Here is a 72089-nt window from a genome sequence, read left to right on the forward strand (position 1 = left end):
GGAAGATGTCTTACATTAAGAACTGGCACTGGATGCACCAAAGTTATGGAGAGGCCGGAGCCTCCTCATAATTTCAGCGTAACCACCGCCAGCTATGGGGCTTTATTAAGACCGGCATCTAAAACTTTCATTTTTTTAAGTATTCTGATTTAATTCCATTCTAGTAAAATACATTAGCTTTTTACAAGTATCAAACAGGCAAATTGAATTTAATTGATATAGTTGTGGACTGAGCTGTACTCAGTTGTGTTTCTGAAAGTCTTCTTGCAAGGCCCCTTTGCAGCCTGCCCAACCAAAAGTAGCCAAGGAAGTTTACAATTTAATTCAACCATTGCTCAAATAAGGTGTTATTTAAATTCCATATATTTTCTAGTTTTATATACTGCTTACTCTGCTTTGACTTGCACTGAAACCGTAATATTAATGTAATTTAGCTTTAATCTATTTATATGTAGCAGAAGCAGAGAAACATTAATGTTGTACAATCATTCACGGTTAGAAGTTTATAACCATATTTTAATAATGTATTTTTCTTCAGCTTTACTGACAAGTGTTGTTATTTTAGAAGCAAAAGAAATTATATTTTATAAAGGTTTGTTGTTTTAAGCTACTTTGTCTGTTTCTGCCAATGAATCATAGAAATATTTTATTGTATCACCTGGAAACAACTTCAATTTAGTATAGTTTTGTTGCTCCATGTTTTATGTGAAAATAATCATGCATCTGAAGAATTTTTGATGTTTTTGTAGGAATGGCTAATATAGTGTCAAGGAAAATAACCAGATTTAGAGGGTATGCATCTAGTCTAGAGGTGAGAAAATTTATTTATTATAATTAAAATTCAACCCAATCTTTTTTAAAAATTCAGACTAACCAGAATCAGTATATCTCCAGAAAAAATTTGGTTGACTTTTCATTCCCAGTACAGACTGTAACAGATGTGTGATTTTACCAGCATCCAGAAAAAACAAGTTGTCATAAGTTTAACTGACGTCCTTGGCATCCCCAAAACAATCTGGTTAGGATGGGATATCCACATCTGTTTAATGAAGTAAAGGGCTGAGTGCTCAGTGCAGTCCTGCTATGAGAGTGGAGTTTGTGTTGATTTCCTGGAATTACTATATTGACTATTCTTATAGAGTGTACATTAGAGATTAATGAACCAGTCGAGATTTGTTTCCGGTCTGGTTCGCCACATTTTTAAAAACTTCAGTTTAGACCCGAATCAATTCAAGCCAAAACGAAGTTTCTCCAATTGCCCAGCAAGTTGATATAGGGGAACAGGATGATTGGCAACTGCCATTAGTGGCATGATGCAGGGTGCAGCATGCAACAGCCAAACACAACGTGATGGTAGGTAGGCAGACAGACAGACCGCAAGAGTGGCAAGTTGGGGCATCAGCAGATAAGAGAGGTCTATTGATCACATTCAACCTGCCTGGACTGTGAGAAGATTTCTGTATTAATACAATAATCACGTACATGAAATTTACCCCCCCAAACACACAAAAAATAATTTACATTTCAACCATGCTAACCACCTCCAGCCCAAAAAAATTACTTGTAACTGTTAACCCCCCCACCTGCAAAAAAAAAATAAAAAATTAAACTTCAACATTGTGGAAAGTGAGTACACGGAAACTGACCCTCAGGCATTGGTGGCAGTGGCATGATGCAGGCGCCAGTGTTGCCTTGACTGTAATAAAATGTTAATATTGATGCAGTAATCACATACATTTATTCTGCGCCTTAAAGAAATTTAACGCCCCCCCAAAAAAATTAAAAATTATATATTTATACAGTATATTTATATATATATATATATATATATATATATATATATATTGAAGAAAATCCAGTGGGAGCACCACCAGGAGCCAGGTGCAAAATCCACAAGGGCAGCGGCAATGCCCCAACAATACAGCTTGAGAGAAACAGGACTGCACTCCAGATAAAAGTGAAAAATAAGTGGAACTTTATTCACCCATTATGGGTGAATAAAGTTCCACTTATTTTTCACTTTTATCTGGAGTGCAGTCCTGTTTCTCTCAAGCTATATATATATATATATATATATATATATATATATACATATACAGTCGTGGCCAAAAGTTTTGAGAATGACACAAATATTAGTTTTCACAAAGTTTGTTGCTAAACTGCTTTTAGATCTTTGTTTCAGTTGTTTCTGTGATGTAGTGAAATATAATTACATGCACTTCATACGTTTCAAAGGCTTTTATCGACAATTACATGACATTTATGCAAAGAGTCAGTATTTGCAGTGTTGGCCCTTCTTTTTCAGGACCTCTGCAATTCGACTGGGCATGCTCTCAATCAACTTCTGGGCCAATTCCTGACTGATAGTAACCCATTCTTTCATAATCACTTCTTGGAGTTTGTCAGAATTAGTGTGTTTTTGTTTGTCCACCCGCCTCTTGAGGATTGACCACAAGTTCTCAATGGGATTAAGATCTGGGGAGTTTCCAGGCCATGGACCCAAAATGTCAACGTTTTGGTCCCCGAGCCACTTAGTTATCACTTTTGCCTTATGGCACGGTGCTCCATCGTGCTGGAAAATGCATTGTTCTTCACCAAACTGTTGTTGGATTGTTGGAAGAAGTTGCTGTTGGAGGGTGTTTTGGTACCATTCTTTATTCATGGCTGTGTTTTTGGCCAAAATTGTGAGTGAGCCCACTCCCTTGGATGAGAAGCAACCCCACGCATGAATGGTCTCAGGATGCTTTACTGTTGGCATGACACAGGACTGATGGTAGCGCTCACCTTTTCTTCTCCGGACAAGCCTTTTTCCAGATGCCCCAAACAATTGGAAAGAGGCTTCATCGGAGAATATGACTTTGCCCCAGTCCTCAGCAGTCCATTCACCATACTTTCTGCAGAAGATCAATCTGTCCCTGATGTTTTTTTTTTGAGAGAAGTGGCTTCTTTGCTGCCCTTCTTGACACCAGGCCATCTTCCAAAAGTCTTCGCCTCACTGTGCGTGCAGATGCGCTCACACCTGCCTGCTGCCATTCCTGAGCAAGCTCTGCACTGGTGGCACTCCGATCCCGCAGCTGAATCCTCTTTAGGAGACGATCCTGGCGCTTGCTGGACTTTCTTGGACGCCCTGAAGCCTTCTTAACAAGAATTGAACCTCTTTCCTTGAAGTTTTTGATAATCCTATAAATTGTTCATTGAGGTGCAATCTTAGTAGCCACAATATCCTTGCCTGTGAAGCCATTTTTATGCAATGCAATGATGGCTGCACGCGTTTCTTTGCAGGTCACCATGGTTAACAATGGAAGAACAATGATTTCAAGCATCACCCTCCTTTTAACATGTCAAGTCTGCCATTTTAACCCAATCAGCCTGACATAATGATCTCCAGCCTTGTGCTCGTCAATATTCTCACCTGAGTTAACAAGACGATTACTGAAATGATCTCAGCAGGTCCTTTAATGGCAGCAATGAAATGCAGTGGAAAGTTTTTTTTGGGATTAAGTTAATTTTCATGGCAAAGAAGGACTATGCAATTCATCTAATCACTCTTCATAACATTCTGGAGTATATGCAAATTGCTATTATAAAAACTTAAGCAGCAATTTTCCAATTTCCAATATTTATGTAATTCTCAAAACTTTTGGCCATGACTGTATATATATATATATATATATATATATATATATATTTTAACCCTGTGTAAAGTGAGCACATGGAGACTTACCCTCAGCCATTAGTGGCAGTGGCTTGATGCAAGCCTCAGCATTGCCTTTAAATTTTGGTATTGACACTGTAATAAAGTACATTTAGTGTATGCTGGAGTCTAAAAATCCTCCTGAATCTAGGCTTGGTTCATTTTTACAAACGTGATGTTTTGGACACTGAGAAAGGACAACTTGGTCAGTTTGGGTGTCACTACACCAATACCCCCGCCACACTGAAAACCCTCTCTGAGATGACACTGAAGGTAGGGCAAGAAAGAAAATAGAGAGTGTGCTGTGCCAGTTTAAGCCACCATTCCAATCTGCCTGCTCCGTCTGCCTGTAGGGGAACTGGGTATGCTACAGAGACTGGCAATTGTTTAGGTAGGCCTGAACCTGGGCAAGGAGACGGGAGCTGTCTGCTTTCTGGCTGGCCTCAGCCAGGCAGTGTATATGAAAAAACTGCTCCATTATATTGAGGAGACTGAAATTGCTGATGCCACTGATACTTCTCCTGTGACTTCTGCTGCTGGTGGCGGAGTGACTCTGCTGGGGGTGGAGAGGGACCTCCCTTTCAGACAGGCTGGCAGCAGGCGTCTGCTCGCCGTAAGTTGTGGCAATCTGCGTACCCAGTGTTAACTTGAAGTAATGTAATTTTCTCTCCCCTTCTGCCAAAGGAAACATTCCCCCATTTTGCCTTGGTAGTGTGGGTCTAAAAGCTTGGCTATCCATTAATCATCAGACTGCTTGTTGTCAACAATACACCTTTCAGTACATAAGCAAGTGAGCATAAAGATAGCCATTCTGACCAGTGTGCCCAAGGAGCCAGTTCTTTCCAATGCCAACCCCCACTAAAACGATTGGTTGTCTTGGCTGGTGGCATCCTCATCATTGTACTCTTGCTCCTCCACCTCCTCCTCCTCTTGCAGTGGCAGCTCCTCATCCTCATCTTCTTCATCCGCCTCGTTCATGGCAGATTCCCTTTGTGTGTACTTAACAGCTATAGGGCAGACAGCAATATGTGTCAGCTGCTCTTCTTTCACTGTCGTCCCCTGATAAATGGGCTTCGTCGTCAGTTCTAAGATAAATATGAGAGGGATGACTTTTGTACATGCCGCAGTTGTCCCTGCTGACACACACTGTGGCCTCTTCGAAGGGCTTCATTACTGGAAAGGTTTTTAGAATGAGCTGCCATTGCACCACTAAGAGGATGTGCACCATGCTGGGAGTATATGTTATTTCACCCAGGTTCAGGGTGGCCACGATGTTGCGCCCATTGTTACTGATCACCTTGTCCAGTTGGAGTCAGAGGGGTGACAGTCAATGGGATGTTTGCTGCTTGATGTAGCATTGGGCTGTGAAAGACATGTACCACCCCTTCCTGTAAGAGCTGCTCCAGGTGTCCACTGTGGGGTGAACCGTGCCACACAGTGAGAATTGCAGGGAGCAACCCACGTTGTCCTTCCTGTGAGAGTACATGAAGGGATGACTTTTTGGGAGAAATAATGCTGGCTAGGAATCTTCCAGCAAGACAGCAGATTTGACTATATGGTACTGCAGCAACTGCATTGCCAGCAGCTGGCCATGTTGGAATTAAGCTTGTGCACCTTTGGATTGCTGGGCATGTACAGTTGTTTTGTGGCCACACATTCCATTATTGATGGCTGAAAGTGAGCTATGGAGAAGGAGTCTGAGTGGAAGACACTGTATTGTGCGTAGATGCGGCCTGTCTGCTGTAAGCTGGACCGGGGAAAGAAGGAAACTCCTGCCTCGGTGGCTGGCTGCCACCTGTTTGCCCATTGGATGCAATGATGCTGCTTAATATAGTTTGAGCTGAGATGTCTACATATGTGTTTGCCCGCCCATGTTTTAATTTGTGCTTGCACAGCTTGCCCAAGGCAATGCTTTTGTCCTCCTGCTGTGTGCTGAAAAACTGCCAGACGGGAGATACTCATGCAGGGGTAGAAGCAACCAAGCTGAACTTAGCTCAGGCGCGTTTTGTGCCTAACCCAACCACAGCTTCAGCAACATCACCAGATCCCGAACCAGACATGTCCCTGACTGTTCTTTTGGAGGTACTTGGCCTCTGCACTAGAGATGGCCTTACGGTTCGCCCGGCAATGTTCGTTGGCGCCATATTATTTTACATTGTGAAGAACTTTGACCCATGACACATCCATCAGGTGGTACAGGACAGCCAATTGAGACATTTCAGCACATGGACATACCCCCTACCTTATAAATAAACCTGATCTGGCTGCCATTTTACATTCAGTCTTTTGCCAGTGTAGGGAGAGGTTACTGTTTGGAGCAGGGACAGACTGTTAGGGACACCTAACACTAGCTATTAGGGCCACAAAAGTCCTTTTAAGGACTGGTATAGGTGTGCTATCGATAGGCGTGACTTACTGAGGGGTGTAATATACTTATAATATACTTTCCAACATAGAAAGTATATTATAGTGCATTTGTATTGTGCAGCAGTTGTGTGCGGTTCTGCTGCAATACAGCAGCTACACAGAGTGCCAAATGCTATTGGAATAAATAATTTATACTGGTGTGATATACCAGTTGACCCCCAAAAAACTGATTGAAGCAGGGGTGTTATATATCAATAATATACTTTCTATACAGTTCATTTGGGTAGTGCAGCATTTGTTTGCGGTTTTGCTGCATTACCTCAGTTACAGATAGGGACAAACGACATTGGAACAAATAATTTCTACTGGTGTGATTTACCAGTTGCCCCCCCAAAAACGGATTGAAACAGGGGTGTTATATACCAACAATATACTTTCTATATAGTTCATTTGGGTAGTGCAGCATTTGTTTGCGGTTTTTCTGCTGTAAAATTGATATCCAATGACCATGTAATCTACCTCCAGCTACATACTTACTTGTTCTTTTCTGTACGGTGAATGAATAATTGTTGGGCCTCGGAGGAATTCAACACCAGTGACGACCACGTGTTATCGAATTTCAATTATCATTAGTTTTTTTTTCAAGAGGGGGGATTTCGTTAGCCATGTTTTTAATCAAATTTTATATTTTTTGTTATTTTAAATATATGTATTTGACCTGTATTTGTACTGGCCTGAAGTAAAATTGATATCCATTGACCGTGTAATGTACCTCTAGCCACATAATCACTTGATCTTTTCTGTCTGGTGAATGCCTAATGTTTGGGGCCTGTAATCCAGTGGCCTACAGTAAAATTGTTATCCATTGACCGCATAATGTACCTCGAGCCACATAATCTGAATTTCTTTTATGTCACGTGAATGCCTAATTTTTAAGGCCCGTACTCCTGTGGTCTAAAATAAAAAATTTCTAGGCTCCAACACGGCACATTTCAGAGAATTTCCCTTTAAACGCATAAAAGTGTCCCCTGATTAAGATACATATTTTTTGTTGGTATTTTTGTCATTGATCTCCCTCTAGTATGTCACTGTCCATGTTGTGGGACTATTTGTACACTTCTACTAAGTATTTGGCGGCTGCAAACATGAGCTGAAGGTTTTTCAGGTTCGTCTGCCATCAAAGTGAATGGGCCCCGCCGCAAACTTGCAGTTCGCGAACATTTGATCGTGTTCTCGCGATCGTCAACCGTCCCGGCCGATGTTTGTCCATCACTACTCTGCACTCTGTTGCTGCTGCTCAGCATCCTGATCCAGCTCCCAGGTCCTGTCCAGCACACAATCATCATCGCAGTCCTCACCATCCCTTTCGCTTCAAACTGTGGGATATCATGGTGGGTTCTTTGGCCCCCCTCCCTGCTCTTCCTCAACTGCCAGTGTTGCTGCCCGCAATGCCAATAGCGTGGCTACGGAGGCCACTACTACTACCACCACCAACATGGCTATGACTGGGAGTCTGCAGCTTCCTCCTCCATCTCCTCATCAGGGCAGTACAAACACTTCTCTCACAGAAATCATCAACGGGGAGACTCTCTTGATTATCTGCTAAAGCGATGGTGGGGTTTTCTCACCACTACTTAGGGAAAAGGAAGACGCCCCTCAAGGAAGGGGCATTGAAGACTGGGAAGACTCCACTAAAATCCTTCTTTGGGGCTGCAAGGAGGAGGAGCAGAAGGGATGGAAATTTTCCGGCCTCTCAGATAATGTTGTGCTCTACCCTGTGTCTTGCTATAGTAATTATATATATATATATATATATATATATATATATACTGCTAGATTGAATATAATCAACAACCCCCCTCCCAAAAAAGAAATAAAAAATTGATTAAAAATGTGTGAGATAGGGAAACAAATTTGGGCCTAAATTCGTTATCACTCCCAGATATATTTCTGTGCTACCCTGTCTATTGGTGTAGTAATTATGTATATATGCTGCTAGTTTGAATATAATCAACAACCCCCGGAAAAAAATGATTAAAAACATTTGAAATAGGGAAACAGATTTGAGACTAAATTCGTTATCACTCCCAGATATTTTGAGTGCTACCCTGTCTACTTATGTAGCAATCACATATATGGTTTATGCTGGTCTAATGACATTAAGCAATCCCCCCCCAAAAAAAAATATTTAACTTCCAATCATGTGGAAACTGAAAATACATAAACGGGTGACCGAGGACATTCAATTTCAAATTACACATAGGTAGTGCTTAATTAAATATATGGTGCTTAATTAAATTGAAAGACTCTCCAAAAAAAAATTGAAATTGTGACCGTATGGTAACTGAAAATACATAAACGGAAAGCTGGCTTGACTCTCAATTTCAACTTAATACATACAGGTAGATTGCTACCACATCGTGGGTATTGCTGCAGTGTGTATGTATATATATATATATATATATATATATATATATATATATATAGCTTATTTATATTGAAATCCACAAAAAATTATATCTGAAAATGGGGAAACAAAATGAAAGTATTTGCTGGTAGCTAGCTGCTTTTGAGGTGCACCTGCACTTCTGATAGCAGGCAAAGCCACAGGTCCTGTCTCATTTCCTGTCTGTCAGCTGCACTGCTTCTCTCTATGGTACACAATTCTTTGGATTCCTAGTCTTACCCTTCACTGCCCCTTGATTTGTGAGTGTGCCTGATTGATTTTTCACTCTCCCTGACTCCCTAAGATCGTTTTCCTGGAAGACACTATAACACCCAACCACCCTCTTTCACAGCACAACACAGAATGGCGTTCTGCTTATGCTGCTAGGGCACCTCCCTGTCTGCTAGGCTGTCTTTCAGCCTGGGAACCAATCAGGGCAAGCCTTCCCCCCACTTCCTGTCAGGGTCATGTGAGTGCGTTTTCCCTCCTACATTTGCACTATATGCCTTTTTAGTGGATTCATTTGAAACAAATCTGGAAAGATTCAGGTTTGGCAGTATTACGGTAAATTCTTGTTCATCTTTGTTGACATCTACTATCCAGGGGCAGTTTGAACACATACACTGTAAGATGAGAAGTTATTGCTCATATAATGTGTATGGGCACCTTCTTGTAAGATTCCATGCCAGTCCTCTTAGGGTATGACCACACAGTCAGTTTTCCTGATGCAGTTTTGGAAGCTAAAACCAGGAGTCAATTATTTCCGTCCATAATCCACTCCTGATTTTGGCTTCCAAAACTGCATGCAGAAACTTGACCATGTGGCCATTCCTTTATACCCTTGTAAAGAGTAAGCAATGTGTAAGTAAATGCTTTTATACCTCTTTCTTACTCATAACTCTTTATGAATGAATCTGTCATACTGATGGCACCATAGGGACAGAGGATACTGTTTCAAAAGACCATGTTCTAGATACACAATTCACATTATCATAAAGAGTATTTTTTTCCCTGCATTCTTGTGCATGTAAATCCTTTGCCTCTTAGGACACAGTTGAATATGTTCCAGGCATGCATTATGCAGATGGAGAATGTTACAATAGCTTGTAAAACTAAGAGGAACATTATCATTTGCAATATTTATTATATTTTGCTATAATAATTGTCATCATGCAATTGAAAGCTTGAGATATAAGCTGGCAAGGTCAACTGTAATTGATACAGAAGATGGCATTCTTGATAACAATTTCTGAGCCCGAATTGGCCATATATAGACCCCTCCACTAGATTTACGGCACACCAGCTGCCACTGGCTGTGTATTTTAAGATACATGGAAATATATACACATCAGTGTTCATGTATAAATATATTCATGAATCACTTTATGTATGTATGTTATCAGTGCAATAAAATGCCTCATGTGAAACTGTTTCCAACTCTCCTGAAATGTACTCTGTAGAAAGACAGAATAATGAATTCCTGTAAAAACGAAAATGTTGAGTGCCTCTTGCATATTTACTTTACTTCACATTGCCTCTCTCAAAGACATTATAGTGGTTTAATAATTTACTACTTTTAGCATATAATGATCCTATTATTAACAATACAATCTGGATCTTTGGCTAGACTCACTATGCTGGCCACTTTCATTACTCAACCCATGTGTTCCATTTGTGAACTGATCCACACTGTGATTAATTATGGCCACAGCTGAAAAGTATTTTATACAAAAGTAGAAATGCCTATTTCATGGTACAGAAATATCTTTTAAAGTAAACATTTTCTTATATCTGTGTATGCAGCGAGTCCAGGAGGGGAGAGCAAGATGGCAGTGGCAATGATGGAGGTGATAGCTCTCATGGTGGATGTCCTCATCCTCGTGTTTCCTGGGCCATACAGTGATGAGGGGGGTACACCCTCAGTTCCTTTGTGCACACTCTGGACTTCTTTGGGCTCCTGTCTGGTGGTGGTTGCTTTCTTGATGTTAGAGAGATGGGTAGCGGTCTGTATGTGAGGAGAGCTGATGCAGATGGAGGCTAGTGGATTTGGTTACAATAAATAAAGTCTCTTTTTATTAAGCAGATGATAAGGGTTGCAGTACAAACACATAGGTTGTATATAGGAGGGAACAATGATGCTAGTAGTCCTCCCTGAGTCTTTCTCTAGGTACACTTTGTAATCTTCCCAAGTTAACCATGGGCTTGCAAGTAATTTCTCATTAACTCTTTCTTCAATGCCCAATCTGCAAGGTGCAGAACTTGGATTCAAATGTCCAGTCCATTTCAGAAGTGTGACAGGCACCGGAGGCAATTAACCATTTCCACAAGCAGAAAAGTTTATTGCCATAAACAACCATTTACCTTAGTGTCTAAGACCAAGCACGGCTTAAGTGGTTCTCAACATCTGCCTCAACAATCTGCATATGTCTGGTTTCTTTCAGGGGTAGCCTCTCAGTTCAGTTGCCTACTGGTAGCTTTTAGTCTTAGGGATAAATATTGCCTGGACTAGGCCTAATTATAAGCAGCTCACACGTATACATCCTGTTTATAGGTCTGCTAACAAGTGGGTGGGAGCAGCCCATCTCCTAGCAATCTAACCAAGTGCCAGTATTAACTCCTTTGTATTTATGACCTTTTGGGATTCACATTGTATGTATATTATCTCAGTAAACATTTTAAAGTGATGAACCCTGTATTAACCCATTAACAGTAAATAACAATCTTAGCCCTTTAGAATTGATCTACTGGGTTGCTGCATGGTAAAGTAGTGGAGGAAAAGATCTGTTTGCAACAGCTATATATCTAAAAAAAAAAAAATTCCTATCTTCAACCAGTGTTCCTGTGGAATAAAAAAATTCCCCTTCTTTCCATAAACACGTGGCATGAGTAAGAGATAGTAAAATATAATATAGAACATGGGTTTATCTGTAGGTGGTGCAGAAAAGATTATCTCCTGGCTCTGTGCCTGAGGAGAACCCTGGTGCCTGAGGTGACCACAAAGGATCTGCCACATAAGTGGACACCAGTATTATAAATGGCACATGGCAGCTGAGAGACCCTGGTATAGCTTTAAAGACCAAGAAGCTTCAAGTTACAATTCTGAGCTAGATGTAATTAGTAAAAGTATCTGTAAATATCAGAGCAAAAGGAGCAATTGTTTTCCTACAGTCAATGTGAAGATCATAGTTTAAGGGGTTTGCCAATACGTTCCTAAAGACTGAAGTGCTTTAAAGCAATAAAAACACATACTTTCCTGACCTCAGCCCAGAGTTAAATGGAGATGGGCAGGGACCAAAACAACAGTGGCTTTAGTAGGTAGATTTATGATATTTATTATTTACAAGCACTCCGATCCTTTGGCGAACATGTTTATGCACTTAACACCCCCTTTAAGCAGTTTATAGAAAGAGAAGTACTAAGTGGCATAGGAAACAAATTAGTACTAATTTAAGATATGACCATTGCTAGGGCCAGATTAAAGGTAGGTCGCCCATGGCTTGAGTCCCTGGACCTTCAGCCTTAAACAAGAAGTAGGGGCCTCCACCATTTCTCAAAATTTGGACTGATGAGACTGCCAAACCTGCAGATGTTAGTCCCTTGACATAGCAGTAAGGCACTACAGGCCAAACTAGGCCCTAAATAGAAGTGAGCAGCTGCTTTACTTGCAGTCTGCCACTCCTAGCACTGTATGGAGGCCCTGATAAATGAGATGATGCAGAAAGAACAATATCTTCTCTGTTTTAGAGAAGAGATTATTTTTTGGGACCAGTAGGTGCCAGCATTATAAAATCAAGCTGCTTCATAGTGGTACTAAAATAACATAGAAGATGATCCTGACATATGGCAGGTCCTAGCATAGTGAAGGAAGGGTATAGAGCAGAAGATCTCTTTAACAGAAGTGGCTGAATGAGGGATTCCTATGTTTGCTGAGTGATTGTGGGGGGATTGTACAGTACAGTTTTCCTGAAGCTGCTGCCTCTGTTTTTAGCAGATTCAGAGAAATTATTTTATATGTGTTCCCCAACATATTGGACTGCTCCTGTTGCCGTTGCCTCTTTCTGTTCCTCTGTTCCTACTTCCCCACAGAGAATCCTGCTAAGTAGTGTTTCCCCCTTGCCCTTGTCTTCTCACAGAGCTCTTCTTTATAGTGTTACCCCCACTGAAAGATGCTCTTTCCTGTCTCCAGTCTAAAAGTGTTTGGCTCCAAAATAAAATATATTAAAGATAACAATTACTGTACTTTAATTTAATAATCATAATTATAAGTGAACTACAGAAAACATTTACACAAGATTATGGACTGACTGTTAATTTTGGTTGATATTGTTCATTTTGATCAACTTTAAACTAATATACATGAATATCTTTGGCACATAAGTTTCCAATCTCTCTTAGCTCAATAGCCACAACTAAATATAATGGGGGATGCTCAAGCATATTATGTAAAAAATATTATGTGTCAGTTATATTGTTGAAATGACCTAAATGATCAAAATCATATGAATTGTATACTTAAATTCCATTTTTAGAAAAAATTAATAAACAGTGAACCAACCAGACAGAAAAAATCAGGATGGAAATTCCAAGTGACATTAATATATGTCTGGTTTGAAGGCCAGTTTTACAGTACTGAATGTAGACTCAAATGTAGAATCAAATATCTGTTACAGTATATGATCCCAATCTATGAGCAAAGTTGTAGTAATATTGTTCACTGCCAACTGCTACTGAGATGGTTATGAGTCTGGTGCCAATTAAGTGAAAAGTGCCAGTGATGATGTCTAGTGCTAGGTTACTGGCATACTGTGTTGATCCTAGCACAAAATTCCAGTGCCAGTGAGAATACGTCTTTTGGGAATCTATTATTATCAGTGCTTAGTTTAAGCAATATTGTTAATAAATTAGAAACATACTGCACTGTATTATGGTCAGTGAAATTCCAACTTTAGTTCTGAACCTTGTCTTCTCATTTTACACCTTAATCATAAACTTAGCATACATCATAAATACAGTTATAGCAACTTTCAGCTATAGTATGCTTACAAATGAAGTATAATTATTGACACAAAATATAGAACTCCATAGAACTAATGTAGAACTAATCTTCCTCCTTGAAAAAAGAAAACAACAACTATAGATAAACTAAAAACATATTTTCTCTAGGAGCTTGGGAGTTCTACTGATGCCATTTGTTTTTACCCAGTAGGCACCAATAATGAGCTTTTGGTATGAATTTGGTATGAATTTATAATTTGTTGAAAAAAAAAATATATCTATCTATCTAGTTAAAAAATAAGCAGCACCCTCCAAAATAGTAAAAAAAAAAAGTAAAGTTATTTTATTCATTAAAAATGGCATTAACATTAGAGTAACCATTTTAAGCTAATAAGCAGTTAAGTAAGTTGAAGATTAAAAGATTTCTAAAAGGCATGAAGGTAAAGATAAAGCACACTTTTCAAAAATTTACACAATATCAGTGTATTATTTTGGTTTTGTACAATATTACAGTAAAAAAAAACTGTACTTTGCAAAAGTATGGGAACCCAGGGAGATTTGAGCACTCAAATAACTTAGGTATCAGACCTAAAATAGCCTTTTACGGTAAAGGCTTGTTTGCAATCATCATTAGGAAAGGCCAGGTGATTAAAATTTCTAAACTTTATAAATACCCAGACCCCTCTAACCTTGTCACAAAAAACAGCAGCCATGATTTCTTGTAAACAGCTGTCTAACACTCTAAAAATGAAAATGGTTGAGGTCTATAAAGCAGAAGAAGGCTATAAGAAGATATAAAAGTATTTTCAGGTTGCCATTTTCTCAGTTCCAAATGCAATTAAGAAATGGAAGTTAACAGGAACAGTGGAGGTCAAGAAAAGGTCTGGAAGACTAAGGAAAGTTTCACAGACAGCTATTCGTAGGATTGCTAGAAAGACAAATCAAAACTCCCACTTAAGTACAAAAGATCTTCAAGAGGATTTAGCAGACTCTGAAGTTGTGGTACACTGTTCTACTGTTCAGCAACACCAACACAAATATGGCCTTCATGGAGGAGTCATCAAGAAAACCTCTCCTGCTTCCTCACCACAAAATTCAACATCAGAAGTTTGCAAAATAACATCTAAACAAGCCTGATGCAATTTGGAAACAAGCCCTATGGACCAATGAGGTTAAAATAAAACTCTTCGACCACAATGCGCATGGTATGTTTGGAGAAAAAAGGTCACTGAATTTCATAAAATCATTAAGAATGAGGGTGGATCAATCATGCTTTGGGATTGTGTTGCAGCCAATGGCATGGGAAAAATTTCAAGGGTGGAGGGAAGAATGGATTCATTTAATTTCCAGCAAATTCTGGAAGCAAATAAAACATGAATGGCTGCAAAAAGCAATTACAAGCTATGATACTTGCCAAAGGGAGTGCTACTAAGTACTAACCAGGCAGAGTACCCAAAGTTTTGCTTTGGGCCCTTTTCCTTTTTTGTTATTTAAAAAATCTAAAAGATGGAAATAAGGAAGTCTCATCAAATCCAAAATGTCAGGCAAAGGGGCAAAGTCAGAAACATGCCTGAGTCTCATGATTCATATGATGTCATGACGCTGGATGTCCTAATGTCACTCCTGATTGGCATATGGTTTGTTGCCCACCGACTTAGGTAAGAATGTGACAGAAAGGTATGATATTACTCAGTATGATCAACTCTACCAGGCAATATTTAATAATGTTGATTATGCTGAGAGATGCCCTATGATGCTTATTTTTAATGTTTTGTTTTATATACATAAATTTGTCTTCAGTTTCTTAAGCAAATTATCCCAAATGACCAGACGCTATAAAAATAGATTGCAGTAATAAGTGAAATGATTTTTAGTGATACATCCTTATTAATTCAGGCTAGGTGAACTCCATTAGTCCTGACAAGCACAAACAAGTCGTAAAAAGCTAGAAATAGTTGTTTTCAGCTGGAAGGATATTTTAAAAGCTGAGCTGAAATGTCAACATTTTGTTCCCGTAAGTAGAAAAAAATGCTTTCTAATAGTTACAATGCACTTAAAGATATCCTAATAACAAGCCAAGCATCAAAATGTTAGAAAGAATCAATCAGTTTTGCTTCTTATCTCCTGAAGGGGCTAAGAAAAAGCTATTGGCATGGCCAATATATATGAGATAACGCTACAATTTGATAAGATTTTTGTAAATAGATGATCGCAGAGATTGGACTTTAATTGATTTATGTCCTAAGAAAAGAAGAAAAGCTTGTCTACGGCTAGAGATGATGACAAAACATAGTCACTGAGCTTGCCGCACTGCATAATGTCAGGAAGAGATGTTGTACATAAAGATGAGATACAGCTGGTATGATTTTAACAGTCATTTTTAGATAGTGCAGACCTTAATCCATTAAGATTTATTAAACCTACAGTGAAGAATACAAGTCAGTGGTGTTCCTTATCCTTACAAACAGATGGAAGATTGAATGACACCTATAAATGTTCATGTTGTGTAGCTTTTACCAGGATGATGTTAAGCCTTTCATATGGAGAAGATGAAAAAAAAATATGTGCAGTGCATTTGAGATCAGGGTTGCTTGCATTACTAAAGGGAAATAAGATAAATAATTATACATAACACAACTTTCATGCAGAATCATAAACTCCTATCAAACAACATTATCAAAGTGATAGGCATGATTCCATCACCACACAGTAAAGGATTAAAAAAAAAATGTAACTTAAGAAAGTAGGTTTGGGTGAAAGCATAGGTCATCCAATATATCTTGTAACACCTGAAAAAAATATTGAAGGATGCAGGTCCGCATGTAACTCTGCAATAATGTTCCTGAATGCCCTTGGCGAACCTACAGCTGCACACAGATCATGCAGCTGCTGAAGTGGGGAGCCATTTGTTAAGAACAGACAAAATAGAGGAGGCAGAGATGGTTTATTACCATCCCTACTGCCCAATATGGTGCATTCACATTGGGGTCTGAGCTGAGGTCTAATTAAAAATATTTTTTTCTTATTGTCCTCCTCTAAACCTAGGTGCTTCTTATGGGCCGATGCGTCTTATAGGGCAAAAAATACAGTAATTAAAACATTTTTATGTTAAAATGCCCCAAAAAGTCTTGTATGGCCTTATGGGGCTCACAATGTTGAAATAAAAATGCAAATAAATAAAGACAAAGCAAAACAAAAAATGTCATCACTAACCATGCCTCTATTGAATGTGAGCAATATATTCCTTATATAAAAATGATCTCAACAAAAAAATTATATTTAAGTTTTGCAACTAAATTTGCAAGTAGTTTCCTTCTATTTGTTTATATTTTCCAGGTACAAAACAACAAAATAAATACATAATACTAACATAAAATTTTAAATAAAGCATGTATCACTGAAAAAAGACAAAATTATAAAAAAAAGCAAATTAAATAAAAGTTATGACTTTCAAGCTCGCATGTACTAAGCAATATATTATTGTCTGGTCGTGAATGGGGGGAAATGGGTGGTACTGGTTATTTTTTTTATTTTTATTGTTTTATATGGTGCTCCCATAAAGGTCATCAAATCTCTTTGGGAATATTTTCCTTATGTTTCATTTTAGAATTTTCTTCTGTAAACTGGGAAGTCCAAGTATCTCTGAGAGCTAGTCAACTATCCTGCTTCTGATCAATTGAGGAAACACAGTGGGAGATTTACCAAACTGGTGTAAAGTAGAACTGATTTAGTTGCCCATAGCAAGCAATCAGAATCTACCTTTAATTTTTCTAAAGGAGCTGTGAAAAATGAAATGTGGAATCTTCAGTTTGATAAACCTTCCCCAGTGGATTTAGACTAGACTGAGCATTTAAAATAACACATATCTAATGTTTAAAGGGATATTCATATCTTACAAAGTGATGATGTATAATGGGATATGTCATCATTTGAAAATCAATGAGGGTTTGACCATTATAAAAAAGTGAAAAATTGTGTTTTTACCAGCACTTACGGCAAATGCACTTGGTTTGGTGGTGGTGTTCGCAGTGTTGGGTATCGGCCTGCAGTACCCCCAGTCATCGGAAAAAAAAGAAAAACAGGGACAGCACTCTGTAATCTTCAATTCATAAACTTGATTTATTACCAAACTGTCATGCAATGTTTCGACCGTGTTGGTCTTTATCAAGCATGATAAAGAGCAACACTGTTAAAACGTTGCATGTCAGTTTGGTGAATAAATCACGTTTATGAATTGAAGATTATGGAGTGCTGCAGTCCCTGCTTTTCTTTTGGTTTGAATATAATTTTCCTTTTAATTTAGGCTGATTCAGCGTTGGAGCCCATGACAGTCTTTCAATGCAGAGTGGTAGCTTGGCCACTTTTCTCACATTGTCAATGAACGTGTATAGCCTCTCTCTTAGAAAAGACTGTGTTTATTGCAGCGTATTGTGTCCTCTCTGTCAGAAAGGTCTGTCTTGTAGTGGATTGTGTTTACCATGTGGTGGGACATGTCTGAAGACGAGCACTCACACAAACTATTGGTTGGGTACATTTTGGAAATTTCCAAAAGTTTGTACATTCTGGCACTAAGTTCTGTCTTGCATTGAGAGTACATTAAATATAAATCTGCATGGTGGCCTTTCTATTTGAACAATTATGGTTTTATAAAAGGTCAATCATTTACAAAAAATTCTAGCAAGTAATTTACTATTCTTTGCTAGACAGGCAAAAGCTAAAAATTGGATAAAAAAGTCAATCCCTTCTCAGGTTGAATAGCAGAGGCTTGTACTTAAGAATATTGACTTTGAATATTCTTTGCTGTATTTTTGGAAGATTTGGAACCCCTGGATATAGTTATTATCAATTGATGGCAGACAATTTTTGAATTTTGTATTTGAAGTGAGAAGTGAGATAGACAGAGGCTTGGAGCTTTTTTTATTTTATATGTCCTTTGGGCGGAACTGGGAAGGAGTCAGAGGGGGTTACGTTTTTTTTTATTATTTTGAAATAATTGAATATCACATGTAATGAACTGAAGAGTTTATTAAAACATAGTCATGTGTTGTTGTCCCCTGAAGTATACAGTCAATTCATATGACATAATAAACGCTTCCTATATTTTCTGATGTATTCACTCCATTACGGGGCCCAATAAGTGAACACCCCCATATGCTCATTTAAATGGCTCACTTCTCTAGCTGCACATTCTCCTTGTGATTATCACTACTACTTTTAATAATAATTTCCTATGAAGATGGAGGGTGTTAAGCTTGGGCAAGGATAGTAACAAAAAGCTAGCTTTGCAGTATTATTATTATTATTATTATTATTATTATTATTATTATATATTAAAGCGCCATTTATTCCATAGCGCTGTACATATGATAAGGGGTATACATACATAATACAGACAACTGCACTAAGCATGAACAAGACGAATTACAAACTAGTACAGGAGAGAGGGCCCTACCCTTGAGAGCTTACAATCTACTAGGTATGGGAGAAGGACACAATAGGAGAGGCTGAAGATGGTCATGGCGGTATAGAGGCAGCAGGGTTACTGGTTGTAGGCTTATCTGAAGAGGTGGGTTTTCAGGTTTCTTTTGAAGGATTCCACTGTAGGTGATAGTCTGATATGTTCGGGTAGTGAGTTCCAGAGTGTGGTGGATGCATGGGAGAAATCTTGGAGGCGATTGTGGGAAGAGATGATAAGAGGAGAGGAGAGAAGGAGGTCTTGTGAGGATCGGAGATTACGTGTGGGGATGTATTGGGAAAGTAGCTCAGAGATGTAGGGAGGGGACAGGTTGTGGACAGCCCTGTATGTATTTGTCAGTATTTTGAACTGAATTTGCTGGGCAATGGGGAGCCAGTGAAGGGATTGACAGAGGGGAGAGGCATAGGAATAACATGGTGAGAGGTGGATTAGTCTGGCAGCAGAGTTGAGGATAGATTGGAGGGGTACGAGAGTGCTAGATGGAAGGCCACAGAGGAGGATGTTGCAGTAGTCTAGGGAGATGATGAAGGCATGTACAAGCATTTTCGCAGACTCAAAGTTGAAGAAACTGCGGATGCGGGAGATGTTTTTGAGATGGAGGTCGCAGGTGGTGGAAAGGGCTTGGATGTTCGGTCGGAAGGAGAGGGAAGAATCCAAGATCGCTCCAAGACAGCGGACTTGAGAGACCGGAGAGAGTATGCAGCCATTGATCATGATAGATAGGTCTGTTGGGGAAGTAGAGCAAGATGGGGTAAAGATGATGAATTCTGTTTTAACCATGTTAAGTTTTAGAAAGTGATAGGAGAAGAAGGAGGATATGGAAGATAGGCATTGTGGGATTCTGGATATTAAGGTGGTGATGTCTGGACCAGAGAGTTAGATTTGTGTGCCGTCAGCAGAAAAGTGATACTGAAAGCCATGGGACTCTATGAGCTGTCCCAGGCCAAAAGTGTAGATAGATAAAAGTAGGGGTCCTAGGACAGAGCCTTGCGGGACACCAACAGAGAGGGAATGAGACGAGGAGGTGGTGTGAGAGTGGGAGACGCTAAATGTCCGCTCCAGGAGGTATGATGTGATCCAGGAGAGGGCCAGGTCAGTGATGCCAAGAGATGAGAGAGTTTGTAACAGAAGAGAGTGATCGACAGTGTCAAAGGCAAAGGACAGGTCAAGGAGGGAGAGGAGGACAGAGTAATGTTTTTTGTTTTTGGATGTTAGTAGGTCTTTGGTGAGGACAGTCTTAGTTGAGTGATGGGGTCGGAAGCCAGATTGTAGCCAGTCAAAGAGGGAGGAGAGGTGAGAAGACAGTTCAGAATGGACATGTTGCTCAAGTAGCTTTGAGGCATATGGAAGAAGTGATATGGGGTGATAACTGGACAAAGAAGATGGCTCAAGTAAATGCTTTTGAGGATGGGTGTAATGGTAGCATGTTTAAAACCAGAGGGGAAAACTCCAGAGGTTAGTGATAGGTTGAAGAGATGAGTTAGGACTTGGATAAACACTGTGGTGAGGTTAGAGATGAGGTGGGATGGGATTGGGTCAAGTACACAGGGTCAAGTGGTGAGATGTGATCTTGAGAGTAGAGTGGAGAGTTTTTTCTTCTGTAATGGTGTAGAGGGTCTGTCGGACTGTGCACTGAAGCTTTCTCTGATGTTGACTATATACTGTTTGAAGTATGTGGCAAAGTTCTCACCTGAGATGAGATGAGAGGAGAGGGTAGGGGTGCTGGGGGACGGAGAAGGGAATTAAAAGTGTTAAAAAGTTGTTTAGGGCTGTGGGACAGGAAAGATATGAGAGATGAGAAGTAGGCCTGTTTTGCATCAGCGAGTGAGGATTTGAAAATGATGAGGGATTGCTTGTATGAGGTGAAGTGATCCTTAAAGTGGGATTTCTTCCATCGCCACTCAGCAGCCCTGGAAGCTTGTCTGAGTTTTTTGGTCAGGTTGGTGTGTTGATTTTTGGGTTTTGTTGTGTGTGAGGGCGGAAACAATGTCCAGAGCTGTACTTATTGTGGTGTTATATATGGTGGTGGCAGTATCTAGGTCTTGGAGGGAACAAATGGTAGAGAGAGGCAGAAGAGAATCAGAAAGCAAGCGAAATTCAAGATGTTTAAGGTTCCTGTGGGGGGGGGGGGGTAATGTGCAGACCAGGGGAGCAGCAGAAGAAATCAGTAAAGAGAAGGTGAGTAGGTTGTGGTCTAGTAGGGGGAGAGGCAAATTAGAAAATTTAGATATGGAGCAGAGGCGGGTAAAGATAATATCCAGAGTCTGACAATCTCTGTGGGTGGGAGTGGAAGACCACTTTGAGAGGCCGAAGGAGGAAGAAAGTGATAGAAGTTTAGAGGCGGCTGAGTGGCAGGTGTCAATAGGGATGTTGAAGTCACCCATGATGATAGTGGGGATGTCGGCAAAAAGAAAGTGTAGGAGCCAGGTGTTAAAGTGGTCAAGAAAGATGTTGGCTGTGCCTGGGTGGTGGTAAATGATAGCTACTTTGAGGTTGGAGGGAGAGTAGATGCAAACAGAGTGTAATTTAAATGAAGTGAGTGTAATGGAGGGTGGCAGTGGAGTTGGGCTGTAGTAGCAGATGTCTGATAGGAGAAGACCAACTCCTCCACCATGTTTGCTACCGGGGCAAGGGGTGTGAGTGAAATGAAATCCACTATAAGTGAGTACAGCAGGGGAGGAGGTGTCTGAGGGTGTCAGCCATGTTTCTGTGAGACCAAGAAAGGAAAGTTTGAGAGATGAAGAGGTCATGAATGTAGGACAATTTGTTACAGACAGAGCATGCGTTCCATAATGCTCCTGCAAGAGGAACCAAAGGAGCAGGGGTCAGAGGAATGGTTATTAGGTTCAAAGGGTTGCAGAAATTTGTAGAAGGAGATTTGTAGTAGGAGGTAGAGGTGATAGTGGGGATCTGCTGAGGGGGGCCTGGATTTGGAGAGATATCACCAGCAATAAGGAAAAGCAGAGAGAGTGTTAGTAGGTGAGAATAAGAGAGGGCATGAGGTATCTGTGTGTGTTTGGGAAGGAAGTGTTTTACGTTGCCAAACAGGTTTGTGCAAGTGGTCAGATGAGAAGGTAAGATGGAGGGAGAGATGAATAGTTCCTTGCTGGGTGAATGGGTTTGGGGGTATTTCAGGAGGTTGTGGAAAAGTGGGTAGAGTAAGATGAAAGATTGAAACATTGTTTGCATTTACAATTTCTGTAATTACCTTTGGTCCCCTTCTGGTGCCATTCGGTATGTGCTCTTGCACTTAAAAGATGTTGCATTGAAAAGACCAAGGTCTGAAGACCTAAGGACTTAAATGTATACCACTCAGTGTTCAATCAAGTTTGAACAAGAAGCAAGAGGGCTATATTTGGCCTAATCAAGGGAGGAACTGATACAGGGGTGAAATAGTCAATGTAAACAAATACTCAATAAATCCAGAAGGTAAAGAGACATTAATAGTTCAATGCAGACATACTAGGGATGAGAAAGAAAGATGAGGGATGTGGACAATATAAGACTCTGGAAAGGTTGGGTGCAGCAGTTAGGTTCAATGCAGACATACTAGGGGATGAGAAGGAAAGATGAGGGGTGTGGATAATATCAGACTCTGGAAAAGTTGGATGCAGCAGTTAGGTTAAATGCAGACATACCTGGAGAGAAGAGAATTGGGTGATGATCAGTAGACAGTGATGACAAAGTGGATTCCATATCCATAATATTACATTCTAGTATAATTTGGTATGTGCACTTAAAAAGTTGCACTTAAAAGATGTTACAATATAAAGACCATGAGGAAGATAAGTAAAAGAAGCAAGTAATAAAAATGGTAAAAGCATTGCAGAAAAAAATTTAAGACATATGAAGAAATGTCATCTATCTATACCAGCTCAGCAAAAAGCTAATTATGAAAATAATACAACATCTTAGGAAGATGTACAATTATTTTGTTCTCCCATTATTATCAAACTATTCTACTTGAATTGCATATATAGATTTGCTCTTTTTTATGCAGCACTGACATTCCTTCAACATCTCACACATAATACAGAGGGCACAATAACTCTACATTGTACAACCTTACAATTTAATTCTGCTGCCTTGGGCATGAGCAGATAAAGTAAGTCGCCTAAGGTCCCATGGAGGGCTGACACTAGAATTTGAACATGGTTCACCTCATCTACTTCAAAAGCAGTGACATTATCACGAAGATACCGGTACTCCTATGGCCTAGTCCTGAAGCTACAGTTTCTTTAATTTCTTTAGCACATGCTATTTGCCAATTCATATATATGCTTATAAAAGATGATCTATCTATCTGTCTATCTAACTATCTATATATATATATATTTTTTTTTAAAATATATATATATATATATATATATACTGTATATATCAGATTTTCTATAATACCACATCTATTGCTTTTAGATTGGGGTAGGAGGGTTACCAAACCTAGAAAGAGTCATTTGCTTAAAATGAACACTGTAGGACCTTTTTTCTATTATTAAATGGGCTGTGCAGTGCTAGTATATGGATGACCTCTTCCCAGGTTGTTCTCTTCAAACAGCTGGTTGACTGAGATTATTTCGGTGTCTGCACAAACTATGCTATTATCCGACAAACCATTCATTCATCGCTCATTCATTGGGTAATTGGCGACACTTTTACACGGGCATGGTCTTCCGAAACATCAGGCAGTCTAAAAAGGTCCTTTACTCACATTTTATTTGACCCACCATCCGCCCCAGTTAGATATTGATCATATAATCCAATTTCCTCTCTTCCATTTACTCACAAGATCATGTGGTATACAGTCAGCATGGGACCTTGGCTGCCTGGTTTCCTCGATCAATTTATGTGTTGTCAGCATTTCTATATTCCTCCACTGTATATTTTTAGAGCATGCTAAAAAAAAAGAGCATCATGACCTATGTTCTTGCAGAATCAGCTCTACAAATCCTATTTAGTTAATGGGAACTAGAAAAACAATCAGCTAAAAAAAAAAGAAAACACCTCAAATATTCTTCCCATTGATCTTAATGGGAATCAGGGCTGTTTTTCAAAATGGCCTAGATTTTTTGTGCAAGCTGAAAAAAAAGCATCGTGCCCTATCTTCAAGCACAAACAGCAGCAAAAATCCTACTCAATCAATGGGAACCAGAAAAAAAAATCATTCAGCATCAAAATCAACTCTAAAGACAGCTTATTAAACCAAAAACTGCCAAAATCTAATTGTAAACAAGCTGATTTTAAGGCAGATTCAGCTCCTGCCTCAAATTTAGTCACAAACATACTCTTTAGAACCCAAAGGACCCTTTACACTGCACGATGTTCGGACACCTCATCGATAACTAATGATAACTTCCTCTATAAAGTTGCCACTGATTATTTGGTGATTGAACAGAACGCTCGTTCATCCGGTAATAGGATCATTGGTGCATCACCTAAATCATTGTTTGTTGGCAGCAGATATGAGATGTGTAAGCAGCCTCTGCTGCCGGCAAACAATGATTCTGTATGGGGACAATCCATCTATCTATCACTGGATGTCCTTAGGGTACAGCCACAAGGTCAGTTCTTCAATGTAGTTTTGTAAGCTAAAATCAGGAGTGGATCATAAAAGAAGAGAAAATATACAGGACACATACAACTTTTCTTCTTTTTAGAATTCACATCTGGTTTTGGCTTCCATAACTGCATGCAGAAACCTGATTGTGTGGTCATACCCTTAGTGTGGTGAGACTCTACCCCCTCTGTCTTTAAAAAGTCAGAGGAATTATACAGATTTTAGGTTGCATTAAGAGAACCACATCCAAGAATAATGAAGCAATATGGAAGGCAACTCAAGATTGACAGCTAAAACAGGTATGCAATATTCCATGTCAGTTAATTTGTAATAGGGAAATTTGTGAAGTACATGCCCTATATAGTAAATGATAAATTCACAACACTCTCATAGAAGTTGAAGTCTAAGTTGTCCCCAAGATTGATTTTGAATAGGACAAATATGCCTGTACAGTAGGCCTGAAAAGAAACTGGTTGTTTTGGGTATATAGACCTTCTTTAGAGGTATGTTCTGTGGCCCATGGAGCAATCTCTAGTTTGGACGCTTGGTGTAATAGAGATGGCTCCACGGGCCATGGAATGTGCCACAAAAGAAGATCTATATTGATGGGTGTTAATGGATATCCATTGTAGACAGGGGCCAATGTGTTCGACAAGCAAATATGCTATGAATAACTAATACCAGTAATCAAAGGATTATAGCTTCTAGTCCCCCAGTTCAAAAAAGCATAATAAAATAAAATCCGCCCCCCCCAAAAAAAAAATTTAAAATAATAATAGTGGCATTGTTGGAGTAGTAACAATAAACAGTAAAAGAATCACATAATTTATCCCGTAGAGGACCCTCGCTGTACATGTACTGTGCAGGTGGACGTGACTTAAGGACCAGAGCCATACATGTATGGCGGGCTGATCGGGCAGGTGCAGGAGCTGCGACCGCACGAACAGCTACACAGACCTGGCAGTCACTGACAGCCTGGCTCCTGCTACATACGCCGGCATCAATGAAAACACTGATTCCGGCATATTAACCTCTAGTATGCTGCGGTCAAACCTGAACGCATCATGCAGAGGGTTCTCGGAGGGTATGGGTGCCCTTCACTTCCCCATCGGGACTCTGCGCTGCAGTGGTGGGGACCCGATGGCAGAGAAGGCAGACCGGTGCCTTCCATAAAAGATGACAGCCAATGCATTACAATACAGGTTATATTGCTATACATTGCAGGGGGGAACAGGCACTAGAATTTGAAGTCCCAGAGTGGGACAAAAATAAAAAGTAAAAAAAAATTAAAAAGTTTCAAGTAAAAAAATAATAATTACATTTCCCAAATAAAACATAAAATTGTAAAAAAATAAAAAGAAAGAGAAAACCAGACATATTGGGTGTTTCCACGTCCGTAACCACCGACTCTATAAAAATATCACATGATCCACCTCCTCACCTGAACGCCGTAGAAAAAAATAAAATAAAAACTGTGCTAAAACAATAATTTTTTGTCACCTTACACCATACAATCAAAAAGTTGTATGCCCCCCAAGTTAGTACCAATCAAACTGTCATCTCATCCCGCAAAAAAATGAGCAGCTACATAAAACAATCGGGCAAAAAAAAAAAAATATGGAGACACTACAACATGATTTTTTTTGTTTCAAAAGAGCTTTTATTGTGTTAAAAGTGAAAAAAATAAAAAAGTAGACATATGAGGTATTGCCGTGTCTGAAACAACCAGGTCTATTAAAATATCACATGACCTAACCCCTCAGATGAACACCGTAAAAAAATAAAAAATAAAAAGAGTGTCAAAAAAGCTATTTTTTGTCACCTCACATCACAAAAATTGTAATACCAAGCGATCAAAAAGTCATACCCACCCTAAAATAATACCCATTAATCCTACATCTCATCCCGCAAAAATTTTGACCCTATATAAGACAGTCGCCCAAAAAATTAAAAAAAGCTATGGCTCTCAGAATATGGAGACACTAAAACATGATATTTTTTTCCCAAAAACATTTATTGTGTAAAACTTACATAAATAAAAACAAGTAGACATATTATGTATTACCACTTCCGTAATGACCTGCTGTATAAAAATATCACATGAGCTAACCCCTCAGGTGAACACCGTAAAAAAATAAAAAAATAAAAACGGTGTTAAAAAGATTCACCTTACATCACAAAAAGTGTAATACCAAGCAATCAAAATGTCATATGCACCCTAAAATAGTAACAATCAAACCGTCATCTCATCCCACAAAAAATGAGATCCTACATAAGACAGTTGCCCCAAAAAAAATGGCTAAACTATGGCTTTCAGAATATGGAGACAATAAAAAATTATCTTTAAAAAAATGCTTTATTATGTAAAACTGAAACAAATAACCAAAAAAATTTGGTATTGCCACGATCGTAACAAACTGCTATATAAAAATACCACATGATCTAATCTGTCAGATAAACGTAAATTAAAAAAATAAAAACGGTGACAAAACCACTATTTTTTGTTACCTTGCCTCACAAAAAGTGTAATATAGAGTAACCAAAAATCCTTTGTACCCTAAAATAATACCAACAAAACTGCGACCTTATCCTGTAGTTTCCAAAATGGGGTCACTTTTTTGGAGTTTCTACTCTAGGAGTGCATCAGGGGGTCTTCAAATGTGACATGGCAACTTAAAATTGTTCCAGTGAAAACTGCCCTCCAAAAACACATGGTGCTCCTTTCCTTCTGCCTTCTGCCGTGTTCCCGTACAGCAGTTTACGATCACAAATGTTTTTTTTCTGTAATCAGGGTAAGGCCTATTGCACACGACCGTATGGCTTTTTCAGTGTTTTGCGATCCGTTTTTCACGGATCCGTTGTTCCGTTTTTTGTTTCCGTTGTGTTTCCGTTTCTGTTCCGTTTTTCCGTTCCGTTTTTCCGTATGGCATATACAGTATACAGTAATTACATAGATAAAATTGGGCTGGGCATAACATTTTCAATAGATGGTTCAGCAAAAAACGGAACGGAAACGGAAGACATACGGATGCATTTCCGTATGTGTTCCGTTTCCGTTCCGTTTTTTGCTGAACCATCTATTGAAAATGTTATGCCCAGCCCAATTTTATCTATGTAATTACTGTATACTGTATATGCCATACGGAAAAACGGAACGGAAAAACGGAACAGAAACGGAAACACAACGGAAACAAAAAATGGAACAACGGATCCGTGAAAAACGGATCGCAAAACACTGAAAAAGCCATACGGTCGTGTGCAATAGGCCTAATAAATATTGAGTTTTGTTTGGCTGTTTACTAGTGATGATTGAGCATGTTCGGCTCGAGAATCTCGATGCTCGGCACATGGCGGTACTCGGCCGAGTATCGCATGTGCTCAAGTGCAATGCTCGAGTCTCCTCCTTGCACATTTCTTGGCTGCTATAAAGCACCCGATGACACGTGTTCAACTCAGTCTTAGGCCTCATGAACATGACAGTGTTTTTCACTATCAGTGATTTGGCTTCAGTGGTCCGTGTCCGATTTTGCTTCAGTTGTGTTTCCTTGTGTCTTCCTTTTTTTTTTGTCTGACAGGGGGAAAAAAATGGAAGGTTAATGAAAAGTGTAATTTTATTGCACCAAGGTCTTGTAGAAAAAAACAGACACGGACGCGGACACGGATGACATACCAGTTGTGCATCCGTTTTTTTTTGACGGACCCATTGACTTGAATGGGTCCGTCCTCTGTTTTCCACTGACAAGAATAGGACAGGTTATATTTTTTTTGACGGACTGGAATCACGGACCACGGACGCGGAGACTATCATTTTTTTTTCACAGCTCCATAGAATTTAATGAGGCCTTAGTCAGAGAGAGCTGAGCATAGGAAGGGAAAGACATTGTAGGGAGTGTTATTGGAAGATTTTTATTACAAAAACTTTTCAAAGACCCAAAAGTCCTTCTAAGGACTATTGTGTGTGACAGCAGCAATATATGTTTGTAGCGCAAACTGCGCCAAATTGCTCAGTCTTAGGTAGAGCTGTGCATAGGAAATGACAGAGTGTAGGGAGTATTATTGGATGATTTTTATTAGAGACCCAGAAGTCCTTTTAAGGACTATTGTGTGTGACTGCATAATTATATATTTTTAGCTCATCCTGCGCTAAAAAGCGTCTTATAGGTCGCTGCGGACAGTTAAATTATCCGCGCCACATCTCCTATGTAAAGTGTGCGCATCCCTAAAATATCAGTGACATCCAGTGTACTTTTTCAGTAGACGGTGTCCGCTGCAGACAGTTAAATTATACGCGCCACATGTCCAGTGTAAAGTGTGCGCATCCAAAAAATATCTGTGACATCCAGTGTACTTTTTTAATAGACGGTTTCCGCTACGCATAGTGAGATTAGCTGCGCCACATCTCCAGTGTAAAGTTGTGCGCATCCAAAAAATATCAGTGACATCAAGTGCACTTTTTCAATAGACGTGTTATTACTAGTGCCACATCTCCAGTATAACGTGTGTGCATGCAAATTTTATCTGTGACATACAGTGTACTTTTTACGTAGACGCTTTGGACAGTAACATTATCGGAGGTACCTCTCCTGTATAACGATTCCTCATCCCAAATACCTGTGACATTCCCTGTAATTTTTTATTAGCCGCTGGTGACAGCATTGACATTATCTGCGGGATATCTCCTGTATGATGTTTCCACATCCCAAATACCTTTTTTTTAAAAATTGTGCATACACTTCCAAATCCTACGCTACTATACGTGTGACATACTTTCAAGCATATATCACATTTAAAATGAAGGCGAGCAGTAAGGGACGGGGAAGTGGCCGTGATGCTGATGTTGCACTCAGAGGCCGTGGCCCTGGGAGCATTGAAACTGTGCCTGCTGCCAGAGCACAAAAAAAACAGTCATCCACGATACCTAGCTTCATGTCCCAGTTTGCAGGGTGGCGTAGGACACCACTCTTGAAGTCAAACCAGTGCGACTAGGTGGTCGGTTGGATTGCAGCAGATAATGCTTCCAGTCGCTTAAGCACCACCCTGTCTTTCACCAAGTCCAGTCTTGATACTCGTTCCTCCAACCATGGAGAGTCTGGCCAAACAAGTGATCCCACACTCAGATATTCCAAGGATCTCTTTTCCTCACCATTCCTTGATTTGGCCCTCTCCCCAAGCACGCTTGAAGAGGGACAGATCTTGTGCCCTGATTTCCAAACTCTTGAGCATCCACAATCACAAAAAGATGACGGTGGGGAATGACAATTACTGTTTAATGAGGTGGATGATGATGAGACACAGTTGCCAATAACTCAATAGCAATAACTGTCACAAAAGGTTGAGGAAGAGGATGAGACATGGTTGTCAATCACTGAGGTTGTGGTTAGCTCAACAAGTCAGTAGGATGAGCAGAGTGGGGAAGTGGAAGAGGAGGTGGTGGACGATGAAGTCACTGACCCAACCTGGGAAGGTGGAAAGCCGAGAGAAAACAGCAGTACAGAGAGGGAGGGATCTGCAGCACTGCAAAAGGCTGGAAGAGACAGTGAGGTGGCAAAAGGGAGAAGGTGGGCCACACCAAACAGGCCCGCAACTGTTCCACAGAGCACCCCCTTGCGGAAATCTTCATTGCCAAGAGGTAGGTGTTTCGCAGTCTGGCGCTTTTTTGAGGAAAGTGCGGACGACAAAAGAATTGTAATTTGCATCCTGTGCCATACAAAAATGAGCAGGTGCATGAACACTAGCAACCTCACCACCACCAGCATGATCCGCCACATGGCATCAAAGCACCGTAATAGGTGGGACGAACGCCTGGGTCCACAATCTGTGTCTGCGGATAACACCACTGCCTCCTCTTCCCCTGTGTTACGAGCTCGCCAATCCCCTGTCCAAGACATAGGCCTGGATGCCTCCCACCCTGCACCTGGACTTTCACAAGCACCATCAGCGACCACATCCACTTCCATGTCCCAGTGCAGAGTACAAAAGTAGTAATGCAAGCGCAAATACCCAGCCATCCACCCACAGGCCATAGCACTAAATCTGCAGCTTTCCAAATTACTGGCCCTGGAAATGTTGCCATTTAGGCTTGTGGACACTGAGGCCTTCCACAGCCTCATGTCTGCGGCCGTCCCGCGTTATGCAGTCACCAGTCAGCACTATTTTTCAAGGTGTGCGTGCCCGCCTTTTACCAACATGTGTCCTGTAATATCACACGTGCCCTGACCGACGCAGTTACTGGTAAGGTCCACTTAACCACAGACACATAGACAAGTGCATTTGGCCAGGGACACTACATTTTCCTGATGGCACACTGGATAAATGTTGTGGAGGCCGGGAGCGAGTCTTACCCTGTGATGGCACAGGTGCTACCAATGTCAAGGATTGCGGGCCCTACGTCGATCAGGGTCTACGCTAGCATGTACGTAGTGGCTCCAACCACCACGTATCCTCCTCCGCCTCCTCCTCCACTTTCACCTCCGAATTATCCACGTGCAGCACCAGTCAGTCATCAGTCGGTAGCTGTAAGCAGTGTAGCACTGCAGTAGGGAAGCGGCAACAGGCCGTGCCGAAGCTGATATGCTTAGGGGACAAACAGCACACCACCGCCGAGCTATGACAGGGGAAAAGAGACCAAGAGACTAAGCTGTGGCTCTCGCCACTCAATCTAGAACCAGCCATGGTTGTGTCTGATAATGGCCGTAACTTGGTGGCGGCTTTGGAGCTCGGAAAGCTCATACACATCCCATGCCTAGCCCACGTCTTAAACGTAGTGGTTCAGCGGTTTCTCAAAACCTACCCAAATTTGCCTGAGCTACTGGTGAAGGTGCGCCGCGTGTGTGCACATATCCGCAAGTCATCGACAGCTTCAGCTGGTCTGTCAACGCTATAGCAGCTCTGGAAGTTGCCAGCTCACCGGCTGTTGTACGACGTGAGCACGCGCTGGAACTCGACGTCCCACATGTTGGCCAGGCTTTGTGAGCAGCAGAGGGCAGTAGGGAAATACCAGCTGCAACTTTTTTGTCGCCTTTTCAGTTAGCTTCCACTTTTCACAAGCGAGGAGTGGCCATGGAAGTCTGACCTCTGTGAGGTTTTAAGAAACTTTGAGGAATCAACACAGATGGTGAGCGGTGATAACGCTATTATCAGCGTAACCATCCCGCCTCTGTGTCTACTCAAACGGAAATGGGGAAGACATTATACAGGGTGATAGCCAGACCACCCTCAGTTAGTCTTCTCAGCACAAATTGGACGATGAAGAGGAGGAGAAGCAGGAGACGGTTGTCTCCGCTACAGAGGGTAGTACCCATGGAAGTTTAATTCCATCTGTTCTGTGTGGGTGGGCAGAAGAGATGGAAGAGGATAAGGAGATTGAGAGTGATCCTCCTGATGAGGACAGTGAAGTCTTGCCTGTTGGTACTCTGGCACACAGGGCTGACTTCATGTTAGGCTGCCTTTCCAGCAACCCGCGCATTATACACATTTTAAACAACACGGATTACTGGTTGTTCACCCTTCTCGACCCCCGCTACAAAGAGAACTTCACATCTCTCATTCCTCTGGTGGAGAGGACAAGCAAAACGGTGCAATACCAGAAGATCCTTGTTGAAAAATTGCTCCAAACATTTCAATCTGACAATGCTTGCAGCAGAGTCCATAAATCCTTGGCCATCCGAGGAGGGGAGACAAAGGGAACACACAGCAGTTCCAACACAGGCAGGGCAACACTCTCCAAAGCCTGGGACTGTTTCATGACACCCCGCCAGCACCCTCACACTGATGTGCTGCCTAGTGTCACAAAGAGGGAAAAATTTTGGAAAATGGTGAAGGAGTACATAGCAGACCGTGTCAGCGTCCTCAATGATCTCTCAGTGCCTTACAACTACTGGGTGTTCAAGTTGGACAAAAGGCATGAACTGGCGCTCGACGCCTTGGAAGTGCTGGCCTGCCCTGCCGCAAGCGTTTTGTCTGAGCGTGTATTTAGTGCTGCTGGTGGCATTATAACAGATAAGCATATCCGCCTGTCAGCTGAAAATGCTGACAGGTTAACTCTTATAAAAATGAACAAGGCCAGGATTGGCCATGACTTCTCAACTCCACCAGAGGAAAGCTGATGAACATAAAGGCACTTTAAATGTGTTGTTTATAATGTACTGAATACACTATATTCCCATGCACCCCTTCCACCACAAATAAGGGTATATGGTTAAATCTTCCTTTTCTCATCCTCCTCCTCCTCTTCCATCATATCAACATTCTTATTTGTCGCATGTAATGCCCTTGCATATATGCACTTCACATATAATGATTTATAGGGTCAGCTCACCAGCAGGCCCTCGCATATAATTTTTTACAGGGTCAGCTCAACTGCAGGCCCACACCTAAAATCTTTTATAGGGTCAGCTCACCTGCAAGTCCGCACCTAAAATCTTTTACAGGGTCAGGTCACCAGCAGGCCTTTGCATATAATTTTTGACAGGGTCAGCTCACCAGCAGGCCCTAGCATATAAATTTTAGTGGGACAGCTTACCAGCAGGCCTTCACCTACAATCTTTTATAGGGTCAGCTTACCTGAAGGCCGTTGCATATAATGTTTTAGAGGGTCAGCTCACCTGCAGGCACTTGTATATCATTTTTTACAGGGTCAGCTCACCAGCAGGCCCTCACCTACAATGTTTTACAGGGTCAGCTCACCAGCAGGCCCTCACATATAAATTTTTAGAGGGTCAGCTCACGAGCAGGCCCGCACCTAAAAACTTTCACAGGATCAGTTCACCTGCCGGCCCGCACCGTAAATCTTTTTAGGATCAGCTCACCAGCAGACCCTCGCATATAATGTTTGATAGGGTCAGCTCAACAGCAGGCCCTCGAATATATTTTTTTATAGGGTCAGCTCACCAGCAGGCCCTCACCTACAATATTTTACAGGGTCAGCTCTCCTGCAGGCTTGCACCTAAAATCTTTTAGAGGGTCAGCTTACCTACAGGCCCGCACCTAAAATCTTTTACAGGGTTAGCTCAACTGCAGGCCCACACCTAAAATCTTTTATAGGGTCAGCTCACCTGCAAGTCCGCACCTAAAATCTTTTACAGGGTCAGGTCACCAGCAGGCCTTTGCATATAATTTTTGACAGGGTCAGCTCACCAGCAGGCCCTAGCATATAAATTTTAGTGGGACAGCTTACCAGCAGGCCTTCACCTACAATCTTTTATAGGGTCAGCTTACCTGAAGGCCGTTGCATATAATGTTTTAGAGGGTCAGCTCACCTGCAGGCACTTGTATATCATTTTTTACAGGGTCAGCTCACCAGCAGGCCCTCACCTACAATGTTTTACAGGGTCAGCTCACCAGCAGGCCCTCACATATAAATTTTTAGAGGGTCAGCTCACGAGCAGGCCCGCACCTAAAAACTTTCACAGGATCAGTTCACCTGCCGGCCCGCACCGTAAATCTTTTTAGGATCAGCTCACCAGCAGACCCTCGCATATAATGTTTGATAGGGTCAGCTCAACAGCAGGCCCTCGAATATATTTTTTTATAGGGTCAGCTCACCAGCAGGCCCTCACCTACAATATTTTACAGGGTCAGCTCTCCTGCAGGCTTGCACCTAAAATCTTTTAGAGGGTCAGCTTACCTACAGGCCCGCACCTAAAATCTTTTACAGGGTTAGCTCAACTGCAGGCCCACACCTAAAATCTTTTATAGGGTCAGCTCACCTGCAAGTCCGCACCTAAAATCTTTTACAGGGTCAGGTCACCAGCAGGCCTTTGCATATAATTTTTGACAGGGTCAGCTCACCAGCAGGCCCTAGCATATAAATTTTAGTGGGACAGCTTACCAGCAGGCCTTCACCTACAATCTTTTATAGGGTCAGCTTACCTGAAGGCCGTTGCATATAATGTTTTAGAGGGTCAGCTCACCTGCAGGCACTTGTATATCATTTTTTACAGGGTCAGCTCACCAGCAGGCCCTCACCTACAATCTTTTACCGGGTCAGCTCACCTACAAACCCACACCTAAAATCTTTTACAGGGTCAGCTCACCTACAGACCCGCACCTAAAATCTTTTACAGGGTCAGCTCACCTGCAGGCCCACACTAAAATCTTTTGCAGGGTCAGCTCACCTGCAGGCTCTCACCTAATAATGCCTAATAGGTAATTTGCTTGGATGTGGTAGCCATAGTCGTCTCTCAGGCTCCCTCTCCGGAATCGAACACTGATTCCCCCTTACCTGTGGTCACCGTGGTTGGTGCTAAGAATAACATCGAAAGTTGATAGGGCAGATATCCGAATGGCCCTCACCTACAAGTCCAGTCTTAGTAGCCAAGAGTCTGGTCAACACAATCCTCACCATTATAGCAAACTGGGTGGAGGCCGGGAGCAAGTTGGATGCTGGCTGGCACCAGAGTTGCCCTTCAATAGATCCTCGTTAACGGAAAGTGTACTCATTCCAATAACAGGGCCGCTTAGGAGTGCTGTATTGTTATTTATCGTCACTGCCTCCCTAAATCAGGAGTGGGTAATTGACACGCGCCTGCTGCCTTCCTTGTATGCTTGTGCTTTAATTACTTGACCCACTCTCTCTGGGTGGTTCACAATTAGGAAAAAAAAGGGGCAAGGCAACAATAGCCAATCATATTTCAGCCATTGACTTCTCTTGGATGTGGTATCCCTTTCTAAAGCTCCCTCTCCGCCATCGAACCCTAAATCCCTGTTACCTTTGATCACCATGGTAGGTGCAGAAAAGAACATTGAAAGTTGATAGGGCAGACATCCAAATGGATCATCGCCAACATGGGGGACGTGCAATTACCTAGAAGTTATCTAGAGTCAACAAAGTGGCAGCATGCCCTCACCTACAAGTCCAGTCTCAGTAGCCAAGAGTCTGGTCAACACAATCCTCACCATGATGGCACACTGAGTGAACATTAGTATACCAACAAAGGCTGAAACCAGCCACTATATGTACCACACGGCCACAAAACATGTAACTCCTACAAATGCAAAACACACCAGCGGTAATGTTCATACAAATCTTTATTAAACAAATTTGCATACAAACAAAATGAATAATAGATTAAATAATTAAAACCCAGTAGGGAAATACAGAAAAGTGTAGATGAAACCCCCTCAAGCCAGTACGTATATCAATACATTGTTGTTGTATAAAGTTGCTGCTGCCTGTGTGGTGCACCGGAAACTGTATCAGAGAAGGATGAAACAATCAATGTGCTCAGGTATCAGTCAACTCAATAAATGCACAAACACACCACAGGTCTGAAAATGCCAACCCTGGGTGGCTTGAAAAGACCAATGAGCATAATTCTATGCAGAAGACAGGTTGCCACGGTAACAACCCACAAGGAGCAACACTAGCATACTAAGTACATAACAGATAACCAACCTGGCTAGAGGGGCGGCCCAACGTCCGTTTCGCTCACTGGCTTTTTCACAGGGCACAATGAACCTGCCATATGATCCACCCTTTATACCCAGCCTATCTACATAAACCAATCAGGTGCAACCATCAACTCCCTCACATCCTGTACCTGAGAGGCGCTGTCGTCTCTCCTATTGCACACACACAGCGGACGTCATACTGAGTAAACATTGTGGAGCCCAGGAGAAAGTTGGCTGCTGGCTGGCACCAGACTTGCCCTCCAATAGATCTTCGTTAATGGAAAGTGTACCCATTCCAATAACAGGGCCGCTTAGAGTGCTGTATTGTTATTCATCGTCACTACCTCCCCAAGTCAAGAGTGGGTAATTGCCGCGCGCCTGCTGCCTTCCTTGGAGCACAAAGCACTATGGTGCTTGAGCAACACTACTGTTAACCCTCGCTTTGGTGATGGAAAGATGGATTAAAATGGAAAATCTGCCAAAAAAGTGAAATTCTAAAATGTTATCTACATATTCTTGTGGAACACCCAAAGGGTTAACAAAGTTTGTAAAAATCAGTTTTGAATACCTTGAGAGGTGTAGTTTCTAAAATGGGGCCGTTTATGGGTGGTTTCTATTATGTAAGCCGCACAAAGTGACTTCAGACCTGAACTGGTCCTTAAAAAGTGGGTTTTGGAAATTTTCTGCTAAACTGCTAAGCCTTTTATCGTTCCCAAAAAATAAAATGTCGTTCACAAGATGAACCAAATATAAAGTAGACATACGGGTAATGTAAAGTAACACCTATTGTATGATGTATCACTATCTGTTTTAAAAGCAGAGAAATTTGTTATGATATGGAGTTACCAGCTAATTTCATATCACTACCCATGACCTCCAAGGGTGCCAGGTTTTCAGAAATTTCTCGTGGTTTCTGTTGATCCAACTTGTCATTTCTTCGAAACTACAAATTTGATTTACCTTGGTAATCCATTCCTTTATTGAGGGGGCGTTTGCGTCTCTCCAGTGGAGAGGTATGATAGATTTGGCCGCCGCTATAAGGTGGGTTACTAAATTGCGTCTGGATGACCTGTAATGGTCAGTTGGAAGTGAGAAGAACACCATTTCAAGTGTGATCTTTAGCTCAGTAGCCGAGACTGTATTTATTATCTTATTAACGTCTTCCCAGAATGGGATGATTAGAGGGCATGACCACCATATATGGAATAAAGATCCCTCTCCATTGCCGCATCTCCAACAAAGGCGGTCACCGGACAGACCACATTTGTGTAAGAACTCTGGAGTTCTGTACCATCTGGAAAGAAGCTTGAAATGATTTTCTTGCAGTCGTATACATGGCGATGATCCATGTGAGAAAGCTAGAAGCTTTTTGAGTTCCTGGTCTGAGAAAATGATGTCAAGCTCTCTCTCCCAGGCTCTAATATATAGTGGTTCTTTTCCTTCAATCTCTGCTCCCATTAAAGTGTATAATGCTGAGATTTTCCTCTGTTTGCGAAGTGGGGACTCTTGAGCTTGAACTCATACACAGTTCTACTGAGCACTGAAATAGCTTAAATCTCGCTTACCATATATCCCCTCCCTCCTCGTCTTCATCGTTCTTCTCCTTCTATCTCCTTTCTCCCCCTTATCTTTCCTTTTCATTTTCTTTTTATATCTTACCTTTTTTATTTATAAATAACATATTGCTTTACTGCATGATATTACTTATGGATCAATAAAGATACGTCAAGTAGTTAATATATGTAATGTATATGACCTGTAATATTAACTCTTTATACTACTATATATGGCCAAATGGTCATTGTTTGTTTTTATCTTAATAGAAAATTCTGAAAATAAAGAATTTACAAAAAAAAGCAGAGAAATTGAAATTTGTAAAGTTGCTAATTTTTCCAAATTTTTTGGTATATTTTTTTTTGCTAAATAAAAATGAAAAATATTGACAGAAATTTACCACTATCATGAAGTACAATGTGTCACGAGAAAACAGTCTCAAAATGGCTTGGATAAGTAAAAGCGCTCCAAAGTTATTACCACATAAAGTTTAAGTGACATATGTCAAAAAAAAAAAAAGGTCTTTAAAGGTGAAAGATGGCAGGGTCCTGAAGGGGTTAAAATAACATGGAAAAAAAATTCTCTAAAATCCTTCTATAGAAGATAAAATTCAAACAATAAATTATATGTATGTCAAAATGACCATGTTGTTTTGTAGCATGGTGGTTCTGACCAAGGGCAAAATCCGCATGGACTTTGTGTGTTCTCTCTGGTTTTAAATTGGTTTCCTCTGGGAAGTTTCGTTTTCTCCCACTCTCCCAAAAAAAAATTATACAAGCAAAGCAATCATTTATATGTATGCTAATGGTGAAAAAAAAAAAATAATAATCTGTTTTATAATAATCAAGCCCTCACACAACTTGGTTCAGGAGAAAACTTAAAAGTTAAAGGATCAGATTTACTAAGACTGACATTTTATAAGCCAGTCACAGTCAAACGACTGCAGGGGTGATATGCACCAAATTTATTAAGAGCCACATTTCTTTTTGATTTGAAGTATAATTTATGCCCATTTTTGTTAGGCTGTGGTAAACCATATATCCTCCTATTAAGTCTTGCTCACCACTTTTGAATAGTGTGAAAGTCACAAATTATAGTGCAGATACGGTGTGCTCGATACTTTGTGACTTTTTTCTCACCACAAATGTCCAAAATAGGATGGACCTTAAGAGGTAAAATTAATATCTTAAATTTGCACACTGAAAAGATTTTGGTTCTATTCATTTTGCTTTGGGTAATCATGTACTCTTTTTTTTTTTTATAACAAAATTATGTGTAGCTAGATATATTACCATGCTATTTTTTGTCTTAACTAGAAATTAGATGAGTAATTAAATTCTAGCTAAACCAAAAAGTTTCACATGAATCAGTTTACAGGTCAGAAGACATAGAAGAAGGCATCTGCCACCAAAATTTTTTTCTTTTTTTTGGACCTTTTTTTAAAAATTCAAATAGAGGATAAAGCCACTTCCAGTCACTTCTGGTGAAGACTTATCTCCAGGGAGAACAAAGATATTGTGAAAAATATTCACTTAACCTAATCCTCAGGACTCAGGAGCTCCACATACACATTAGACTGCAGGATGAAACTGCCATTCTTGGTGAGTTCGGCTGACAATACACTAATGTGTATTGGACTTTTAGAAGCAAATCTATTGATCATAGAAGAAAAAAACCCTCCTAGAAATAACTTTAGTTTAAGTTTATTACTGTTGTTTAAATATAGTCTAATGTCCATATCAGTGTAATTGATGAGACATTGTCATGATAGCATTATGTCTACATTAAATATAGAATATAATGAATCACATGTTAATGTAGGACATACACTACGGTATTATAATTATACCTTGGTTTCATGCATTCATGTGGTCAAAGAGAAAGAGCAGCCTTGTAAAACCAATTTAATGAGTATACTTATTTTAAAATCCATTATCACTTCAACAGATTACTTTGTTTAAAAAGGTATTAGAGCTAATGGCATTTAATCTACTTACATAAATATGGTGCCGTTTTGGGTAGAACATGAAAGCTTTTTCTTATCAAACACGTCCAGATGTTTTAGGTAGACAAATTATAAAATACCATGTCCTCTCTAATTAAACATGTTGATCCCTTTGTATTAAAGACTGACCTTGCTAGAAAATAATACCAGATCTAATGTTCTTCAATCTATCTGATCTTTATATGAGAAACAGGTAGATCAGAGAGAAATTTTTGTGATATTAAACAATAAAAACATACTTTAGGGGAAATTTACCAAACTGGAAAAACTGGATTTTCCGTCCATAACAGTGCAACTTTCATTTTGTATTCTGCTCTGGAAAGTTGGAAATTGTGCTGTGAGTGGCGGGTCCCATTCATTTTAATGGCAGGTGAACCTGAAAAACCTTCAGCTCACATTTGCAGCCAAGAAATAATTACTAGAAGTGCACAAATAGTCCCACAACATGGACAGTGACATACCAGATGTAGTATTCGAATTTGCGATCTCCATTTATTATTTTTTTTAATGCAAAATATTGGCAATATAATTTTCGCGTACGCGCATGGGCAAATGCACTATAGAGTACCCAAATGCACTATAAAGAAAGTATATAGGTAAATAACACCACGCTTCAATCAGTTTTTTTGGGGGACGACCTGCATATCACACCAGTAGAAATTATTTGTTCCAATAACGCTTGTCCCTCTATATACCTGCAGTATCGCAGCAGAAACGCACACAACTGCCGCACAATACAAATGCACTATAATATACTTTCTAACATAGAAAGTATATTATAACATTGTACAAGGAAGGCAATCCATTAGAATATACATAAAGATAAAACGTAACCTTTAAGAATTTTACTATGAGGGTCCATTCACACATCCGTAAGTGTTTTGTGGATCCGCAAAACACGGACACCGGCAATGTGCATTCCGCAATTTGTGGACCGCACATCGCCGGCACTATAATAGAAAATGACTAATCTTGTCTGCAATTGCGGACAAGAATAGGACACGTTCTATTTTTTTGCGGAAACGGAAGCACAGATGCGGAAGTGCGGATCTGCAAATGCGAATGCGGATCCGCAAATGCGGATGCGGACAGCACATTCCGGCCCCATTGAACATGAATGGGTCTGCACCCGTTCCTTAAAATTGCGAAACGGATGCGGACCCATTTTGCGGACGTGTGAATGGAAAATATATCCCTCAAAATGAAAATAAATTTAATTATTAAAGTTAAAGGGGTTCTGCACTTTGTTTTAACTGATGATCTATCCTCTGGATAGATCATCAGCATCTGATCGGCGGGGGTCTGACACCCAGGACCCCCACCGATCAGCTGTTTGAGAAGGCAGCGGCGCTCCAGCAGCGGCGCGGCCTTCTCACTGTTTACCGCTGGCCCAGTGACGTCTCGACTAGTATCATCTAGCGTGGGCGGGGCTAAGCTCCATTCAAGTGAACAGAGCTTAGCCCCCCCCACGCTAGTTGATACTAGTCGTGACGTCACTGGGCCAGCGGTAAACAGCGAGAAGACCGCGGCGCTGCCTTCTCAAACAGCTGATCGGCGGGATAGATCAGAGGATAGATCATCAGTTAAAACAAAGTGCAGAACCCCTTTAAGCAAAAAGCATAGATGTGGTAGGCAATAACAAGTGCTTGGCGGCACTAAATCAGGTCCTCGGCGGCACCAAATCAGAAACCATATGTCCTACCACAATCCGGGGGGTTCCAGTGCACATCCATGAATCCCGGAGGGAAAGCAAAAACCATCTATCCCTGGGCTAGATGATGATGTGGTATTGAAGGACAGGGTGGGCAAAGAACTGTCCCTGATATTGCCCTACAGGGGGGTGCTATTCTGGCCCTGATAGCCTAACCACAGACCACCCGCCCTGATAAGAGTGACCCCGTCCGAAACCTTACCCTATATAAAAATGACCCTAGTAAGCCCCTAGCCCCTAGCCCCTAGCACCTAGGCCCCTGATTTCCAGGTAATCACTATATAGATCTATGTGTTTTTGACTTATTATAAAAGTATAAGTATATTGCACCCCTCTGTGTATCACACATATAGCTAGCACACCTATACTAGTCCTTAAAATGACTTTTGTGGCCCTATTAGCTAGCGTTTGGTGTCCCTAACAGCCTGTCCCTGCTCTACACAGCAACCTCTCCCTACACTGGCAAAACACTGAATGTAAAATGGCGGCCAGATCAGGTCTATTTATAAGGTAGGGGGTAAGTCCATGTGCTGAAATGTCTCAATTGGCTGTCCTGTACCACCTGATGGATGTGTCATGGGTCAAAGTTCTTCATAATGTAAAAGAATATGGCGGGCGCGAATTTCTCCATATGTTCGCATGTTCGGCGAATCAAACACGCAAAGTTTGCCGCGAAAAGACCGCCGGGTGAACCGAAAGGCCATCTCTAGTTGTGATGAAAACAATGACAGGATTTTTTAGAACATTTTCTAAATCTGACCCAAATGTTTCAATGTAAATGCATATCAGTGAAGACATACCAAGTACAAATAACTGCCACCACCATTAACTCAATAGCAGGGCCACACAATGGTTAAGGAGGTATCTGACCAGAAAGTCACTGTTAAACCAGGCACCATGCCTTGTAGGCCTATCCCAGCTGAATGGAATTATACTGTACCTTTCACTTAGTGATCTGGAGAAAAAGTAATCTTAATCTATATGCAAATAAGCAGAAAAGCACAGCGAAGGTGTGCCCAAGCTACTCTGTGCATCTCACTCTTCCTACTTACTCTGTCAAACCCTCCCTCTCATTTTTGATTGACAGGACCTCTTGAGATGACTATGTAAGTAGAAGATTCTTACCCCCCTTCTGTGCACTTAACTGTTCATTTGCATATTGATTAAAAAAACGCTTTTTCTCCAGAAAAAAAGCAACAGATTGCTAAATATTACTTTCAGCTAAGCAAGGATTACAATGCAGGCCATGTTTAAAAGTGAATCTTATGGATGGTGATGAGTTACCACATAATATCTCCATATATGCTCTAATAACCGTTATATGCAATATCAAAATAGAGCTGCTATTCACAACTAAAAGTCATGGTGGTCACAAGGTCAGGTGCCAGGAAATATGTGGCAAACTCCTCAGTGACAATAGATCCCATTGTTTTTAAGAACATCTCAATTCATATTGCCATCCAGTTCTGCAATGTGCGCTGCTCTCAATGTGCTGAACCATGCTGTATGCAACAAGGATAGACTGTTTTATCACCTGCCATTTTTACACTGTAGCCAATTGAATGACTGATGAATAAAACGTTTACTCTAGACTCAGATCGGATGCTAGATCTGGCATATGTCAGACAATGCCAGCGCCAGTGGAATCTATTCACTATAATGGGATCCATTAAGTTTCCTGCATGAATATCGGGATTCTACTGTATTTTGTCCATTTTCTTTTTGCTGGAGTCTGTGATGAAGGCTCCTGTCAGAACCTCAGATGCAGATGTGAACTTAGCCTTAGGCTTATTGCACACGACAGTATATTTTCACGGTCCGCAAAACGGGGTCCCGTTTTTCCGTGATCCGTGACCGTTTTTTCGTCCGTGGGTCTTCCTTGATTTTTGGAGGATCCACGGACATGAAAAAAAAGTCGTTTTGGTGTCCGCCTGGCCGTGCGGAGCCAAACGGATCCGTCCTGAATTACAATGCAAGTCAATGGGGACGGATCCGTTTGATGTTGACACAATATGGTGCCATTTCAAACGGATCCATTCCCATTGACTTTCAATGTAAAGTCTGGAGTCCCTTTTATACCATCGGATCGGAGTTTTCTCCAATCCGATGGTATATTTTAACTTGAAGCGTCCCCATCACCATGGGAACGCCTCTATGTTAGAATATACTGTCGGATATGAGTTAGATCGTGAAACCTCATTTCCGACAGTATATTCTAACACAGAGGCGTCCCCATGGTGATGGGGACGCTTCTAGTTAGAATATACTACAAACTGTTTACATGACTGCCCCCTGCTGCCTAGCAGTATCCGATCTCTTACAGGGGGCCGTGATCAGCACAATTAACCCCTCAGGTGCCGCACCTGAAGGGGTTAATTGTACTATCATAGCCCCCTATAAGAGATCAGGGCTGCCAGGCAGCAGGGGGCAGACCCCCCCCTCCCCAGTTTAAATATCATTGGTGGCCAGTGCGGCCCCCTCCCTTCCTCCCTCTATTGTAATAATTCGTTGGTGGCACAGTGTGCGCCACCCCGCCCCCCCCCCCCCTTCCTCCCTCTATTGTAATAAATCGTTGGTGGCACAGTGTGCGCCCCCCATCGGCCCCCCCTCCCTCTATAGCATTAACAACATTGGTGGCCAGTGTGCGGCCTCCCATCTTCCCCCCCCCCCCCCCCCCATCATTGGTGGCAGCGGAGTTCTAGCAATAGTACAATAGTAAAAGATTAATACTTACCTGGGAGCTGCGATGTGCGTGTCCGGCCGGGAGCTCCTCCTACTGGTAAGTGACAGTTCATTTAGCAATGCGCCGCACAGACCCTGTCACTTACCAGTAGGTGGAGCTCCCGGCCGGCCGGACACGAACATCGCAGCAGCAGCCAGCAGCAGGTAAGTATGAATCTTCTACTATTGTACTATTGCTAAGTAACCATGGCAACAGTCCTGGTTGCCATGGTTACCGATCGGAGCCCCAGCGATTAAACTGGGACTCCGATCGGAACTCCGCTGCCACCAATGATGGGGGGGGGAGATGGGAGGCCGCACACTGGCCACCAATGTTGTTAATGCTATAGAGGGAGGGGGGGCCGATGGGGGGCGCACACTGTGCCACCAACGAATTATTACAATAGAGGGAGGGGGGGGGGGCGCACACTGTGCCACCAACGAATTATTACAATAGAGGGAGAGAGGGGGGGGGGGGGCGCACACTGTGCCACCAACGAATAATTACAATAGAGGGGGGGGGGGGGGCGCACTGGCCACCAATGATATTCAAACTGGGGAGGGGGGGAGGGTCTGCCCCCTGCTGCCTGGCAGCCCTGATCTCTTACAGGGGATATGAGAGTACAATTAACCCATTCAGGTGCCGCACCTGAAGGGGTTAATTGTGCTGATCACGGCCCCCTGTAAGAGATAGGGTGCTGCCAGGCAGCAGGGGGCAGTCTTGTACACAGTTTGTAGTGTATTCTAACTAGAAGCGTCCCCATCACCATGGGAACGCTTCTGTGTTAGAATATACTGTCGGTTCTGAGTTTTCACGAAGTGAAAACTCAGCTATGAAAAAGCTTTTATGCAGACGGATCTTCGGATCCGTCTGTATAAAAACTAACCTACGGCCACGGATCACGGACACGGATGCCAATCTTGTGTGCATCCGTGTTCTTTCACGGACCCATTGACTTGAATGGGTCCGTGAACCGTTGGCCGTGAAAAAAATAGGACAGGTCATATTTTTTTCACGGCCAGGAAACACGGATCTCGGATGCGGCTGCAAAACGGTGCATTTTCCGTTTTTTCCACGGACCCATTGAAAGTCATGGGGTCCGCGAAAAAAAACGGAAAACGGCACAACGGCCACGGGTGCACACAACGGTCGTGTGAAAGAGGCCTAAGGAAGTAATTTATCACATGCACTACTTTTCATGTTAGCTTTGCTAATGGCAACCTTTCCAATATTGTTGACAAATTTATCAAAAGGTATCTTGAGATGTTGAAATGTTTATGCCACCCATCTACTGGAGTCACAGTGAACAAAAAAGTTTCAATACATGAATGTGTCTTCAAGGGCCATTATACACATCTCTAAAATGCCAGAATATGTACAGTAAGTGCAGGGTGTAGATTTTTTTTATGGCTGTTTTTCTGATGTTTGTTTATACATTACATTTTACCACTATTGCATTTTTATTTTCATGGCTTTTTTCCACTATAAAGAAGATGCTGACAAAGTGCCTGATAACAAACGACAAGAACTAAAAACATGCGGCATTTAAAAAAAAAAAAAAAAAAACAACAACACTGCCTTATTAACAAAAATGCCATGAGCAAAACAAATAAGTAAATGAAAACCCTTCAAGCTTCAGCTAGCTCCAAGAGATGCCATTTCTACAGCAGAAAGCACAGGTGCAAAAATGCCACTAACAACACAAAAGTGCGGAAAAACACCCTCAAAAAATGAAGTGAGAAAACATCCTAAATTTTGGCCAAGCATCAAGTCAAGTTTTCACTACCTTTTTACAAACTGATATGTATGATGCAAAAATGGATTTTATTTCCGTCACACATGGGGAATAAATGTGTCTCACAGTTAGTCTTCAGCGAATTGAAGCATCTGAAGCAGAATTTGATCTGACCTTTTTAGGAAAATTTTGATTTGCCATGAAGCCAAATCTTCTTATGCTTTGTTGTAACAAATTATTCTAAAATGGCGACTAGAGTTGTCTTAGAAAGAACGGAAAAAAAAAATTCTCACCTCATCCACTTGCCTGTGCAGAGGTAGTCCACTCCACTCTTGTGTGAAAAAGACCGTCGAAGGACCTGCGCACAGCATGATGACGTCACCTTGTGCTCCGAGCTTGATCACATGGTGACACAAAGCTACCAAGTTGAATTTTTCAAAACTTCACTCATCTCTACTCACAGTAATTCACACTTTATTTTGGAGTAAAATGTACCAGAAAAAGGCACAGAAATACATTGATAAATATGCACCTTATTTTTTTAAGCTTCTTTTTATCAACTGCTAACTGTGACATCTGTCTTTTGATATGATGGCCAATGAGCTGTTGTCATTTCAAGAAAGAAAGAAAAAACATGATTATGGTTATGTTTTTTAAAAGATATTATGAATCATGAAACTAATTAATCAAATCTGAATCTCTACAAATTCTGGTGCTATTTATAGACAATATCACTATGGGCTGAATTCCAAAAATATAATAGCTGTGATATTCTTTGGCATTTGGCAATGGCAGTGCCATTCTTTTCACTCAAGGGTGAAGTAATGATTTGTCTTACCACCTGATGTATATTTACATTTGTACAAGTGAAGATTATATAGGATTTGTGACATATGAACAGCAATTATGGAAGCTCAGTGAGTTTTCATTCCAGACCGAAATAATTTTTTGCCTGTGCATTTTTCTGCTTCTTAATGATTTGAAGCAGCTCCTAAAAGGAAATGTAAAATATAACACAAGCATGATAGAATAAAATGCAAGGAATGTATCCATACAACATAAGGACCCTACAACCTTGTGGCTGATGCATTCAGCAAATGCATGTGTAAGTGATATTAGATTATACATTCTTAAAAAGTCGCTAACTTTTCACATAACATTGCATACATCAATAGTACAAGCATCCATAAGAAACTTTGTAATATGTCTAATAAGAGAAAAATGTGTAGTTCTCCTGTTATCAGCTGTGTACCTCTTATAAAGAGAAAACAAATTTAGAGGGGGGGGCTTGCTAAATATTTTTATTTTTAGGATATGCTTTGCATTTGTCAACAATGGATCAGCTCCACTTAAGGATCAGATTACACATGTTAATACAAGTCGATGGAGAGGGGAGGTGGAGTGAGTAGGAGCAGAGTGAGACAGACATAGCGAGAGATACTAAAATAGGAAGTTTCTATATCAGCTCAGGTGATTTATTTACAACCACATGGGTCAATGCCTCTTTGTGATGGCTCCCCTGATCCTGGGGCTGCGTATGAGTAAGTAAGAGAAAGTTAGTAGTGATCAGCAGCATAGGCAATAGTCGTTTTTGCCATAAATTTGCAAATTCTAGAATTCGTGATTTTCAGTCGTTTTTTTTACTTGATTGTGAAAATCGGCAATGTAATACGTGGGTATTTCACACGCAATACACGTGGCTCACTTTTACTACATTCACTACATTTTTCAAGCTGTTAGAAGTTTCCTGAGACTGAAGAAAATGGTTGGCAGCAACTTTTGTGACTGTGAGGAAGAACTGATCACTGTAAGTAATTTTATATTACAGCAGTGTTTTTGATTACATTTCGCATGCATGGCAGAACAATAGCTTTATATGCAGATAGAGTGCTCCAATATATTTGCTATCACAAAACAGTAATTCCTATCACACTACCTAATACCCTGCACAGCTACACTATATCACTATCTAACCTACACTGACTATATCCCACTAACTATCTGTAATATATATATATATATATATATATATATATATATATATTTATTTATATAAGCTAACTATCTAATGTAACTGGATAAGGAATAGGATCCAGATGAAAGCACAGAGCACTGCAATAACACTGCTCTCTCTCTCAGAACTGCAAAAAAAATGCAGAAAATGGCTGCTGGGGAGTTTCTTATATAGCAAGGGGTAGGCAACTTTCCTATTGGTTGCTAGGGATGTTGCTAAGCTCAGATAAAGATATAACAGCCTTCTCATTGGCCCACAAGCAAGAAGCAGTGAGGGTACTGATAAAAAAAATCTAGAATATTTGTGATTACGAAGATATAGCACTATAGTCTAGATCTTCTCGAATTCTCGAAGTGCCGATATTCGCAATAAAAATTTGCGATTAGAATATTTGATATCAACACTAAAAGTTAGGAAGCAGATTCTCCTCTACTTTCTGTGTACAGTAGATTGGATACTACAGGGTGGGCCATTTATATGGATACACCTTAATAAAATGGGAATGGTTGGTGATATTAACTTCCTGTTTGTGGCACATTAGTATATGTGAGGGGGGAAACTTTTCAAGATGGGTGGTGACCATGGCGGACATTTTGAAGTCGGCCATTTTGAATCCAAATTTTGTTTTTTTAATAGGAAGAGGGTCATTTGACACATCAAACTTATTGGGAATTTCACAAGAAAAACAATGGTGTGCTTGGTTTTAACGTAACTTTATTCTTTCATGAGTTATTTACAAGTTTCTGACCACTTACAAAATGTGTTCAATGTGCTGCCCATTGTGTTGGATTGTCAATGCAACCCTCTTCTCCCACTCTTCACACACTGATAGCAACACCGCAGGAGAAATGCTAGCACAGGCTTCCAGTATCCGTAGTTTCAGGTGCTGCACATCTCGTATCTTCACAGCATAGACGATTGCCTTCAGATGATACGAGATGTGCAGCACCTGAAACTACGGATACTGGAAGCCTGTGCTAGCATTTATCCTGCGGTGTTGCTATCAGTGTGTGAAGAGTGGGAGAAGAGGGTTGCATTGACAATCCAACACAATGGGCAGCACATTGAACACATTTTGTAAGTGGTCAGAAACTTGTAAATAACTCATGAAAGAATAAAGTTACGTTAAAACCAAGCACACCATTGTTTTTCTTGTGAAATTCCCAATAAGTTCAATGTGTCAAATGACCCTCTTTCTATTGAAAAAACAAAAGTTGGATTCAAAATGGCCGACTTCAAAATGGCCTCCATGGTCACCACCCATCTTGAAAAGTTTCCCCCTCACATATACTAATGTGCCACAAACAGGAAGTTAATATCACCAACCATTCCCATTTTATTAAGGTGTATCCATATAAATGGCCCACCCTGTAGTCTCCACCTACCATCTCTGAGAGGACCACTAACTAGACATTAAGCATGCACATGGGAAAGCTGCTAAAAAATACCAGAAACAAATCATACAGTGGCCAGAAATAGTATTATTCCTAATGTGCACATACTGGTCTATTGATTAATGCAAAGTTTGGTTTATTGCAAAGTTTAGGTATGCTTTAAGGGGTGTGGACTGACATGGAAGAATATGGAAATTGGAATAAGTTAACAGTATATAAAGAGAGACAATAAAAATCTAAATTCTATGAATGGGATAAAGAACACATTTAAACAGACTTCATATGTATGCATGTCATTATATATATATATTTTTTTTATAAATTTTTTTTAAATCCCAACCTAAAACAAATATAAATAACCGTAAGAGGTTTTCATTTTAAAGGGCTGTCTGGTCACTATTTTTTATTTCTAAAAGAGATTTAAATGTCAAAAAATAAGATTATACTTTATTCATCTCCCACTACTCCCGTTCCAACAATTCCCCAGATTGCTGCCAGTCTCTACTTCCTTGTCCCTCTCAACCTTAAATGGTTTTACAAGGCTGCTCTTTCTTTTTGACCACATGAATACATGAAACCAAGGTATAATTATAATACTGTAGTGTATGTCCTACATTAACAGGTGATTAATTTTATTCTATATTTAATGTAGACATAACGCTATCATGACAATGTCTCATTAATTACACTGATATGGACATTAGACTATATTTCAACAACAGTAATAAACTTAAACTAAAGTTATTTCTGGGAGGTTTTTTTTTCTTCTGTGATCAATAGATTTGCTTCTAAAAGTCCAATACACATTAGTGTATTGTCAGTCGAACTCACCAAGAATGGCAGTTTCATCCTGCAGTCTAATGTGTATGTGGAGCTCCTGAATCCTGAGGAGTCCATGATAAGCATTAGCATTAAGGTGGCACAGAATCAGTGAGGTGAGTATGACTACTTTATTTATTTATTTTTTTAAAAATCCATTCTCACCTTTTTATTTTGTACACTTAAAAAACAAATCCAGAGAAAAATAGATGAACTGCGTTACTAATTCATATTTGTACTAAATAAGGGCTTGTTCACATGACCTTTATGTATTCCGTTATGGCTTTCCGTTATAACATGGTTATAACGTAAAATAACGGAATCCATAGGACGGAAATCAAAATGGAAACCTTTAGAGGCATTCATTTTTCATCCATCATAATAGTATTATATAGGCAAGCATAACGGATCCGTCTGGTTTACTTCTGGTTCTGTCAACAGAACTTTGTTTTCCATCCAGCATAACGGAAACCAGATGGATCCGTTATGCTTTCCCATATGTGTCTATTATGATGGATCAAAAAGGAATGCCTCTAAAGGTTTACATTTTGATTTCCATCTTATGGATTCCGTTATTTTCCGTTATAACCATGTCATAATGGAAAGCCATAACAGAATACATAGCGGTCATGTGAACAAGCCCTAAGTCTCATTCATTTACAATTGCAGGCAAATGATGCCAAAATGAAAATCCCACTTTACTACTCTGACAGCAGTACCCCAATAACACAATCCTCCCCCATAGTCACAGCTCCCATTAAGAACAAATAGAATTCTGTTATAATAAAAGCCATACTGTAGTAAACTACAAAATGCACCTTAATGCTAGCCACATTTACAACATAGCAGCCACAATGACACCATACCTCAGAGGGTGTCCTATTAACAACTTCCACTTTGGCATACTCCTCCCCGACAAGCATCACCGTCACCATGGGAACGCCTGGGGGTTAGAATATACCATCGGATCTGAGTTTTCACAATCTCATTGATTCTCATTACGAGAATTCGCATTACGGAAATTTGCAATCAACACTACTCCTAAAGTCAAAGATATTGCAGCCTTCTCATTGGCCCACAAGCTAGAAGCAGGGAGGGATCATGTGTACTGATTAAAAAAAAATCTTGAATATTCAAAATTACGAATATATATCACTATATTCTAAATATTTGCGAATTCTTAAAGTGCCGATATTTGCGATAAAAATTTGCAATTAGAATATTCGTGATCAACACTAGCTGTTAGTGGCCCTCGTATCACAACTAGGAGTGACCGACTGTCATATGTTATGGTTCATCAGATCATCACACATCATTACCTATTTGCAGGAGTTTATTTTGTCTGTGCTGATTGTTACAGAAGGACACCATTTTGCATTAGATTTTTATTGATATAGTATGGCCAAAAGAAAAAAAGAAAAACAGGCAAACATTCTAATATTGAATATTGATTAAAAAAACATTCTGATGGAAGTGTCCCTTTAATGAATTAGACCAACCTATAGATCTTGGGTCTAAGGAAGTTCTATGCCTCTAAGTTCTTGCATTTGACAAAATCTCTTTTGTGTATCACACACATATGAGATACTTTATGTGCACCCCTCATCAATCTTCAAGACATACAGTACAGACCAAAAGTTTGGACACACCTTCTCATTCAAAGAGTTTTCTTTATTTTCATGACTATGAAAATTGTAGATTCACACTGAAGGCATCAAAACTATGAACTAACACATGTGGAATTATATACATAACAAACAAGTGTGAAACAACTGAAAATATGTCATATTCTAGGTTCTTCAAAGTAGCCACCTTTTGCTTTGATTACTGCTTTGCACACTCGTGGCATTCTCTTGATGAGCTTCAAGAGGTAGTCCCCTGAAATGGTCTTCCAACAGTCTTGAAGGAGAATATGACATATTTTCAGTTGTTTCACACTTGTTTGTTATGTATATAATTCCACATGTGTTAATTCATAGTTTTGATGCCTTCATAGTCATGGAAATAAAGAAAACTCTTTAAATGAGAAGGTGTGTCCAAACTTTTGGTCTGTACTGTATATAAATGTACAGTTTGAGCCAACACATTGCCCTTGCCATGGTATCCTTATCGAGGATGAAATTTAACAGAAAGTTTAGCAATGAAGCTAAGGAAAGCAATGAAGCAATGAAGATAAGGAAATCTACAAGATTAGGCAGAGAGAGGCCAAGCAAGTTATAAGAACTTCTAAAGCGCAGGCAGAAGAAAAACTAGCTCAGTCTATGAAAAAAGGGGATAAGACATTCTTCAGATATATAAATGAAAAAAGGAAATTAAAACAAGGAATAACTAAATTAAAAACAAAGGACGGAAGGTATGTAGAAGAGAATAAAGGGCTAGCCGACTGCCTTAATGAATACTTCTGTTCAGTTTTTACAAAAGAAAAAGGAGAAGGACCTCCACTAGAAAAAATGACTAATAAATCGTTTGATGCATGTATCTTTACAGAGGAAGATGTTCTAAGTTTGCTGTCTAAGGTGAAGACAAATAAGTCACAGGGGCCTGATGAGATACACCCAAAATTATTAAAAGAGCTTAGTGGTGAGCTGGCAAAACCGTTAACAGATTTATTTAACCAATCATTAGTAACAGGAGTCGTCCCGGAAGATTGGAAATTGGCAAATGTCGTGCCCATTCACAAGAAAGGTAGTAGGGAGGAATCGAGCAACTATAGACCAGTGAGTCTGACATCAATAGTAGGCAAATTAATGGAAACCCTATTAAAGGATAGGATTGTGGAACATCTAAAATCCCATGGATTGCAAGATGAAAAACAACATGGGTTTACTTCAGGGAGATCATGTCAAACAAATCTTATAGATTTTTTTGACTGGGTGAATAAAATAATAGACGGTGGAGGTGCAGTAGACATCGCATATCTAGATTTTAGTAAGGCTTTTGACACCGTCCCACATAGAAGACTTATCAATAAACTGCAGTCATTGAGCATGGACTCCCATATTATTGAGTGGATTAAGCAGTGGCTGAGTGACAGACAACAGAGGGTTGTAGTCAATGGAGAACATTCAAAACAAGGTCATGTTACCAGTGGGGTTCCACAGGGATCTGTACTGGGACCGATTTTGTTTAATATCTTCATAAGTGATATTGCAAAAGGCCTCGCTGGTAAGGTTTGTCTTTTTGCTGATGACACAAAGATATGTAACAGGGTTGATGTTCCTGGAGGGAAACGCCAAATGGAAAAGGATTTAGGAAAACTAGAAGAATGGTCAGAACTCTGGAAACTGAAATTTAATGTGGATAAGTGCAAGATAATGCACCTGGGGCGTAAAAACCCAAGGGCAGAATATAGAATATTTGACACAGTCCTGACCTCAGTATCTGAGGAAAGGGATTTAGGAGTAATTATTTCAGAAGACTTAAAGGTGGGAAGACAATGTAATAGAGCAGCACGAAATGCCAGCAGAATGCTTGGATGTATAGGGAGAGGTATAAGCAGTAGAAAGAGTGAAGTGCTTATGCCGCTGTACAGAACACTGGTGAGACCTCACTTGGAGTATTGTGCGCAGTACTGGAGGCCATATCTCCAGAAGGATATAGATACTCTAGAGAGAGTTCAGAGAAGAGCTACTAAACTAGTACATGGATTGCAGAATAAAACTTACCAGGAAAGGTTAAAGGACCTTAATATGTATAGCTTGGAAGAAAGAAGAGACAGAGGGGATATGATAGAAACTTTTAAATACATAAAGGGAATCAACTCGGTAAAGGAGGAGAGCATATTTAAAAGAAGAAAAACTACCACAAGAGGACACAGTTTTAAATTAGAGGGGCAAAGGTTTAAAAGTAATATAAGGAAGTATTACTTTACTGAGAGAGTAGTGGATGCATGGAATAGCCTTCCTGCAGAAGTGGTAGCTGCAAATACAGTGAAGGGGTTTAAGCATGCATGGGATAGGCATAAGGCCATCCTTCATATAAGATAGGGCCGGGGGCTATCCATAGTATTCAGTATATTGGGCAGACTAGATGGGCCAAATGGTTCTTATCTGCCGACACATTCTATGTTTCTATGTTTCTATGTTTAGTCAAATCTTTGTGCATGTCTAGAGCGAGACTATTTTACCATATGTCTATTGACATATTTCCAGAGAACCCCTTAAAAATATGTTTATGTTTCCAAAACTCACAATGCAAGATACTTGAATGAATTTGACAACAATAAATAGACAGAGAATACAAGAATAAGAGGAAATAAGAAGAAAATTCTTAACATTTAGAGTTCAATCGTTCCTGTATTTGATTTCCTACTTTCTTATGAAGAACACATGAATGTTTTCTTCATTAAACTCATAGAAAACTTCCTGATGTCACCCTGCTGATATTCTTTCAATTCGAATATATTCATTATATATTCCACCATAGTATTATACTGAAGTGAGTCTCTAGGTAGAAATGTGAATTAGACAGGTTTGCATTAGACAGGAAGGAAAGCAAGAAGCTAGTTTTACCGCTTGTCAACACCTTTGTGTTGAGTGTATTAATGATTAACGTGCTTAGTTTGCCACACCTGTGATGTCTTGTTAGAAATGTGATTTCCTGTTATTAATAGACACACTCAGATAGCTCTTTCCTCATACTGCCTTTCTCTTGAGTTATGTATGGTTCTCATCTGTTTATATTATAATTGGGCTGCATACGTTTGCAGGTGTAAAACAAATACCGTGGACTACACATTTTAAAAATAAGTATGGAGAGCAACTGTTTACATACTGTTGATGCTAATTAGGCAAAACTAACTAATGAACACATTCATGTTGCTATTTTGTTTACTTTGCATTGGCAACTATTAAGGTAGATATTTAAATACAAATTTCTTCAGAGTATACTTTTGAGGGGGCGCCCATTTTGGACAACCTGTTCTGATATTGTGGTCCTCCTGCCAGATGTTGATCATGAAAAGGAATGGGGGAGTTCTCTCTCTTTTTTTTTTCTCTAGGTTTTGGTTTAGGTTTAAATATTCACTAAACTTTCAACAAACTTTGCATAAATAAATAGTATAGGCCAAAATATATATATATAAAAAAAAAACAACTTGTAATAATATATCAGAGAACATAGAAAAAAAAAAAAAATACTCTGAAACAGGGCAAAATGACACACGTGCCGTGCATGGCACACGTCCTGAACTTAGTCATGCAGCGATTCGTTGCCAAATACCCCGGGGTCCAGGACGTCTTGCGGCAGGCCAGGAAAATCTCTGGCCATTTTAGAAGATCTTACACGGCCATGGCTGGCCTTGCTGACGTTCAGCGGCGACACCACCTGCCCGTCAGACGTCTGATTTGTGATAGTCCGACACGCTGGAACTCCACCTTGTATATGCTTGATAGGCTGCTATAGCAGCAATGTGCCGTTAACGACTACATGTACAAACTCTGCAGCAGGACTGGCCTGGGGAGCTTGGTTTCTATTCACAGCGCCAGTGGCTGCTCATGCGCGACGGATTCAGACTTCTGGGGCCATTTAATGAGATCACCAAACTGGTCAGACGTAGCCAGGGCGCCATCAGTGACATCGTACCTTACGCCTTCTTTCTGTAGCGTGCATTGCATCGTGTCATTGATCAAGCCGTCGAGAAGCAGGAGCTGGAAGATGAGGAAGTTGCAATGCTGAATGAATTCCCAGGGGGGCTACTTCATCTGAGACAAGTCAGCAGGAGTCTGAAGAGGAGTCAGAGGAGGATGGTGCCTGGGGGGAGAAGGAGGAGGAGTAGCAAGAAGAGCAGGCATTAAACTTTTAGGGGATCCCTGGTGTTGTCCATGGATGGGGGAGGAGACCGAGGACGACATTCTCCTGGGCGATGAGCAGGAGCCAGGGCGCTCCACCGCTTCCAATTTAGTGCAAATGGGGGCCTTTATGCTCCAGTGTTTGAAGAGAGAACCCCGTATAAAAAGCATAAAGGGCAAGGACCAATCCTGCAACGCACTTAGACCCCCGGTACAAACACAAAATGGCAGACATGTTAACAGCATCACAAAGGGCTGTCAGAATGCAGCATTTCCAGGCCTTGCTGCGAGATATGCTGCATTCTGCTGTTGCAGGCGCTGGCAGAGGAATTTCCACCCACAGAGAAACAGTTGCGGGTACCAATCATACCGCACATGCAAGAAGAGGGCGGTTTGAAGATCTGTTGGTCACTTTGGATATGAGATCATTCTTGCAGCCAACCCGTCGACAGCCTCCCTCCGGATCCAGCCTTAGGGAACGCCTAGACCGACAGGTGTCCGACTCCATCGGGTTATCGGCCGATGTGGACGCTCTGAGAAGCGAGGAACCCCTGGACTACTTGGTGTGCAGGCTTGATCTGTGGCCAGAGCTGGCAAAATATGGAACTCTTGGCTTGCCCCTCTTCGAGTGTTCTGTCCGAAAGGACCTTCAGCGCAGCAGGGGGAATGGTCCCTGTCTTATGTAAATACAGCGGCATAAAAGGCCTTTTCTGTCCAGTGAATGCCTAATGTTTGGGGCCTGTACTCCACTAACCTGCAGAAAAATTGGTATCCAATAGTTACCTAATATACCTCCAGCCACATATTCACTTGATCTTTTCTGTACGGTGAATGCCTAATTGTTGGGGCCTCGGAGAAATTCAACACCTGTGACGACCACGTGTTATCAAATTTCACCTATTATCATTTGGGGTTTATTCAAGATGGGGGATTTCGTTAGCCATGTTTTTAATCCAATTTTACATTTTTAGTTCTTTTAAACATATGTATTTGACATGTATTTGTACTGGCCTACAGTAAGATTTTTATCCAATGACCATCTAATATACCTCCAGCCACATAATTACTTGATCTTTTCTGTCCGCTGAATGCCTAATGTTTGGGCCCTGTACTCCACTGGCCTGCATTAAAATTGCTATCTATTGACTGTCTAATATACCTCCAGCCACATAATCACTTGATCTTTTCTGTCCGGTGAATGCCTAATGTTTGGGGCCTGTACTCCACTGGCCTGCAGTAAAATTTGTATCCAATGACCGTCTAATATACCTCCAGCCACATAATCACTTGATCTTTTCTGTATAGTGAATGCATAATTTTTGGGGCCTGTAATCTAACTGGCCAACCATAAAATTGTTATACGGTGACCGCCTAATGTACCTCCAACCACATAATAACTTGTTCTTTTCTGTACGGTGAATGCCTAATGTTTGGGCCCTGTACTCTACTGGCCTGCATTAAAATTGCTATCCATTGACTGTCTAATATACCTCTAGCCACATATTCACTTGATCTTTTCTGTATGGTGAATGCCTAATTGTTGGGGCCTCTGAGAAATTCAACACCTGTGACGACCACATTTTATCAAACTTCACCTATTATCATTTGGGGGTTTATTCAAGAGGGGGGATTTCGTTAGCCATGTTTTTAATCCAATTTTATATTTTTAGTTCTTTTAAACATATGTATTTGACATGTATTTGTAAAAGATTTTTATCCAATGACCATCTAATATACCTCCAGCCACATAATTACTTGATCTTTTCTGTCCGCTGAATGCCTAATGTTTGGGCCCTGTACTCCACTGGCCTGCATTAAAATTGCTATCTATTGACTGTCTAATATACCTCCAGCCACATAATCACTTGATCTTTTCTGTCCGGTGAATGCCTAATGTTTGGGGCCTGTACTCCACTGGCCTGCAGTAAAATTTGTATCCAATGACCGTCTAATATACCTCCAGCCACATAATCACTTGATCTTTTCTGTATAGTGAATGCATAATTTTTGGGGCCTGTAATCTAACTGGCCAACCATAAAATTGTTATACGGTGACCGCCTAATGTACCTCTAACCACATAATAACTTGTTCTTTTCTGTACGGTGAATGCCTAATGTTTGGGCCCTGTACTCTACTGGCCTGCATTAAAATTGCTATCCATTGACTGTCTAATATACCTCTAGCCACATATTCACTTGATCTTTTCTGTATGGTGAATGCCTAATTGTTGGGGCCTCTGAGAAATTCAACACCTGTGACGACCACATTTTATCAAACTTCACCTATTATCATTTGGGGTTTATTCAAGAGGGGGGATTTCGTTAGCCATGTTTTTAATCCAATTTTATATTTTTAGTTCTTTTAAACATATGTATTTGACATGTATTTGTAAAAGATTTTTATCCAATGACCATCTAATATACCTCCAGCCACATAATTACTTGATCTTTTCTGTCCGCTGAATGCCTAATGTTTGGGCCCTGTACTCCACTGGCCTGCATTAAAATTGCTATCCATTGACTGTCTAATATACCTCCAGCCACATAATCTTTTGATTTTTTCTGTACTGTGAATGCCTAATGTTTGGGGCCTGTACTCGAGTGGGCTACAGTAAAATTGTTATTCAGTGACCGCATAATGTACCTAGAGCCACATAATCACAATTTCTTTAGCAGTCATTGTTCTCTCACCAAATGCTACACTACTCAAAGGTAGCCTCTGAGAGCCATTTTACATGACAGTAGAGAAAGCCATTTTATGCCCTCTTCTGGAAAAACTAGACCACACCAGTAATCATTTACTTATCTGCCTGAGACATAACAAAATGCAGAGATTTGCAGCATTCTGACATTTCTATCTAGGTACATTTTTTTTGTAGCTTTACGGGTGGTTGGACATAATAATAGTAATACACATTAAACAAATGCTAATGTGATCTATTTTTCACAAATTTGATGCAGTTTTATATTTTATGCATCTTTTTTCACTGAATTAACCCTAACATTGTCCTAATTAAGCTAAGCTGGTTGACATGTTTGACTTTCCATCTTGATATTAATTCTGAGTTAAAAGATGCTATGACCATACAGTAAAGGTACATGACAGAGAAATTATAGCTTACTGGCAAACTGTTCCTGATAAAATTCATGATGTGCAGTGTTTTCGTTAAAGCCTTATCCCTAGCAGATTGTAAACAGCTTTGTCTGAAAGGCTTGATATATCATGATTTTGGTGATTTCAAGCAAAATAATTAGTTCTCTTCCTCTGACATCCATTGTGGTGAAGGTTAAGGCAAATTGCTTATATGACAAGCCTAATGACTTGCTTATTTATTTAAGCGTTAAAAATCAGGAATATACAGTATGCAAAGCAGAAATTCATTTGGGCATGCTCTTATAATTGAAATTGTTTTTATCCCTGAGATAAATTATATGCAAAAATAACATGCAATTGTGCTGGGGAAAAAATCTAAACATTGCATATTGATAAAAATCATGAGACTAATAACAGTTATGTGAATGAGGGATTAGTTTCTAACTTACCTATGGATAAGGTTAGAAACTCCCTTACCTCCTCTCTGCTGTATTCTGTGTCTCATTTACTTGGCCTGACAACAGGGCGTAGACTGCAAATTATAAGGAAGTGAGAACCCTAGTGGCCATTATTTTATAGCTTTTCAGGTGGATGCAGGCCTAAAAAATGAAGTGATTTAGAAATGTGCTAGTTACATCATTCTCTATTAAATAAAATGAAATTTTGCCGAAGTACAGTGACCCTTAAATTTTTTATACATTTCAATGGCTAACAACTTAAGCTACAGTTGTCCATGGGGATAGAGGACGAAGCTGCAGCTATGTGTCACGGTGGGGAGTGGGGGAAACTCCCCACCATCCAATATCTTAAATTAAGGCAAGCGACTAGGCCTGGAAGCCAGGATAAGGTAGATGGTCACCTCCTATCGCCACCCTCATCCTATCCCTGACCTCCTAACAGGATGAGCGAACCCAGATGGTAGGAGGGCTCATGCCCTGGAACTTGGGCCCTACTGACCCTATTGTTCCCTGCAATATGGAAGTCAGAAAAAAGAGACGGCCGATTCATCCACGACATGGATAAATCGGAGTCTCCCACAGGCCTAGTAACAAGGAGGAGACAGCAAGCAACAAAAGAACGGCAGGTAAGTGTTCTGTGGCCAGATGACCACAGACAACAGAATGACAAGATCACTTACCGGAAGCCACAGCTTGCTGTTTTGTAGTTCGCCCTCCAGGGAACCCCAGGGACCCCCTTCCGGAGGTACAACAAACAGGACATGTCTAGCAACCATGCGGGGTCATCCACATCATAGACAAACCACACATGGAACAAAAAACTAGACAAACATCAACCCATAAGTGCACCACCACACATAACAACAATGGGGGAGGGTAGACATAGGCAAGGACCTCAATATCCCACAAGGTGGTCCTCAAGGGCAGGGCAGCTGGAAATGCCCAGAAAGGAGCATTGCATCCAGACCCAATAAAGGCTGAAGTGAATCTGAACTCGGTCTCTCAACACCAAGGCTATAAGAGCCCCGAGGCCACACCCAGCTCCACCTAGCACATACCTTAACCCTGTGCTCACCAGAAGGGAAGAGAAACAGACTTAAAGGGAAAGCGCACACACATGCGTAAACAATAATGCGTTGCCACCGGCAACCAGCATGCGTGGTGAAAGTGTCAGGGCAAACAACCTCCAAGCCGTGACACTCTAGCAGTGGCTTATATCCTGAAAGAACAGGCAAAAATGTTCATTTCTCCCAATCCTTCCCTTCACCAACATAATCTATCAGGGGAGACTATTGACCAAACCTACCATTATCAGTGAGTTCGAACAACAATGCTCCAATGTGCATGAGAGCCTTATTGTTTCTTTAAGCCATGGTATAACAAAGTATCTGGGAAGGCTGGCCATACACATTAGATAGCATTCTTTCAACTGAGAGATATCTAGCCTGATATCTAGCCTGTACAAAGTACACATACACACTCTGGCTGAACAGGTATTCTCAAATTGAAAGAGTGGAGTTAGTTACTAATATAGAAATAAGGGCGAGCACTCAACACTTGGACCAAGGTAGCAGTGGAATAAAATTTAAGTAGTGCTCTTCATTGTCCGGACACATATCACTTCCGAAATCCCGCGAGATCCGGGATCAGCTAACCACAGGAGCTACAAGCCAGATGCCGGAATTGTTCCACGCCGCTTATCCACCGCTCACGTCCATAGAGGCGTCCACGAGACACACTGAGTGGAAGGTAGGAACATTGCATCTGTGAACCGCATGTGATGAGGCATACCATCTGAATGTGTACGGTAACCTGACTGTATTACCGGCATCTAAGGACACTGAGGCACGCATTTTCATATGAGCAGGAACTGTTTGGCTTATCTGCCTAATTGCCATATTAACATTGGACCAGCGCATATGAGTCTGCAAATTCACTGACTATCCAAGTGTGCGCACGGGACAGTGAAGCGCATCATTATTAACAACTTCTTTGATTCAGTTACATATAGACTACAGCTGTTCTGAATACAAGAGACCGACACTATTTAACCATCCCTATTTGTGGTATTTAATATCATGTATTTTATCTTTAGATTTTAGATTTTATGGTATAAATATACACGTGTTATAATATTGTGATTTAATTAAATTTTATTCCACTGCTACCTTGGTCCAAGTGTTGAGTGCTCGCCCTTATTTCTATTTTAGCCACATTTATTACTAGAGGAGGGGTGTTCCTCTATACTGGGCTAGAAGCACCTAATCCAGAACCCCGCCTGAGGTGAGCCACCATTTTGAGTCTATGGAGTTAGTTACTGCCTAACATTGTGGGTACCGGAGCATAGTTAGGAGAACAATGGACTAAATGAAGCAGAGCCAAAAGGCAGGAGCAGGTAAGTATGCTTAAAGGGAGTCACCAATCCATAAAAGGGAGATATATCTATATATGTGTATTTTAGTTGGCCATGAGCATGGCATACTTTCATTTCTGAAAATTTGGAACTTGGAATTCTTGCTAGAACACACTATACCATAGCTTGCGACAGGACAGTGTCTCACTCAGACCAGAGTGAGATGGCACTACAGAGAAGAGCCTTACCTCTGCAGAGAGGACTGTTTTTTCTGTGGCAGTGTCTCACTTTGGTGTGAGACACTGTCCTGTCAGAAGCTATGGTACAACATGGTCTCATGAAAAGTGCTGTTTTAGTCTCATCCACAAAACATTGTCTATATAGCCTTCTGGCTTGCCAGAGGATCTTCAGAAAACTGCAAATGGGCAGCAGTGTATGTTTTGGATAGCCATGACATTCTCCTTGCAGTTCTGCCATGCAAACATTGTTGTTAAAGTGTCCTCCTGATGGTGGGCTCATGGACATTAACATTAGCTAATGTAAAAAAGGCTTTTAGTTGCTTAGAGATTACCTTAGGTTCCTTTGTGACCTTGCAAACTATTATGTGCCTTGTTCTTGGTGTAATCTTTGTTCAACCACTCCTGGGGAGAGTAATGGTCTTAAATTTCCTACACTTGCACACAATCTGCCTGACCGTGGATTGCTGGACACAAAACATTTTAGAGATGGTTTTGTAACCTTTTCCAGCCTAAAGAGCATAAATATCTTTTCTTCTGAGATCCTCAGAAATCTCCCTTGTTAATGACATCATACAATTCCACAAACTTGTATTGCAAAGATCAGACTTTCATAGATTCCTGCTTATTAAATAAAACAGGTCAACCACAAAAACCTGATTGTCATCATATTGATTGAAAACACCTGACTCGAATTTCACCTTCAAATTATCTGCTAATCTTAGGCCTCTTTCACACTTGCGTTGTCCGGATCCGGCGTGTACTCCACTTGCCGGAATTACACTCCGGATCCGGAAAAACGCAAATGTACTGAAAGCATTTGAAGACGGAACCGTCTTCAAAATGCTTTCAGTGTTACCATGGCACCCAGGACGCTATTAAAGTCCTGGCTGCCATAGTAGGAGCGGGGAGCGGGGGAGCAGTATACTTACAGTCCGTGCGGCTCCCGGGGCGCTCCAGAATGACGTCAGAGCGCCCCATGCGCATGGATGACGTGTCCAATGCGATCACGTGATCCATGCGCTTGGGGCGCCCTGACGTCACTCTGGAACGCCCCGGGAGCCGCACGGACGGTAAGTATACTGCTCCCCCACTCCCCGCTACACTTTACCATGGCTGCCAGGACTTTAGCGTCCCGGCAGCCATGGTAACCATTCAGAAAAAGCTAAATGTTGGCTCTGGCAATGCGCCGAAACGACGTTTAGCTTAAGGCCGGATCCGGATCAATGCCTTTCAATGGGCATTAATTCCGGATCCGGCCTAGCGGCAAGTCTTCAGGATTTTTGGCCGGAGCAAAAAGCGCAGCATGCTGCAGTATTTTCTCCGGCCAAAAAACGCTCCGTTCCGGAACTGAAGACATCCTGAACGGATTTCACTCCATTCAGAATGCATGGGGATAATCCTGATCAGGATTCTTCCGGCATAGAGCCCCGACGACGGAACTCTATGCCGGAAGAAAAGAACGCAGGTGTGAAAGAGCCCTTAAAGGTTCACTTTTTTCTCTCACAGACATATGATATTGGATCATTTTCCTCAATAAACAAATGAACAAGTCTATTTTTTTAAACATTTTTAATGTTGTATGTTGTATTGGCAAGTGAGGCTCAAATAGGTATTCCCATCACAGACAGTGAGTGGCATATCGCTAGGATATGCCACCATTATCTGATAGGTGTGGGTCCTACCTCTGGGACCCGCAACCAAGCCGAGAACGGAGTGGGGAGAGTGGTGGCTGCAGGACTTCGGGTTTCCCAGGGTCCGGCCACCGCCAAACGCTCTCACCATAAAAGTGAATAGGAGCGCACAGCGCATGTGCGGCCACTGCTTCCATTCATTTCTAAGGAGCCAATGAAAATAGCCAAGCCAGCACTCTATTTTTCAGTGGCCGCTTAGAAATGAATGGAGAGTGGCTGCGCATGTGCAGTGTGCCCTCCGCCATCTTTCCCGCTTAATTCTTGGTGTAGGTGCAGGTCCCAGAGTTGGGACCCAAACCTATCAGACAATGGGGGCATATCATAACGATATACCCCCATTGACTATGATGGGAATACATCTTTAAGATAAATTTTACAGATGTTTTACAGATGTCTCATTCTCGGAAAACAGAAATAAATAAATCAAATAATGTTAAAAATAAATTGTAAGAATTTTATTCTTGTTCCCAGGGATAGGCAATTAAACGTTTCTACCCATTTTCATCAATTAGGTAATACTAACATGCCTGTTTAATTTCGTTTATGGTGAATTTTAAATTGTCTTTTAAATCCTCATGTTCTCTTCTCACATAGATTGCTTCTAACTGTAAAATAATGTGAGCAGATCGTCTGTGCTAAATCTGCTGCTACTACCGTCTGCTCTGCCCTTAGACGATTACATCTACGAAGCTCTCAGCTGGTAACACTGACTTTTTATCAGTAGAGCACCAGGTTCTTCTGAGATCACATCTGTTCTTGTGGGATACACAAAATGGCTTTCATGCTTAACTTGATATATGTTTACTCAAACTATTTTAAAGACGGGTTCATACTTACCAAGGACAAAATTCAACTTCTGAACTAATAAACCCTCAAGAGACTAAGTCCAGTCTGATTATTCTATAATTTCCTGTGTTTCTTTTCTCATTCCTTTGTAATCTCAGTAACAGTTTTAACACCTTGTCAGGCATTCAGGAACTTCCATCTGTGCAGCCAAGTGCATTTGTGAAACAAACCCATCTGTACAGCTGATTAAAAATTGGATAGAGGCCATGTTTTGTATTTGCCGTAAAAGCAACAGAATGCCTGCACTGGTTGTTGTTGGAAGGCCTGGAAATAGACGAGAATGTACAAGGTTAATGGAGTAAGTAGCTTTTAGTGTATTCATTTGGATTTAATAATAGTTCAAAATAAAATCAAGAGAAATTAAGTGTGACTATTGTGCATAATTAGGAAAACTGTAAGTTCATGTTTGCAAGTATTTCAAGCATGCAAGTCTTGTACCAGTGCCATATCCAATGAATTTTAACGGGAGAGTGAATAGACCAGACTCCTTGTATAATAACTGCTACTTTTTCACATTTGCCAATTGTTAATTGAAGAAATAAACATTTTAAAAAAATCAGGGAAGATACCATATAATCCACAAGCAATGATGCCAGGGAAACTGTGCCCAGTATGGCTAGTCATATAGATCACTTTTTGGCTTCCCTATAATTAGACGAGGTGTATAACTAATGCAAAACCGGCTTACAACGCAGACAAATGTAGCCAGAATGCACAGTCTGATCCAGGGAAAGGATACATGTTTTTACACTCCAAGAGAAAAAGAAAAATGATTCCAGAAAATTTTTCACTTACAAAAAATAATCACCAGTTAAAGGGGGTGTCATCTGGAGCAACTGTAAAAAACCATTGTCAATGACATTTTATTAACTGAGCTCACTTGGAGAGGGTGCTGTCTTTTATTTTTAAATCAGTGCCTCCATTTTACAAACTTTATGCAAGTTAGAAGTTTTATGCAGCAAGGGCATTACCTTGGGGCACAAAAAATGCACTCGTTCAGCAACCCAGCCCTACTTTCTGAACGTTGATGGACAGGGCCAGGTGTTAGATTTATCCAGGAGCTGATTGGGAACTCAAAGTGGCCCGATGTTGTAGGAGGAGACAAACATGAAGAAGGTTTGGTCAAACAAAGGAGGCGGGGTATCAAAACCTGTAGCTGCATAATTTACCAAAACATGTGGATTCTCACTTTTGTATGCCATCCCCAAATGCTTTCATTTTCTTCCACATTAAAATACAATAAAAAACTATACATATGTGGTATCGCTGTAATTGTCTGAAATGTAGAATGAAGGGCACAGGTCAGTCTTACTGCATAGGGAACGCCTTAAAAACAAAACTCGTTGGAATTGCATTTTTTTTCCATTCCGGCTACATCATATGCAATATTAAATGGTACCATTAGAAAGTATAACTAGTCCCGAAAAACATGTGGCAATTTTAATGGAAAAATAAAAAAAGTGGGAAGGCAGGGAGTAAAAAACAAAAATGCATAAAGGGAAAATTGTCATGTCAGAAAGAGGTTAAGCATTTTTCATGCCCATGTTTTCCATCAATTAAAATTTTTTATTTGTGGCTTTTTCACATATCTTTTGATTTTTATTATAGTTGACAGTTTTGTTTATACATTTTATTTCACAACTGGCTTCAATAATATAAGCCTTTCACGTTGAGTTTGAACCCATTCACATGACAATATCCGTTTTGAACACATTCCACCCTATTTTAGAAATGCCTATTCTTGTCCAGAAAACGGACAAGAATAGGACATGTTCTATATTTTTTGCAGGGACGCAGAATGGATATACGTATTCGGACAGCACACAGTGCAGTCCATTAAAATGAATAGTTACGCATGCATCCGATCTGCAAAATATGCAGATCGGATGCGGTCCAAATATACAGTCATGTGAATAGGGTCTTACTATTTTTTTTTTCTTATAATACCATCTTTTTCACTTTAATAAAATTGTTATTTTATTCTTACTTTTATCCCCCCTTCCCATCTATCTGTCTCATGGAAATGCAAGCTGATGGCCCTGAACTAGCCTGTCAGTATCAGAGTGGGCTTGCAGGCAGCATGCACAGGGTCACATCGCAAGCTGCCTCCCTTGCTGGGCTGTCATTGTAATGAGAGAGCACAGTAGGGATGCCAGGGCCAGAGTTTGCAATGTCTGTGTAGTTTAGCTGACATTGCGCAGGCCAGTCAGTCCCAATGTGGAACTTCACTTGGAAGTGCTAAACTCACCTAGGCAGCCTAGGGGAGGAGTGGCAGTGATGTGACAGATCTCACAGACCCAAGTGGCCCAGCCCAATCCATAGTAAGTCCAGACTGTCCAGTCAGTAGAGCGCAGCAGGGCAGGCAGTGACTGAGTCACTCACAGTAAGTCCTTGACACTGTGAACACCACAAGGCCTCAACTACCCTCCCACCTCCACACATACTTACAACCACAGAAGGGAGTCCCATTTTCTACTCTGTTACGGTGTCCTATGATTGCACATCAGTGCATACACAGTACAGCCCAGAAACTCTAATGGGATGACAAAAAGTTCATTGTGCATGTGTCAAAGTGCAATCATATGGCACTTGCACTAGAAGACAGGGCCAGACAATTTGACATATCAAATGCCTCTCTCTGTCAATCAATGTTGAGCGGGAGGGGCTGAGTTGCTGAAGGAGTGGTTCTTTTTGGCACTGAGGGTTGAAGAAATGTCCTCCATGCATGGAATTTATAATTTGAAAAAAAAGTTCGGGTTTGGGAACCCGAATCCCATTGAAGTCAATGGGGACCCGAACTTTTGGGCACTAAAATGGCTCTAAAATAGTCCTGGAAAGGGCTAGAGGGCTGCAAAAGGCATCAAAATGTGCTTAAGAGCGTGGCAACTGTTCTGCAAACAAATGTGGATAGGGAAATAACTTAAAATAACATAAAATACAGAAAAAAAAAAAATAACAATCTGGATCTAGGAGTAGGAGGTTGAGGAGGCGGTGGATGGGTGGATGTGGCTGTGTAGGTCTACGTGGCGGTGTAGGTGGAAGCGGCGGTGAAGGAGGAATAGGTAGCCAACACTGATTTGTGTTATTTTTTATTTTTTAATTGGGGTATCCCCCAAAATATTGGGACATATAACAAAATAAAACAAAGAATAAATGCACTTGAGTAAAAGAATAGATGGTTGAGGCTGGCATAAATGTCTATTCTGCACAAGGTACGGACAAGTCCTGTGGGATCCATGCCTAGTTCATTTTAATAAACGTAAGCTTGTCCACATTGGCTGCGGCCTGTGATAATGCTCTCTGCCGTGCTAAACACACGTTCACACTATACACTGGCTGCAAGGCAGGTCAGCACCTCCAAGGCTGACAAAGCTTTTCCACATTTGGGCCATGCTAACCCTGCCTTCTCAGGTGCTGGCGGTGCCCCAGCTGCGTTGGCGACCTCTTCCTCCTCCTCTGCCTTCGCCTTGTGCTTCCACTGTGCCCCCGCTGTCAGGTGGGAATGCCATCAGCAGCGTGCGCTTGTAGTCGCGTATCTTCCGATCAGTAACAGATGTTTTCACTAAATTTAGTTCCCTGTCAGCAATGCAGAGCAGGGGTTCATTCATGGCAAAAGGGGGTTCATGTCACCCAGCAATAGAACAGAGGATTTTGAGAGATTTAGGCCCATGTCACCCAGGCACAGCAGGGGTTCATTCACGGCAAAAGGGGGTTCATGTCACCCAGCAATAGAACAGAGGATTTTGAGAGATTTAGGCCCCTGTCACCCAGGCACAGCAGAGGTTCATTCACGGCAAAAGGGGGTTCATGTCACCCAGCAATAGAACAGAGGATTTTGAGAAATTTAGGCCCCTGTCACCCAGGCACAGCAGGGGTTCATTCACGGCAAAAGGGGGTTCTTGTCACCCAGCAATAGAACAGAGGATTTTGAGAAATTTAGGCCCCTGTCACCCAGGCACAGCAGGGGTTCATTCAGGGCAAAAGGGGGTTCATGTCACCCAGCAAGAGAACAGAGGATTTTGAGAGATTTAGGCCCCTGTCACCCAGGCACAGCAGGGGTTCATTCACGGCAAAAGGGGATTAATGTCACCCAGCAATAGAACAGAGGATTTTGAGAGATTTAGGCCCCTGTCACCCAGGCACAGCAGGGGTTCATTCACGGCAAAAGGGGGTTCATGTCACACAGCAAAAGAACAGAGGATTTTGAGAGATTTAGGCCCATGTCACCCAGGCACAGCAGGGGTTCATTCACGGCAAAAGGGGGTTCATGTCAACCAGCAATAGAACAGAGGATTTTGAGAGATTTAGGCCCCTGTCACCCAGGCACAGCAGGGGTTCATTCACGGCAAAAGGGGGTTCTTGTCACCCAGCAATAGAACAGAGGATTTTGAGAAATTTAGGCCCCTGTCACCCAGGCACAGCAGGGGTTCATTCAGGGTAAAAGGGGGTTCATGTCACCCAGCAAGAGAACAGAGGATTTTGAGAGATTTAGGCCCCTGTCACCCAGGCACAGCAGGGGTTCATTCACGGCAAAAGGGGGTTCATGTCACCCAGCAATAGAACAGGGGATTTTAAGAGATTTAGGCCCCTGTCACCCAGGCACAACAGGGGTTCATTCAGGGCAAAAGGGGGTTCTTGTCACCTAGCAATAGAACAGAGGATTTTGAGAGATTTAGGCCCCTGTCACCCAGGCACAGCGGGGGTTCATTCACGGCAAAAGGGGGTTCATGTCACCCAGCAATAGAACAGAGGATTTTGAGAGATTTAGGCCCATGTCACTCAGGCACAGCAGGGGTTTATTCACAGCATGTCACCCAGCAATAGAACAGAGGATTTTGAGAGATTTAGGCCCCTGTCACCCAGGCACAGCAGGGGTTCATTCATGGCAAAAGGGGGTACATGTCATCTAGCAATAAAACAGAAGATCTTGAGAGAACGAGGCCCATGTCACCCAGGCACAGCAGTGGTTCATTCACGGCAAAAGGGGGATCTTGTCACACAGCAAAAGAACAGAGGATTTTGAGAGATTTAGGCCCATGTCACCCAAGCACAGCAGGGGTTCATTCACGGCAAAAGTGGGTTCTTGTCACCCAGCAATAGAACAGACGATTTTGAAAGATTTGGGCCCCTGTTACCCAGGCACAATATGGGTTCATTCACGGCAAAAGGGAGTTCTTGTCACCCAGCAATAGAACAGAGGATTTTGAGAGATTTAGGCCCCTGTCACCCAGGCACAGCAGGGGTTCATTCACGGCAAAAGGGGCTTCATGTCACCCAGCAATAGAACAGAGGATTTTGAGAGATTTAGGCCCCTGTCACCCAGGCACAGCAGGGGTTTGTAATGTAATTTTTGACAATTAAAAATAAGAATTTTTTCAATTTAGGGCACTAAAGTTGGCACTTTTTTGCATCAAAATGGCTCTAAAATAGTCCTTGAAAATGTAAAAGGCAGTAAAATGTGCTTGAGAGCATGGCAAATGCTTTGCAAACAAATGTGGATAGGGAAATAACTTAAAATGAAATCGAATAACTAAATATTACAAATTATTAACCTGCAACTCAGAGAAGGAGATGGATATGGAGTCGGAGGTTGAGGAAGCAGTGAATGTGGTGTTGTAGGTGGAGGCAGCAATGGAGGAGGAGGAGGTAGCCAACAATGTTTTTTTTTATTTTTTATTGGGGTAGGTAGCCCCCAAAATATTGGGACAAATAAAAAAAAAGAAAACAAAGAATCATTGCACTTGACTTGAGTACAAGAATGTATGTTTGATGGTGGTACGGTATAAATGTCTATTCTGCACAAGGTACAGACAAGTCTTGTGGGATCCAGGCCTGGTTCATTTTAATGAACGTGAGCTTGTCCACGTTGGCTGTGGACAGGCGGCTGCGTCTGTCTGTAATGACGCCTCCAGCCGTGCTAAATACACGTTCAGATATTACACTGGCTGCAGGGCAGGCCAGCACCTCCAAGGCATACAGGGCAAGCTCTGGCCATGTGGACAATTTGGAGACCTAGAAGTTGAATGGGGCAGAACCATCAGTCAGTACGTGTAGGCATGTGCACAGGTACTGTTCCACCATGTTGTTCAAATGCTGCCTCCTGCTAACACGCTCTATATCAGTAGTTGGGGCCGTTTGTTGCGGCGAGGTGACAAAGCTTTTCCACATGTCGGCGATGCTAACCCTGCCTTCTGAGGTGCTGGCGCTGACACAGCTGCGTTGGCGACCTCGTCCTCCTCCCCTGCCTTCGCCTTGTGCTTCCACTTGTCCCCCGGCGTCAGTCGGGAATGCTCTCATCAATGCATCTTCCAATCACGCTCCAGTGAGGGAATTAAGGACGGCACATTGTCTTTGTAATGGGGATCCAGCAGGGTGGCCACCCAGTAGTCAGCACACGTTAAAATGTGGGCAACTCTGCAGTCGCTGCGCAGGCACTGCAGCATGTAGTCGCTCATGTGTGCCAGGCTGCCCAGAGGTAAGGACAAGCTGTCCTCTGTGGGAGGTGTATCGTCTGCGTCCTCCGTATCCCCCCAGCCACGCACCAGTGATGGTCCCGAGCTGCGTTGGATGCCAACCCGCTGTGAACATTCTTCATCCCCATCCTCCTCCTAATCCTACTCCTCCTCGTCCTCCAGTATTGGGCCCTGTCTGGCCACATTTGTACCTGGCCTCTGCTGTTGCAAAAAACCTCCCTCTGAGTCACTTCTAAGAGACTGGCCTGAAAGTGCTAAAAATGACCCCTCTTCCTCCTCCTCCTCCTGGGCCACCTCCTCTTCCATCATCGCCCTAAGTGTTTTCTCAAGGAGACATAGAAGTGGTATTGTAACGCTGATAACGGCGTCATCGCCACTGGCCATGTTGGTGGACTACTCGAAACAGCGCAACAGGGCACACAGGTCTCGCATGGAGGCCCAGTCATTGGTGGTGAAGTGGTGCTGTTCCGCAGTGTGACTCACCCGTGCGTGCTGCAGCTGAAACTCCACTATGGCCTGCTGCTGCTCGCACAGTCTGTCCAGCATGTGCAAGGTGGAGTTCCACCTGGTGGGCACGTCGCATATGAGGTGGTGAGCAGGAAGGCCGAAGTTACGCTGTAGCGCAGACAGGCGAGCAGCGGCAGGATGTGAACGCCGGAAGCGCGCACAGACAGACCGCACTTTATGCAGCAGCTCTGACATGTCGGGGTAGTTGTGAATGAACTTCTGCACCACCAAATTCAGCACATGCGCCAGGCAAGGGATGTGCGTCAAACCGGCTAGTCCCAGAGCTGCAATGAGATTTCGCCCATTATCGCACACCACCAGGCCGGGCTTGACGCTCACTGGCAGCAACCACTCGTCGGTCTGTTGTTCAATACCCCGCCACAAATCCTGCGCGGTGTGGGGCGTGTCCCCCAAACATATGAGTTTCAGAATGGCCTGCTGATATTTACCCCGGGTTGTGCTGAAGTTGGTGGTGAAGGTGTGTGGCTGACTGGATGAGCAGGTGGAAGAAGAAGAGGAGGAAGCCGAGTAGGAGGAGGAGGCTACAGGAGGCAAAGAATGTTGCCCTGCGATCCTTGGTGGCGGAAGGACGTGCGCCAAACAGCTCTCCGCCTGGGGCCCAGCCGCCATTACATTTACCCAGTGTGCAGTTAGGGAGATATAGCGTCCCTTGCCGTGCTTACTGGTCCACGTATCTGTGGTTAGGTGGACCTTGCCACAGATGGCGTTCCGCAGTGCACACTTGATTTTATCGGATACTTG

Source organism: Bufo bufo, chromosome 3, assembly GCF_905171765.1.
Source record: "Bufo bufo chromosome 3, aBufBuf1.1, whole genome shotgun sequence".
Taxonomy (NCBI): domain Eukaryota; kingdom Metazoa; phylum Chordata; class Amphibia; order Anura; family Bufonidae; genus Bufo; species Bufo bufo.